General features: G+C 43.7%; 1 protein-coding gene, 1 long non-coding RNA gene and 1 pseudogene across 3 annotated transcripts; 2 read left to right on the plus strand and 1 right to left on the minus strand.

Annotated features, from left to right (window-relative positions):
- Nucleotides 1-8,072: 8,072 nt before the first annotated feature.
- On the minus strand, nucleotides 8,073-8,182 carry LOC142142033 (U2 spliceosomal RNA; annotated as a pseudogene).
- Nucleotides 8,183-23,386: 15,204 nt separating this feature from the next.
- Nucleotides 23,387-31,169, plus strand: LOC142141171 (uncharacterized). 2 transcript variants are annotated; one of them, XR_012688623.1, is made up of 3 exons: nucleotides 23,387-23,448; nucleotides 29,277-29,678; nucleotides 30,261-31,169. XR_012688623.1 is itself a non-coding variant. In XM_075199344.1 (2 exons), exons 1-2 carry the CDS (start codon nucleotides 29,225-29,227, stop codon nucleotides 30,425-30,427), a joined length of 621 nt encoding a protein of 206 aa, XP_075055445.1. In that variant the 5' UTR covers nucleotides 27,814-29,224; the 3' UTR covers nucleotides 30,428-31,167. The 2 variants fall into 2 exon arrangements, 1 of the variants encoding a protein (XP_075055445.1); XM_075199344.1 differs by lacking the exon at nucleotides 23,387-23,448 and having other exon boundaries at nucleotides 27,814-29,678; nucleotides 30,261-31,167.
- A 13,584-nt stretch (nucleotides 31,170-44,753) lies between these two features.
- LOC142140161 (uncharacterized) lies at nucleotides 44,754-48,170 on the plus strand. Its single transcript, XR_012688310.1, has 3 exons — nucleotides 44,754-45,045; nucleotides 45,290-47,624; nucleotides 48,032-48,170. It is a non-coding gene; the product is annotated as an uncharacterized LOC142140161 (long non-coding RNA).
- The last annotated feature ends 23,919 nt before the right edge of the window (nucleotides 48,171-72,089 follow it).

Below are 72,089 nucleotides of genomic sequence, written 5' to 3' on the forward strand. Positions count from 1 at the left end.
CATTCAAGTGTACACAGTACACCGTAATACATGATCATGCATACATTTTAGTACAATACAGGGCATAAAGTACAAGACATAACATCCTACACTATATACATCAAGTACTGCACTAACCATTCAAACTTTAAACCATTTTCCACTGTAATAAAATTACATTGGATGTGAGGGGGAGGTAGGTGAGGGGGGTAGGGTGGGGGAGTCACGAGCAAAAAGTTTTTATTGAATTGAGGAAAGACACAAGGGAAGGGTGCATAAATAGACATTACATTCAATAAAACTTCAAGCAGTGAAGGAGGAATGGGCTGGAGGGTGGTAAGGGGGGGAGCACAAACCAAAGTTTTTTATTGAAAACAGACACAATGGAGAGAAGGAGAAGAGGGAGACAACAATCAATAACAATCAATCGTCGTCTTCATCTTCCTCAGGACTGTCAAGGGTGTTATAGTCTCTTAGCAGGCTGTGGATCAGCCTGCGACAGTCCTGGATGGTCATCTTCTCCTTCAAGATGAGGCGATTCCTGGCAAGCCACATAGCATCCTTAAAACAGTTCATAAGGCGCCAGGCCTCCTGGATTGCCCTAACGGTGTGTGTCCCAGGAAATAATCCATAAAATACCGAATGGTATGAAAGGCAAGTCCTGGGCACATTGTCCTTAAGTTCGTGTTCCAGGGAATCCAACAATGCCTGTGCAGTGGGGCAGTCCCAAAAGAAGATATGCTGAGCAGTCTCCCTTCTGGTGATACAAAAGGGGCAATGAACATATCTGCACAGGTTCCGGGAGTGCATGAATGTCCTGAGAGGCAGACCCCCCTGGATAGCCATCCATGCAATGTCCTTGTGTCTATTAGTCAGCCTCTTAGAGGCCACATTCTCCCAGACGTGTTTGGCCGTAGCCACAGGGAGCCCTGGAACAGACTCCATAACGTCCTTCGCTCTGATGATCTTGTGGATAGTTTTAGGCTTCCACAAGTCTGGTTTAAGTCCCTCCAGATGGTGCTCCCTCACAAATTGTCCAACATCCAGGTAAAACCAAGGTGTAGTCCAGTTGTAAGGGAAGGAGCTGTCCCACTTGTCCCAACCAAGGTTCCTCCAAAGAGGCAGAAGGAAGAAGCAGGACATGGACTTCCCAGCAGAGCAAATGTTCTTTTCAAGGAGTGTCCTGCTGATACAGTTGCAAACAAAGAAGTTCCGCAGCATGGTGGGGATATCGGGGACCCCTTTCCCACCTTTGTGGGGCTCCTTGTACATCACTGACCGCTTCACTCTGTCCATTTTGGAGCCCCAGATGAAGCGAAAGACTGTCCTCGTGATGGTCTTACAGACGGCTACAAGAGGTGGCCAAGCTTGGGCCGTGTACTGCAGAACGGGAAGAATCTCGTTGCGCAGCACCAGTGCTTTCCCTTCGATGGTAAGATCTCTGAGGCTCCACAATCCAACTTTCTGTCTGACTGTCGCCCGTCTCTCTTCCCAGCACTTCAGGGCCGCCTCCTCTCCACCAAACCAAACTCCAAGGATTTTAATGAAGTTCGGTTTGATTGTGAAGGGGAATGCAGCAGGGGATGACAGGTGCCACTGACCAAACAGCATCGCCTCTGACTTCCCGCAGTTTACCTTTGCCCCTGAAGCTCAGCCGAAGTTCTCGCATGTCTGGACGAGTGCTGCCACCGAACGCTGATCAGCGCAGAAGACAGTGACGTCTTCCATGTAGAGCGAATACTTGGCCTCTAGACGGTCTGGGCCCGATGCGGTGATGCCTCTAATCTCTGGATTCCGCCTGATGGACATCGCGAATAGCTCTATAAAACAGACAAAAAGAAGAGGTGAAAGAGGGCAGCCTTGTCTGACCCCAGACATTACAGAGAAGGGGTAAGTCTTCCAGCCGTTCACCAACACCGAGCTGTAAATATCAAGGTACATCAGGTTAACATAAGAACAAAACATCACCCAATCCAAACCTGCACAGAACCTTATGCATAAAATCATGAGTAACACGATCAAAGCTATTCTCCTGATCAAGACTGACCAGGGCCACGTGTGCATGGCGGTCTTTGATGTAATGAACCGTGTCACTCAGCAGCGCAAGGTTGTCTGCAATCCTGCGACCAGGAATGCCACAAGTCTGGTCAGGATGAACAATTCGCCCAATGACAACCTTTAGCCTGTTGGCTAGTACCTTGGCCAGGATATTGTAGTCCACATCCAGGAGGGAGATGGGCCTCCAATTTTTGAGGTTGCATCTCTCTCCCTTGCACTTATACAAAATCGTGATCAAGCCCTCTCTCAGAGTCGGAGGCATTCTGCCCTCCACCACCATCTCCTCATACAGCTCTAGCAGGTCCGGGCCAATGAGGTCCCACAGCGCTACATAGAGCTCCGCTGGGAGGCCATCACTGCCCGGGCTCCTGCCCGGCCTAAAGGATTTAGCTGCAGAGTGCAGCTCCCCCAAGGTGAGGGGGGCATTCATGGCTGCTCTACCTGTAGGATCAATAGGGTTAGTGATACCTGACAGGAACGATTCAGCCGCATCGTCGTCTGTAGTCATAGAGGAGTAGAGTTTGCCGTAGTAGTCTGTGACGACTCCCATGACGCCCTCCTTCCCCTTCCTGGGGGTGCCAGTCTCGTCCCACAGTTCAGTCAGGGGCGTGTGGCCGGAGTGGAGTTTTCTGAAAAAGAAAGAGTTGCATTTCTCACCCTTCTCCAGATTCTCCACCTTGGAACGGAAGATGATGCGTCTGGACTCCTCCTCGAAGTGCCTTTACAGGCCCCCCTTGGCCTCCGCCAGATCATCCTTCACTTCCCAGCCGCAAAGTTGGAGATCCAGCAGGGACTGCAGCTGACGCAGAAGCCTCCTGAAGTTTCTCTTCCTCTCACACGCCTGTTGTCGGCCCTTAGCCTGAAAGAAACTGCAAAACTTGCACTTGACATACTCCCACCAATTAGACATACAATCAAAATACATTTTGTCATTTTTCCACATTACATAGGCATCCCTCAGCTCAACCATCACCTCCTCTCTTCCTAGCAGCGCACAGTTCAACTTCCAGGAGCCAGGACCGGGAGCCCAGAACACCCTCAAAGAGAATGGCCCTATGATCAGAAAAGAAGCAGGGAACCATGACATGCCTGTTTTGTTTTACCGCTCTCGAGGTAAACACAAAGTCAATCCATGAACGCACTGAGCCATCGGGGCCGGTCCAAGTATAATTCACATAGCCGGCCCCCATGGATCCCACTGCATCCCGCAAGGATGCTTCGGCTACCATCTCTTGCAATAACCTAGAAGAAACATCAAGTTTAGCATTATTGTTAGAACTCCTTCCGTCTTCCTCTATAGGACAGTAAAAGTCCCCAGCCATCACTACCGCCCTGGTGGCTGCGAGCTGGGCCCGCAGGGTCTGGAAAAGCTCCAAACGCTCATTCTTACCCGGGGATGCATACACACAGATAAGCCTGATAGGCTCACCCGCCCAGGAGCCATCTACAATAAGCAATCTGCCGCAGACAAACTCCTGAGCGGAATCTAGTGTGAAGAGGCTTCCCCTGAAAAGAATGGCGACCCCTGCAAACTTACAGTCACCCCCCCTAGACCAATAGGAGGGCCCATGAGACCACTGCCTACCCAGATGCCTGTAGGAACTAGAGAAAGGGAGAGCACATTCCTGAAACATGTAAACATCACATTTCTGACTGCCAAGAAAGGTAAATCAGACTGACGTCTAATCTTATCCTTCACACTACTCACATTAATGGTAAAAAGAGAAAAATTAGCCATTAGTTGGGAGAAAAAAGAAAGTTAGCACAGTCAATACATTAGTTACCCTCATTGTCTGGTGGGACTTGGTCCGGTCTGCCCGTGTCCCCATGGGGTGGGAGCAGACCTCTCTCCAAGCTGGTCGAAGAGGCAGGTGTTGGTGTTGGGAAGCTGCAGGAATTCATCCGCTTCCTCCTCCTGGTCAGAATCCTGAGCCAGCCACTTCTCCACCATGTCTTCCAGGGCCCCCTCCGCCGGGAGGAGGACCTCTCCGAGCTCAACCGCCTTTTTCTTGGAAGGGTCAGAGTCGCCAGCTGGGCTGTCTAGCTCTTTCCGCTTCCTACTTAGCTTGTTCTCTTTACCTGCAGAAACAAGAGGGGGAAAATCTTCCAGGGAAAGGGAGGGAGCTGCAGTAGCGGTGGAGAGGGTTAGTGCTACTACAGGGGAGAGAGGGGGTAGGGTTGCGACAGGGGGAGGGGTGAAGGTAGGAAGAGGGCGAGAGCGGGTTGGGGAGGAAGGGGGTGTTTTGACAGCGGGACAGGAGGGAGGTGCTGTCACAACAGGGGTAGGGAGGGAAGGATGGGGGAGGGAGGTTGGAAGGGGGGTGGAAGAGTTCTTACCCACTCGTGGCTGCGGTATGGGCTTCTGTTGCTTCCTCTGGGCTGGCTTGGGCTGCAGGGCAGGGGCAGGTCCACCTTCCAGCGGTTCTTTCCCAGCAGCTGCAGCGTAGGATCTTGCTCTCTGGGGCAGTCCCTGTAGATATGGCTGGCCAGGCCACAGAGGTTGCATAACAGTTTTCGTGGGCAGTCCTTGGTCTCGTGCCCCGCCCCCTTGCAGTTCCTGCAGGTTGAAACTTTGCAGCTTCTCGCCATGTGGTCAGCTTCTCCGCACTTCCTCGGCTGATCGGCATAGTGGAGAAGGCCGGCAGAGCCGCCCAGGGCGAAGCATGATGGTAGGTGTTGGAGACCGTCAGTTGTAGAGTTGTCTTTCCTCAGCCTGATAATAATGGACCACTTGCCTGTCCAGAAACTGTTGGCGTCCAGGATCTTGGAGGGGTCCTTGACCATGGAGCAGAAGCGGCTCAGCAAGGTAGCAATGTCTTTACCCGGGGTGTGAGGATTTCTCATGGAGACCGTGACTCTTCTCTCCTCTCTCTGGATGGGGCAGTTCCCCACGAAGCGGGAGAAGGGAGACTCCGGTCTCGCAGTCTTCACTGCCTCCCAATAACTCTTACAGATGGCAATGGAGGCGAAGGTGATGTACCAGATCCTCTTTAGGTAGTTCTGCACGCTGAGGGTTTCAGCCTTGGAGAAGCCCTGGTCGAGGATCATCTTCTTCCCGAAAGTCTCAGCCGTCATGCCTGGGACTCTTCCGTCCACCTCCTTCAACTTAAGGATGACAGTCTGCCTCATCCAGGGTTCCAGAGTAGGAGTTTTCTGGAGGGTATCCTGGCTGGGCTTCCCTTGTCCAGCAGCAGCAGGGGCAGTGGAGGCAGAGGTTCCAGCCACAGGGAGAGGCTTTGGAGCGGTGGTCTTTCCTCCCTTCTTCATAGGGGCAGGAGCAGGGGCGGAGGCAGGAGCTGCGGCAGCTGAAGCCATCATCCTGGCTCTTCTTCCTGGGGCAGAGAGGCTGGTCTGGAGGGCGATCTTCCGGGAGGGCAGGAGCAGTGCAGGTATCCTCCCGCTGGGCAGAGAGGAGCAGGGGCTTCCGCTGAAGGGGAGGCGCTTCTTCCGCTGGAGCAGGTCCCGAGGAGAGGAAGGCTTCTTCAGCTGGAGATGCTCCAGGCGTCTTCTTCCCGTCAGGCAGGGATCAGCAGCGCTTCTTCCCCGGAGTCGATCTTCCTCGCAGTCGTCTTCTTGCTCCTGGCCGGCTTCGATCGGGTAACACAAGTCCCAAACAGTTCCTCACCAGTGTTAGATTGTGCTATCAATGAGCCCCAATCAGGTTCTGTCCACTGGGTTTTGGGCAGGGCCGGACTTACTGCTAGGCAACCTAGGCGTCTGCCTAGGGCCTAGCGGCTCTCTGGGAGTCCAGTTGGGGAAGACAAAACAAGAAAAAAAATTTGGCCCCTCCGTCGACTCGCGACCCGTCTCCCCCCCCCCCCCCCCCCGGGGTTTGCCGCAAATCGGGTGAGGGGCTGGTGATATAGCTAAAAGGCAGAAACTGAAGGGTAGCGGCTAAATCCTCTTCAGCTTAGGTACCTTCCCACGTCACAGGGTCATGTGACCACAATGGTCACATGGTACACAGTGAAGGCGGGCTGATAGAACTGTATGGATGTCAGTGCAGGAGCTGCTGCAATTCTATCTGTTCCTGGAGTCACTCGTCTAGAAAGAGGTAAGAGGAGGGGTAATGGGACAGGGAGCTAGTGTGTGTGTGAGATGGAAGCTGCAGTTTAAGATGGGTACATGTGTGAAGCTGCCGGGCAGAGAGGGGGGCATGTGTGACGCTGCATGGCAGAGATGGGGGCATGTGTGAAGCTGCAGGGCAGAGAGGTGGCATGTGTGAAGCTGCAGGGCAGAGATGGGTACATGTGTGACGAAGCAGGGCACAGATGGGGGCATGTGTGACGCTGCAGGGCAGAGAGGGGGCATGTGTGCCGAAGCAGGGCAGAGATGGGGGCATGTGTGACGCTGCATGGCAGAGATGGTGGCATGTGTGAAGCTGTCGGGCAGAGAGGTGGTATGTGTGAAGCTGCCGGGCAGATAGGGGGCATGTGTAATGGAAGATGCAGGGCACAGGGGGCGCATGTGTGATGGAAGCTACAGGGCACAGGGGGCATGTGTGATGGAAGCTGCTCTGGCACAAGAGGGGCATGTATGATGGAAGCTACAGGGCACAGGGGGCACATGTGTGATGGAAGATGCAGGGCACAGGGGGCGCATGTGTGATGGAAGATGCAAGGCACAGGGGGCGCATGTGTGATGGAAGATGCAGGGCACAGGGGGTGCATGTGTGATGGAAGCTACAGGGCACAGGGAGGGCATGTGTGATGGAAGCTGCAGGGCACAGGGAGGGCATGTGTGATGGAAGCTGCTCTAGCACAAGGGGGGCATGTATGATGGAAGCTACAGGGCACAGGGGGCGCATGTGTGATGGAAGATGCAGGGCACAGGGGGTGCATGTGTGATGGAAGCTACAGGGCACAGGGAGGGCATGTGTGATGGAAGCTGCAGGGCACAGGGAGGGCATGTGTGATGGAAGCTGCTCTAGCACAAGGGGGGCATGTATGATGGAAGCTACAGGGCACAGGGGGCGCATGTGTGATGGAAGATGCAGGGCATAGGGGGGGCATGTGTGGCTAAAGGTGCTGGGCAGAGAGGGGTCATGTGTCAGGGTGCTGGGCAGAAGGGGGGCATGGGAGTTATAAGTCTGTTCCCCACATGACCCCTCCGCAGCAAACAATACCCTTACAACACTCACCAGCCTTTCTTTGATATTCCCCATGACACGTGCTCATTATCTGTTCCCTCACATGACCCGCTGCCTCAATCCTGACACCTCTTACCTCAAAATGAAAAGCGGCACCCTTTATATTAATATAATATGTGTGTGTGAGGGGCCAGTGTATGTATATTATGTGTGTGTGAGGGGCCAGTGTATTTATTTGATGTGTGTGTATGAGGGGCTGTTTGTGGGAGGGAAATAAATTTATTTTTTAAATGGTAACACTATTAATTTAATGTTGGAGCTGGTTGGAGGGAAATAGGTCTATTTATTAAATGTATATGCTATTAATTTAATGTTTTGGTTGGAGGGAGGTCTACTTATAAAATGTGGGTGCTAAATTGATTTAACACTGGGGCTGGCTGTAGTTTACTTAATTTCGTGTACCCATTATTTTTTCCAAATAGGGCCTCCAACATTCCAGGATCCAGACAAGCAGCAGCTGATCTAAAGACACCAGTGGCCACAAGCCGTGAAAGTGACGAGAACAGGTAGGAGAGAGCAGGGCAATCTGCCAACTATCCTGAATCTGGTGGGATTTATATTATGAGGAGGTCTGACTTGTTTAAATGTTGCACTATGGGATTCATGCAGAAGACTGACATATTAACATGATTATTGCATTCCAGCACTTTTTCATGTTTCTGTAGGTAGAGGGCTGCAGTCAGTAACTGTAGTGGCGGACGGTCCGTGACGTGGTAGTGATAGGAGACTGCTGTTTTTTTTTATTACTGAGCGTGGGAGGGGGCTGGGGGGGGCCCAAACCAATATCTTGCCTAGGGCACCATGAGGTCTAAATCCGGCTCTGGTTTTGGGCAGGAGTGAGACAAGTGCACCATGCAGCAGAGTCTACATCAGCCCCTTACCGATGTTAGGTTGCGCTATGGATGAGCCACAATCAGCATAACCTCCACCGGGTAGTTGGTAAACTGATAAGAACAGATGCTACACTTGATCTTAGCCAAAATGGCGAGAAGCGATCAGGAGTGGAAACTTCCTGTTTTATCGTTTGCGCATGCGCAGTAGTACAGCACGGACATGAGGCAGCTGCCCCACTTCCTGTACACTAGGCCACCAGGGAAACAGGCTGTTAGCTATAGAAGACGGAGCTCAGTGCTCCATTCTAACATCCATTAAGTGAACTGTGTACCTCTAGTGTGGGAGCAGAGAGCAAAGAGACCTGCTGTGTCTTGTGTAACATAATATCAAACCTTTGAGGTGGAGCTAACTTTCCATAGGAAATGGTTCACAGCATGTGATATGCAAATGCAACCAACTTTTAAGGTATTCACACAGTTTTTACAAGCCTCATGCTATATGAGGTGGGGGAGGGAGCTTACTTTTGTTTACTACTGAAGTTAATATATTTTAAAATGGAATACCTTTATCGCCTTATATGTGTCTGTCTGTATGTGTCTGTCAATAAAGCTTCAGGACTGTGATCTCCCTCTCTTCCCCCTTCCCTTACCTCTCCCTCATATCCATTGCTTGTTGAAACAGTCAACTTAAAGTGTGTTAAAGTGATGCATGAATAGTTCAGTACTTGATGTATAGTGTAGGATGTCGTATCTTGTGCCATATGTTCTGTTTTGTACTATAAAGTATGTCTGAATTATGTTTCACTGTGTATTGTACTTTCAGCTGTGATGCAGTACATTTGAATGTAATATCTTATAGTTGGGTTTATTTTGCATCATTATGCAAAATAAAGGTACATCTTTCAATCAAACCGTGGTTCCAGTTGATTCCTGGCTCCTGACTCCTTGCTTTGCATTACAGTGACTTCTGACTCTGCATTATTGGAACTTCTGGCTCTGATCTTTGGCTCTGCATCTCTGTTGGTACAATTTCCTGACTTTGGCTTCTGATTACAGTGTTTAGTGGCACAAACTACTCGGCTTGGTTTATGAGCACCTCCTCCATCTGCAACACACTACCAAAAGGTAGCTCTTCTACAGTTACACATACTTGCCTACTCTCCTGGAATTTCCAAAAGGCTCCCGAATTTCGGGGAGTCCTCCTGGACTCCCAGAAGAGTAGGCATCCTCCCAGAGTTGATGGAGGCAGGGCGTAATGGCGCGATTTTGCATCATTAGGCCAAAAGACAGGTAACACCACCCTGAGCTGCAGTTACTTTGCTGCCCAAAGCTTTGCTTTTCACAGTTTGATGAATTGACTAGTGCTGCTGCCCTTATAGAGGTCTAGGGGAACAGCAGTAAGCTCCGTTAATGGGGTTAATCCGAGCTTTATCCAGTGAAACCCCTTTTTAAAATAGCAAAAAGCAATGAAAGAGCCTTCTGCCGGCGTTTACGGGGTTCAGGTGTCTATTAATTAGGGATGTGCACCGGCGACTTTTGAGGTCTCGTGTTTTGTGTTTTGGATCCGGATTTTCATTATTTTTGGGGTTCGGATTTGTCTCGCAAAACACTTGACGAAAGGTCTCGGTTCGGATTTAAGGTTTTGGATTCGGATTTTTTTTGGAAAAAACATAAAAAGTTTAAAAATCGAGTTTTTGGGCTTATTTTCACTCCTATGCTATTAGTAACCTCAATAACATTCAATAACAAGCATTTCCACTAATTTACAGTGTATTCTGAACACCTCACAATATAGTTATTAGTCCAAAACGTTGCAACGAGGTATCTTTCTGGACTGCGTAGAGGAGTGGGTCACCACAATATATATAATAAGAAAACCATCAACTTGTATGATTCGCACCAATAAATGTACCTGGACTGCGTAGAGGAGTGGGTCACCACAATATATATTAAAAACCCTGAACTTGTATGATTCGCACCAATAAATGTACCTGGACTGCGTAGAGGAGTGGGTCACCACAATATATATTAAAAACCCTGAACTTTTATGATTCGCACCAATAAATGTATCTGGACTGCGTAGAGGAGTGGGTCACCACAATATATATATAATAAGAAAACCATCAACTTGTATGATTCGCACCAATAAATGTACCTGGACTGCGTAGAGGAGTGGGTCACCACAATATATATTAAAAACCCTGAACTTTTATGATTCGCACCAATAAATGTACCTGGACTGCGTAGAGGAGTGGGTCACCACAATATATATTAAAAACCCTGAACTTGTATGATTCGCACCAATAAATGTACCTGGACTGCGTAGAGGAGTGGGTCACCACAATATATATTAAAAACCCTGAACTTTTATGATTCGCACCAATAAATGTATCTGGACTGCGTAGAGGAGTGGGTCACCACAATATATATAATAAGAAAACCATCAACTTGTATGATTCGCACCAATAAATGTATCTGGACTGCGTAGAGGAGTGGGCACTGGGCACCACAATAAAATATATAAAAAAACCTTCAACAGGTCTGCATTACACTGCACATACGGCTGCTCCTCCATCCTCTCCATCATATACATGTTGGAGTTTTAGCGTGTGACAACCTCTTGTTTTTGATAATGTCAGTGCATTTTGAATATTTTTCAATTTGCCCCACACCACTGAATGTACTTTATCTATGATACGCATCTATCTATCTTGACTGCGTAGTGTGGTGGCCCCGGTACACAATTTGGTACCGAGGCCACAATATAATTAAAAAATCCTCCACGGGTCAGAATTCCACCAAAAAAGGTATGGACTGCGTAGTGTGGTGGCCCCGGTACACAATTTGGTACCGAGGCCACAATATAAATAAAAAATTGGGCATCAACTGTCACCGTTGTTTAATATCTGATACACCTAAATATGGACTGCACAGTGGAGTGGCCCCGGTAGTAAATTTGGTGCCGGGGCCACAATACCTCCTCCAACTTCCAAGTGTAGTGTTTATAAAGACAGACAGCGTCGAAGTGTTATTAGTTGACTTTCTTAACCCTAAAATTGTCCCTGTTGCAAATATTCGTGCAATGGACAGTTACTTTTTTATTGAAAGACTCAAGCTTTCAAGTGTAGTGTTTATAAAATATAAACAACAATACAGTAGTTTTAGAGCACGTCAATACCTCTTGTTTTAAATTATGACAGGGCATTTTACTTTTGGTTTAATTTCTTGAATTTGTTTAAATTTGGTTTTACTTTTTGAACATGGCAAACGACTGTTGATTGGTCATATAATGCAAAAAAAAAAGTTCCAAGATGGAATTGTCCTTGGGCCCTCACACCCACCCTTATGTTGTTGAAATAGGACATGCACACTTTAACAAACCAATCATTTCAGCGACAGGGCCTACCAAACAACTTTGGCTGAAATGATTGGTTTGTTTGGGCCCCCACACCAAAAAAGCTATTCATCTCTCCCTGTACAGACTAAACAGGCTCTACTGAGGCAAGATGTCGTCCTCATCCTCAACCTCTGATTCCTCTCCCCCTACAGTGTGTACTTCCTCCTCATCACACATTATCAATTCGTCCCCGCTGGACTCCACAACCACAGGTCCCTCTGTAGTATCTGGAGGGCAGTGCTGTACTTCATTGAGGAATTGATTATTCATTTTTATAAACATCATTTTTTCAACGTTATGAGGAAGCAACCTCCTTCGCCGCTCACTGACCAGGTTCCCCGCTGCACTAAAAACTCTTTCCGAGTACACACTGGAGGGGGGACAACTCAGGTAAAATAGAGCCAGTTTGTACAGGGGCTTCCAAACTGCCTTTTTTTCCTGCCAGTAACAATATGGACTGTCTGACATGTCTACTTGGATGGTGTCAGCAAAGTAATCATCCACAATTTTTTCTATTGTGACAGCATCCAATGCAGCGAGAGTAGACATGTCTGCAATGGTTGGCAGGTCCTTCAGTCCGGACCAGATGTTATCAGCATCCCCGCCAGTGCCTCTTTTGGGAAAACTGAGCTTTTTCCTCGCAGCCATAGATGTGGAAGAAAATGAGGGTGGAGCTGTTGGCATGTCACGGTCCTCTTCAGAGGACAATCTCCTGACCAGCAGGTCTTTGCACCGCTGTAGACTTGTGTCCGCCGGAAACAGAGACACAACATACGCTTTAAACCGAGGATCGAGCACGGTGGCCAGAATGTATTCCTCTGACTTTAAAAGAGTGACCACCCTCGGATCCTGGCAAAGCGTACGAAGGGCTACATCCACAAGAGCTACATGCTTGGTGTAATCGCAATGGCTTACCAGCTCCTCCCTCACTTTCTCCAGCTGCTTCTGCAACAGCCTGATCAGGGGAATGACCTGACTCAAGCTGGCAGTGTCGGAACTGACTTCTCATGTGGCAAGTTCAAATGGCTGCAGAACCTTGCACAACACGGAAATCAGTCTCCACTGCGCTTGACTGAGGCGCATCCCCACTCCTTTGCCTATGTCGTAGGTGGCTGTGTAGGCCTGAATGGCCTTTTGCTGCTCCTCCATCCTCTGCAGCATATAGAGGGTGGAGTTCCAGCGCGTCACAACCTCTTGTTTGAGGTGATGGCAGGGCAGGTTCATGCTTTTTTGATGTGCCTCTAGTCTGCGGTAGGCACTGGCTGAATGCCGAAAGTGTCCAGCAATTTTGCGCGCCACCGCAAGCATCTCCTGCACACCCCTGTCACTCTTGAGGTAATGCTGCACCACCAAATTAATGGTGTGGGCAAAACATGGGACGTGCTGGAAATTGCCCATATTTAATGCCCGCACAATGTTACTGGCATTGTCTGACACCACAAATCCCCATGAGAGTCTAAGTGGGGTAAGCCACTGGGAGATAATTTCCCTCATTTTCTCTAATATGTTGTCAGCGTTGTGCCTCTTATTAAAGCCTGTAATACACAATGTTGCCTGCCTTTGCACGAGCAGCCATTTTGTATTTGCTGCTACTGATGCAGCTGTTGCTGTTGCTGCGGAAGGGGATGCATCTACCCAGTGGGCTGTCACAGTCATATAGTCCTTCGTTTGCCCAGAACCACTTGTCCACATGTCCGTGGTTAAGTGGACAGTGGGTACAACCGCATTTTTTAGAGCACTGAGGACACTTGATCGTACTTCTCTGTACATTTTTGGTATCGCCTGCCTAGTGAAGTGGAATCTCGACGGGATTTGGTACCGGGGACACAATACCTCCATCAACCCTCTAAATCCCACTCCACTGATGGCGGACACCGGGCGCACGTCTAACACCAACATTGCAGTTACAGCCGCAGTTATACGCTTTGCAATAGGATGACTACTATCGTATTTTGTGGTCATGGCAAACGACTGTTGGACGGTCAATTGTTTTGTGAAGGACTTAGCGGTCTTACGACTTCCCCTCTGGGAAGATGACCGACTAACAGCAGCAACAGCAGCAGTGGCAGTAGTAGGCGTACCGCTGCAGGATTCCTCGGATGAATCCCGTATTGAGGAGGACTCAGTCTGGCTGCTGACTTGGGCTGCAGGACTGAATCTGATGGAGATTGTGGAGGAAGTTGACGAGGAGGGTGTTGCTGGTGTGTATCCAACTGGACCACGGGATTTAGGTGTCCCTGTACCGATGAGGGTCCTAGCCCCAGTTCCTGAACTAACCACTGAACTATGAAGGTTATTCAGGTGACGTATAAGGGAGGATGTTCCTAGGTGGGCAAGATCCTTACCCCTGCTTATTTGAGCTTTACATAAGCTACATATGGCCATACATTGGTTGTCTGGATTTGGATAAAAATACCTCCAGACCGAAGAGGTGCATTTTTTGGTCTTCTGACCAGGCATGACGATGGGCTTTTTCATCCCATGGACATCAGCTGTTTCCCCCCCTGGTGCCTCATTTACAATAACCACATCACCATCCTCATCATCAAGTTCCTCCACAGCGCCAGCTACATCATCAATAGCCTCCTCCCGAGCCACCTCTTCCCGTACAGTGATGGGAAGGTCAGGCTTGACAACCACCAACATCCTTGGACTCGCCTTGTGGATTTGTGATAATTTCTCTTTAGAAGGCAGAGTTGTTTGCTGTTTTGTTGCTGACAGCATAACTCTCTTCAATTTTTTGTAGGGGGGGGGAGGAGGAGGAGGAGGGCTAAGATCCGTGGGTGAAGCTGAACCACTAGTCATGAACACGGGCCAGGGCCTAAGCCGTTCCTTGCCACTCCGTGTCGTAAATGGCATATTGGCAACTTTACGTTTCTCCTCAGATGATTTTAAGTTTCTCTTTTTGCTACTTTTTCTTAACTTGGGCTTTTTGGATTTTACATGCCCGGTACTACGAGATTGGGCATCGGGCTTGGAAGACGACGTTGATGGCATTTCATCGTCTATGTCATGACTAGTGGCAGCAGCTTCAGCATTAGGAGGAAGTGGGTCTTGATCTTTCCCTACTTTATCCTCCAAATTTTTGGTCTCCATTATATGTAGCACAAGATACTGCAGAATGTGTGAACTTGGTAATATTGCAGTACCAATGGACTTATACTGCTGGATTGGTTTTGCAAATTTGGTTATAATTATATATTTTTTTTTTAATTTTTAATTTTTTATTTTTTTTTACTTTTTTTTTATTTTTTAAAAACTTGGGAATAATGGGGAAATAACTATGCCCTTAGAAGCACAGAGCACAGGACACAGCACCACTGGACTGAACAGGACACGGCACAGGACCCAGCAGCACTACGGAACTCAGCAGGACAGAGCACAGGACACAGCACCACTGGACTGATACTGCAGAATGTGTGAACTTTGTAATATTGCAGTACCAATGGACTTATACTGCTGGATTGGTTTTGCAAATTTGGTTATAATTATATATTTTTTTTTTAATTTTTAATTTTTTATTTTTTTTTACTTTTTTTTTATTTTTTAAAAACTTGGGAATAATGGGGAAATAACTATGCCCTTAGAAGCACAGAGCACAGGACACAGCACCACTGGACTGAACAGGACACGGCACAGGACCCAGCAGCACTACGGAACTCAGCAGGACAGAGCACAGGACACAGCACCACTGGACTGATACTGCAGAATGTGTGAACTTTGTAATATTGCAGTACCACTGGACTTTTACTGCTGAATGTGTGAACTTGGTAATATTGCAGTACCAATGGGCTTATACTGCAGGATTGGTTGTGTAAATTTTGTGGTAATTAAAAAAAATTAAATTAGTTTTTGGTATTTTTTTAAATAACTCTTTTTTATTTTTTTAAACACAGGGGAATATTGGGGAAATAACTATGCCCTTAGAAGCACAGAGCACAGGACACAGCACCACTGGACTGAACAGGACACAGCACAGGACCCAGCAGCACCACTGACCTCAGAAGGACAGAGCACAGCACACAGCACCACTGGACTGATACTGCAGAACACAGCACAGCACAGCACAGCACAGCACAGAACTAAACAGCACAGCACAGAACTAAACAGCACAGCACGAGATCTACCAGGACAGAGGACCACCTAACACACCCTCCCTCTACCCTGATCAATGCCCGAGTGAAGATGGCGGCGACTAGCGGGGAATTTATAGGATCCGAGTATCGCGAGATCCGACAACGGGATTATGAGTCAGAGCCTCAGTTTCAGATTTGAATTTGGCGCCAATACCCGGATCTGTCTCGGATCCGACTCGGATCGGCAACGTTCGGGTGGGCTCGGATTTCAGAAATCCGAGTGCGCTCATCTCTACTATTAATTAATAGACCTTTAAACTTCTGAGGTTCATATAACTTGTAAACACCATTGGTGATAGTCCAAGGTTGAATTTCCAAATGTGTCATCATTTCTTTTACATTTCAGGATTTTCATGATCAAGACCCTGCCAATGAACTATAGGGATGTGGTATGGTTGCATAAGATACTGACTTTAATCATGTTGGGCCTGATTCATTAAGGAAAGTTAAGCAAAAGTAAGTAAGTACGGCAAAACCATGTTGCATTGGAGGGGGAGGTAAATTTAAAATGTGATGACAGATTTATAGTTAGGGTAAGGAATGTCCTTGGTCAACTTTAAATTTCAGTGTACAAATAAGCTATCAAGTATTTGTGTGCTACATGAAAAAAACAGCCAGTATTTTCCTTATGTGCAAAATAATAAACTAATTTAACTTGCATTGCAACAAGTTTTGACAAGAAAACTTTCCTTAATATATCAGGCCTGTTATTAGTAGATGGTTTTAGTAAACCCATTTCCACAATGTCCACTAGAGGTCAGTAGATACATTTGTTAGGTTATACATTTGTTTTTTAATATACAGGTATTCCTCACCTAACGACCTAGTTCCGTTCCAACGACTAGGGGCCCGATTCATCAAAATTCGCAAACGCATACGCATCTGCTAAATGGCTCTGCGCATGCGCGAAACGACGCTTAAGCAGCGCAAAACACTACATACGCTACTCAAGCACGGCAGATACAGCTCTCAAAAGGCGACTCAATCTCAAACTCCAACGCAAATAGATTTGAGATGACTGCTGACCACTTGAGAACATATGGGTGGGAATGGGCGGAGAGTAGGCGCGGACTGGGCGGAGATGAGATAGTACTTGAGTAAAGTAGGCGTTATGCTTTTTCACTTGAGAATAGTAGGCGTTCCCTCTGCCCAGATGAGTGAAACTGACGTCACTCCTGTCTCAAATCTTTCACAAAAGTTAAGGAAGGCCAGGGTCATGTTTAACTCCAATACAGCTAGCTAAAACCACTATTAAACGCCTTTAGGAGCATCTTTTGCGTTTAAAATGCAAAACGAAATATGCACAACATACATACATATCAATACAGACTGCCTGTGGCAATTTTTTTTTTTTTTTTAATTTTTTTTTTTATTGAGCTTTTACATATCTTACAAATGTTCCATTAGTATGTTTGTGTAAATTAAGCTTGTTTTGCTTTACATACCCCTTTCTAATCAATGCAATTCGCAAGTGCAACATGTTTGATGTTATTTTGGCCCTTTGGCCTCAATCCGGAACTGCCGGAATGCCGAAATTAGTTAGCTGGAAATAGCGCCCTCTGCTGCTTACTGCCTCTTCAGTAAAGAGGACTGCCTTTTATAGGCCTGTACACTGCTAGCCACATATCTTCTCAGCATTATGGGGAGAATCCAGGTCACAGTGTATTCCGGCTGCCGGAATGGATGCCTCAGTGCATTCCACATTCATTCCACTGCCGGAATGGTTGCCTCAGTGCATTCCACATTCATTCCACTGCCGGAATGGTTGCCTCAGTGCATTCCACATTCATTCCACTGCCGGAATGGTTGCCTCAGTGCATTCCACATTCATTCCACTGCCGGAATGGTTGCCTCAGTGCATTTCACATTCATTCCGGCTGCCGGAATGGTTGCCTCAGTGCATTCCACATTCATTCCACTGCCGGAATGGTTGCCTCAGTGCATTCCACATTCATTCCACTGCCGGAATGGTTGCCTCAGTGCATTCCACATTCATTCCACTGCCGGAATGGTTGCCTCAGTGCATTCCACATTCATTCCACTGCCGGAATTGTTGTGCACACTGCATGGGTAATTATTTCATTTTATGTAAAATGTCTCCCAAACAATAGACTTTGTCATAAATATTTATGATAAATCTCCAACCATTCTGAACAATTACCAATATCATTAGTCTCAATATGTTACATGCCTGATTTGACAGTTGGTGATGGTGCGTTTGCAATAACAAATAATATTAATAGACATATAATAACTCGAAAATATATTTTAGTGTTTTACACACATGATTTATGCAAATTTAAAACAAGTGTACTATTACCACAGGGACACTTTTAACAGCAACACAAATTGTCTAAGGATATTAATGATCCCTAAGAGCCGAGGGCTGGTGAGGACTCGAACCCACGTAGCAAGCTGGCAAGGTGGATTGCCTAACTGCTACACCACTGTACAAGTGGTGATGTCAAGGGAATAGAATACAAATTAAAGATGACCAGCAACTTCTAGCATAAGTTGTTTCCCTTAAAACATGGGGAAAGATGGCAATACTTGGAAATATTATACCCAGAAAGATTTGGTGCATGCAGAGTCACAATTTATGCATATCGAAATATATCCATGTTGATAAATACAAATCAAAAATAGAACATTTATTGCTCCCATTTCTACAATTTGATTTGGTGGAGCACTTAGCTTTTTCCACTGTTGCCAGTACAGAATTCCTATGTCTTTGAAATCCAAAGTCTTTGCCAACAACTGCTTTGCTGTGTTGTAGCTGATAACACTGTTGAACATTACATATAGCCACCTTACACACCAAAACATATACTAAGTCACAGAGTGGAATAAATACCCTCAAACTTGTAAATATACCAAGGTTAGCCACATACACGCATCATTCAGGGTTCAAACTCATTACCTTGTTGTTGCAAGCTCATTTCTTTATTCACTGAGTTATACTTCACATTGAAACACCAACACCAAACTGCACATTAACTAGTTAGCACAGCTGAATGACTGTCTTAGACCTGATAAATTGGCCATGTTGCAATTAATATGAACAGCATGATGGATAACGTGGTATTAAAATATTAACCCTAGATAAACACACACATTAATAAAAACACTGTTTTACTAAAGCAGCAGGAGCTGCAAAAACGTCACCAAACAAATGCGAATTAAGCGCGTTTGCGAATCTTATGCTAAATACAAGCAGTTGCATATAGTTTTTTACTTTTAGGAGTATGCTTAATAATGTGTTTTATTAACTCACTTGGTGCTTAGGGTTGACCTGGGGCCTTGAACTTCTGCACTTAGTATTGGGGGGTGAAATACATAACCACTGCACTATCGTGGCACATCTAAATGTAGCACATGCAAATGAATCATACCTCATAGAATTGTACTTAAAACTATTTTACCCATACTATTGCCACAACACTAACAGCTTAGCTCATTAATGACATCTGTAATAATCGTTATAATCTCTACTTACCTACAGAAAATAAACGTTGCTCACATGTCAGGTCACTTTTACACAAAACCACACTTGGCTAATTAGAACGCACCTGCGTGCTCCTAATGACGTGTCCGGCATACTCTCCAGCCTACTCACCTGCATTTAATTCACTAATTACAGTGTTACTTAAAAAGACCTTGCTTGGCCTTCTGTGTTGTTGGGAGATTCACAATTCTGGGTAAGTAGCACTTAATGGTGAAATGTTACATAATCTCTGCAGTTTATTGCTGTACCTTGCTCAACACTCATGTTTATTTGTAGGAAAAGATATTGGTGAGATACAGATAGAAAATTATGCTGAAAGGTCCTAATGGTTAAGAATTTTATGTTGAAGGTTAGTGGAAAAGTCTTTAATTAGCTGCAGAGTTTGAATATTGAGGCAACTGTGTAGACTTGGGATGTGTCTCTGCATAGATACCTCTCGACTGTAGTAACACACATAAAGATTATCCATCTATATTGATTTATTTTGTACCTGTTTACCCTCCCCTCCACAGATCTTGGTCCTGGATTGTGTTTTTTGGGTGTCTAGTGATTGCTTATTGACATTCCACATTTGTCTGTGTGTGTGGTAAGTAGAAACCAGATATTGTTTTATTACATACCCCTTGTTAAAATACTTTGCATTAAGAATGTCCATACTGTTTTTTGTTTTTTTTTCTATTTTCTTTTTCTAATACCTTTTTATTTGAAGTGTGGTTTTTCAGACCCTACCTTAAAGACACATTAACACTCTGTGCTTGAGTCATTAAGGAGAGCAAAGGATAAAAAATAAGTAAATGTTCTAGTGGACAAAGCATGTTACAATGTAAGGGGTCAATGTTTTATTTAATTTTTTTTTTTTTGGAACAAAACATAAATATCTTCACATTTAAAAGATCAGTGGTCAAATCATGTGCAAGCTTAGTCAAGGGTTGATTATCTAAGGTATGGTTATTCAAAATGGGAATATGAATAGACATGGTCTGGTGTGTTACTGAAATGGTTTATATGTGTAATAATAGGGGAAAAACCATGCCTACCTGTATTTTACCTTTACAATGTGTGTAGAAAGTATAGCTTCATGCCTCCAAGTTTAGCCTTAATGTCTTTAGCTAAATGCACGTTAATGGGGTAGTTTAAATCAACAGCCTAATGTGGCAACATAATTGATGTTTGGTTTTTCTACAGTTTATTGATCAGCACATATAGTGTTGAGAAGTGCACATTATTGACACTTTATTTGTTTTTCTTATATCTACAGCCTTTAGATTACACTTGGCCTGCAGTGCTGGCTTTTCTGCCATTGCACTTCCTTTTGGAGTTGGTGGATGTTGCCATGGTGAAGGGTGTTGTCAAATGTAAGTAGTATAGTGCTATCTGCACTAAAATGTGATTGGCCAGTGAGTGTGCTCCATACAATAATGTCGTCGTTACTAAGCCTGCAATGTGTGGTTGCACAAACAAAACATATGGGCAGATGCTAGCTATGTAACATATGGGTTTGGTGTTTCAAATTAAGTCAAATAGTGCATTCAGAATCCTAGGTATAGTCCAAACACACAAGCCATTATTATACACTATAATATTACCGGCTTGTTTACACATGCCAATACATTGCTCAATCTCTTGATATCAAAATGCAAGTTGTCTGACCTAATATTGCCATATTATTTTGTTGCCTTTCGTTCAACAGGGTGTGTTGGCGTGGATTTTGGATTTGTGCAATTTGTGTCTCACTACATGTTGTTGAATTTCTCCAGAGCTCCAAGCCTGCTTATGTCTCTCTTCAGTCTGGCCAGATTGTCATCTCTTAATCCAAGGAATTTTTACACACACAGACCATTACCTTGTTTGCTTTGTTTTTGTCAGCACATTTGAATTCATATATGTAATAAATCTAGCCTATGCTGCAAATGTGTCAGCAATCAGTTGTCATGCCATTTTGTACCATTACTACAGTGCACTGATTAATATTTTAATACCCATAAATCCATGTGTAGTGCTTTCAAAACTATTGTGGAACAGGTATTATTTTAAATGAATATATGAAATCTAGGTGTGGTTATTTTCTCCTTTGCCACAGATACACCATAGCCTACAAACACGCTAAATGGGGTAAATGTATAGTTTTAGAAAATGTCTATAGTGTGGAGGTTTGTATGTGTGTTTGGTGCTGAGTAGTAAATTGTTTGGACACTTTCAGCTTTTAGAGTGAACATGTGATGTGCGTAGGAATATAGGCATCACATTACAGGTAAATGTATATAAAGAAAGAAAAAATGTTAGCAGTGTCAGGTCCCACACTACCAACTTTTGGCCCTTGGCCAAATGGGATAACAATATTTTTCACTTGTGCTAGTGGCACTTTGTTTCAAAGTGGTCCAACACCCACATGCCAGACACAAACCCCACACTAACAATTATGGGGAATGCATTAGGGCACTAAGCTAGTGGAGTCTTGCTACAAGGCCATAATACCATCACCTAGGGCCTGAATCATTAGTAATCTTCTTATCTTGTGCAAAAGGTAAGATGCTTATTGTTACGAAGAAATGGGGAGATAAGAGTGAAGCAAAGATGGATTTTCATCCTAGCGTAAGAAATTCGTCACTTATGCAGTGGCTTTTGCTTCTTATCTCCCTTTTCTGAGCATGAACAGAGTGGATTAGCTTAAGATAAGCAAAAAATGACATAAGATCCTTAATGAATCAGGCCCCTAGTTTGCTAATTGGTCAAGGCAGCTATATGTAAACTTACAGCCACCATAGATACTCCACATGAGAACTAGTTACATTAGTCTGATTACCCATTGTTAGGCAGCAGTCACTTGATATGTTTGCTGAACCTGATAATGTAGGTCTCCAATGTTATTGTGGTGTAGAAATGTGAAATTTATTCTCAATACCATTTTCATGTAGCTTGCCCTCTGAAAGTGGAAAGTAGTGACAAATTCACATTCCACCTTTGTTTCTCTTCAAAGTGTGTGTCGTAATACCACCTATGTCTGTTTAAACATGCTAGTCAATGTTAACAATAATTTGCAGCATTTGTCCATGCCTTGGGCAAGGGAAGTACAAAGCCTTAATGTACAGATATCCTCCCTTTAGGATTATGGCTCCATGTTCAAATTCCTTTACCACCATCTAATCCAGGGGTGGGCAAACCTGTTAAGGGCCATATCCAGTTCATGTTTTTAGGATTTCTGTCTGTAGAAACAGGTGGGATAATTACTGACCCAGCCAAATAGATTAACTCAGCTGTACATGATTAAAGAAATCCTAAAAACATGAACTGGATATGGCCCTTGAGGACAGGTTTGCCCACCCCTGATCTAATCCAAGAGTGTTGGGCCGAGCACACAGTATTTTGAGGGATTAATGTCTGGTAGATATTGTTGATGTTTACATTGTTAGGTGAGGCATCCAGTTTTTTTGGCTTATAGAGGGTGAACATGTGCAATGGGTACCTGTGTCTGTATTGGCAAGAAATCACAACATACCAAGCTTCAAATGATAATATGTTGCCCGTTATATAAAATTGCTTGGCCTTGCATAAATGTTTTCCAAAACTGGAAGGGAGCCAAATCCAAGTGACGTGCCCACTTTAACAATGAATGTATCAGTGTACATTACGTAAGAAACTCTAGGGTCTGTTTGTTATAATAATGTATTCAAGGTTCCAGATTGGTTTAAACTATCATGGATTGGGGGGATCAGATCATAGAGTTTGGAAAAGTCTTTACAGGATAGAGGAGTTTGGTGGACAAACTACCTCTTGGAGTCTACTTACTTGTATTACAGAGTGTGCTTCTTTGCCTGATCAAACCATATCTATACTCCAAGCTTTTTCATTTGCGTCTTACATGATTAGTCAGACACACAGCACTACATACACCCATATAGTGTGTCAAACTGTCACGTTAGTCTGTATTTCTTGATCCGAATCAGGGACCCTTGGGATTACCTGCAGCAGGTGTGAATCTGAACAGAGCAGCCTGGATGATCTTCCTGCTCATGTTCTTGCTGATTGTCCAATCTAGCAGGGGAATGAGCAGTCTGAGAATGTGGACACAAACACTGATTTTGTAATGCAGCCAGAAACACTGGGGCCGATAACTATCCACTGGAGAGAAGTGTGTTGTTCAGGCAATGAACAGATCACAGCAGCAGCTTTAAATAGTTTGTCCCAAGCAACTATTGGCTGAGCACTTAATGGGATCACAGGTGCTGAATCTGGTTGATCTGGAATGATCACCTGACTGCATCCAATATGCCTGTGCACATGCAGCAGAACAAACAGTGTGTGTTTGATTACAAACGGAGCTGTGGAGGACGGGAATGTTGCTGACGACCAGAAGGCACCCAGGTAGCCGTGATATGACAGCGGCTGATGGGGTAAGTGCACCTAAGATCCAAATGTGAGACCCAACCTATATGTGCTTAGTGCAATAAGGTCATGAGGTTACTTGTAAATAACTGTTATGCTAAATGACGTCCAGTGTACCACACACTGTGCATTAGCACTAATCTTAAATACAAATCCCTTATTAGATTTTTAGAATTAGCACAGATTCTTACCTGTACAAAATAGTAGTTAACAATATTTGTCCTGTGCCATCATGGGAAAAAAATTTTTTACATTTATTTGGGTTACCTTAACACCTGTCTTTTTGTGGCTCCTTTGTGTCAGGTTACAGTTTGCAAATGCAATACTTTCTTGACAGAATGATTTGCCCTACCTCTAAAGGGGCACTGTAGTTGCACGTTGTGTTTGCAATTATTTAGTCAGGCAAATAAAGAAACACTGTGGCAAAAGCATTAAGAAGCTTACCTTGATACACTTCTTGTTTAAGTCTTCTTCAGCAAACCATGGGCCAGAATCATTCTGGAAAGGTAAGGCAAAGTAACTAAGCAAGGGCAAAGCATGTCAGTTTGGAGGGGGATGTAAACCAAAAATGTCATTGGAGATGTAATTTTGGGGTAGGAGAGGTCCTACCTGACATGAACATTTCAGTGTACAAATAAGCTATCAAGTATTTGTGCGGTACATTAGGATACAGACATTTTTTTATTTTCGTGCTCTAAACCTATTGCTAATTTGCACCACTTGCATTTTAAAAGGCTTTTGAGCAGCATTCAGAAATATGTATCCTTGACATCTAGGTTCATTACTCAATCAGGGCCATGGCATGGTTTTGGTCAGCACACTGATATTAGATACATATTTGTTTGAATACGTAAATGAATCAGCCAGTTTGTTTGGAGATTATACTATGGTTAGACTTGATAACAAGCATTGTTATTAAAAAAAACATTATGGAATCTGCCGTACAAAAGAAATAGACATTTCAGTAGTAGGAATTTTTTTATTATAAAAAAAAAATATATACATATTTTCGTCATATATTAAACTATATTTGTGAGGGTAAAACAATACAAATTACTTTTTCCGTGTTTTTTTAAAGCCGGTTGGACGGGAGGCTCCCCTACTCCGACTTCTTGTCACCCGTGATGTAGAGGAGTCAGAGGAACCAGGCAATGGGGCAAGGCAAGCGGGTTGTGTCCGACGAGGTGAAGGTGCAGGGTCAGGGGATGGGGATGGGGCCACGACAGGCGAGGGGGAAGTGGGCACAACAGGGGATTGGCCATAGCCACGAGCAAAGGCAAAACACATAAGACGACATAGTTCGGGGTCAGGGAGGGCGGAGGCGACAGACACATCAGGGAGGGCGGAGGCGACAGACACATCAGGGAGGGCGGAGGCGACAGACACATCAGGGAGGGCGGAGGCGACAGACAACTGGGTATGGGGGCTGGCGAACAAATAATCTGAGCTGGGTGAAGGGATTGTGACGGAGGTGCGTTGGGAGTGGACATGCAAGATATCACCCAGGAGTGTTGCAATATTTGTCACTGAAGTATTTAAATTATCAATTTTGGTGGCGAGTGTCGTCAGTAAAGAGGTGTGTGTGCTCATGAAATCGGAGAGTGTGTTAGTGAGACGGTCGATTTGCTGATCCGTGTGTTGGACAGTGCTTGATATGTGTGACAGGTGAACATTCTGTGCAAGAGTGACGTCTTTAAGATTTTCGGCTGCGCGTGCGAGTGTCCGCTGCCTTACATATTCAGCTGGAGGCAGCTGAGGCTCCTCCACATCACGGGCAACTTCTTCATCCACCGGTGAAGCAGGCGCCTGCTGCTCACATGCTGTAGAGAGATAATAAGTAAAATAAAGTAATTAGAATCAATGAGTAAGGTGCGATATTATATTGGCAAAAACATCTTACAACGCGTGATGTAGCATTGGTAAAGTGTCAGCTTCCCTTGAATGTGCTAGCAGCCCTTTCCGCTCCCCAAATACAAACATTGCCACTTATGGTCTGACATTTTAGGATGAGCCCTACATATTGAGGCCATTTGTCTTCAGTGTGTAAATGTCATTTCCTACTATGTGATAGGCAAACACATTGTGCAATTGAAGTTTACCTTCACACACACATCCTGAGAGTTGACACTTTTACTCAGACAGATACAAAGCTTTACAGACATTAAGAAAGCAAACTCATCATGTACCTAGTGGAGCGGCCTCTCCTGTTCGGGGTGGGCTAGAGCCAGTGTCTATGTCGCCCACCCCAACTATCTCCACCAGGGCTATTGCAGCCCTCGCCCGCTCCTCGAGGGGTGTTAAAGTAGTACGTAGTCGAGGCCCCCCACCAGTGCCTTGAGCATGCCTGTGAAGCTCAACAAGCTTTGCTTTCAGGCGTCCTTTATAGTCTGCCCATCTGTGGAATAGACAAACATTATTGCCTCACATAGTACCTTCAACTCAAAATGACACATTTTTCAATCAAATACATTGCACGTTTGCTAATCACAACAATTTAACCTTCACATACAGTAATACAGATTTTGCTCTTTTGAAGCGCGTATAATGTGGTAAACATATTATGTCAATGTGACCAAGGGCCATGGTGTTAGTTTCTGAAAACAAAGGGCCTGATCAACAAATGCATTGGAGTCACAAGGTGGTTTTACCTCACAGGTGACTAATGCTACTATGTCACAATATCCATATTTATCTCTAGCGATATCTATATATATTTGACAAATACACACAGTCAGTAAAGTTAAATAGGGCTATTATTTTTAAATTTAAGTCGTACCTTTTCTGTACTTCAACCTTTGTACGCTCATACGGAGATATTTCATTTATGAGCCTTGTGATTTCCTGCCAATGGGTTTGGCGCTCGCGTCCGGTTATTTGGCGGTTCCCACTGTGGAACCTCGCCAGAACCTCTTCTACCAGCACCTCCAGCTCCTCCTCTATGAAGTTGTTTTTACGCCTAGTTGGCAGCCCTGGTGCCTCCACATTACTTGGGCCAGCATCAGACATATTCCTATTTCAAAGATAAGTTGTGTCTTTATAGGCAATGCACACAGTCAGGTGGTGATACAGAATCTAAGCACATTCCCCCCCTACATAAGGTACAATTTCACAAACTTCTAACTAGGTCTAAAACACATGCCCCTTATTATAATAAACATTGTGGTTTGTCTATTTAACGGCCATTTAGTTTGACCACTGCATTTTGACTGACATATTAGTCAAATACTATAGCAACATTCTCCTACTACTACTACTACTCTTCACTTTTCAAACCATAACATTGGTTTACAGGTTAGCAACACACCAAAATGAAGGATATCACTCAGTTGCAAACCCTATATTGTGTAATTATTATTAATATTTGGTTACAAATCGGCCAACATTTGGACCCATGTGTCCATCAATGCAATGAGCTAGTTATTATGCCGTTGAACAAGGATAAGTTTCAAAAGAACTTAGCATACTGTAGGCTACTATTGAAAACTTTACATGTTAAATGTGAGGCCAGGGGCCCTTTGCTTAGCAGTTTTTTTTACATTCCGGCCACACATATTGCAGAGCAAACAGTTTACTACATTAGGAGATAAAAATATTTTGGAACTATCCAGAAATTTCAGATAAATTCTTATACTTACTTTTCTCCAAAGTTTGGCACAAAAGACAAAAATTATTTTGATAGTCAACTGGGTAATGCGTGGTATGGGCTGCGAAAAAAAAAACAAATTAATTTTTATAAGCAAGAAAAGGTAATGTGGTAAACAAAGCTAACCTCCTAATTTGAATATGGATAAGGTTCAAAAGAACTTAGCATACTGTAGGCAGAAAACTTTAGGAGAACACAAAAAAAAATAAAATCTTTCAATCTCTGATTTAGTTTGGTACTTACTGTTTGTTGTTGGCTTTTTAGAACAATCATCCAAATGTAATGTAATGAAATCTTGACTGTGCTCTATCCAGGCTAAAAAGCGAATGAACAGGCACTAGACCAAAGCACAGGTGGGTTTAAATGGAGTGTTGAATTAATAAACCAGGTGTACACTCTTCTTCCTAATTGCGGAGCACACTGTACTCGTCTCAGTGCAGGCGCCCGCCATGTTCTTGGTGGGAGAGACAATCAGAGTCACAACACAGGTGTGTGAAAGCTCCGCGTGTGACGTGAGCACGCCCATACGTGCTCAGCGAACCAATCGGAACGCAGAGGCCCCCATTTTGTGTTATAGACATTATACCAAAATGAGGGCTGCAATTTTCAGCAGGCGTGAGCTGAGAGTCCTTGCAGAGGGTATGGACAATGTACCCTCTGGACGGTATGTGTCCAACGAGGTGAAGGTGCGGGCCTATCAAAAGGTCCGCAGACGCCTACGCCTCCGATACAACATTCGGCGGAGCACCGTTCAGCTCCAACGGCGGTGGAGCGATCTCCGGCGCCGCCAGCCCCAGCTTCTGGAGGAGCTCCGTAGGGAGATCAGAATAAGTGAGTTCTCTACTAATCGCCAAAAAAAAGTCAACATATATATATATTTGCTCTATGGCCCTGATTCATGAAGGATCCTTAACTTGAGAAACTTCTTATTTCAGTCTCCTGGACAAAACCATGTTACAATGCAAGGGGTGCAAATTAGTGTTCAGTTTTGCACATAAGTTAAATACTGACTGTTTTTTCATTTAGCACACAGATACTTGATAGATTATTTGTACACAGAAGTTTAAAGTTGATATTTGTGTGCTACATGAAAAAGCAGTCAGTATTTAATTTATGGTCAAAACAGATTACTAATTTGCACCCCTTGCATTGTAACATGGTTTTGTCCAGGAGACTGAAATAAGAAGTTTCTCAAGTTAAGGATCCTTAATGAATCAGGCCCTATGTTTGTAAATATGTTCACCCTAAACACCTGACATGGCCTACATAACTATGTGCAAGCACACTATAAAGGTCATGCCCCTTCCAGTGCACCCAAAAAGCTTTGGCTCCTGTGTCCTAAATGTGTCTGCTAACCATTTACTGACCTAAATGTTTTTGTGTGACAATTCTCACCATTAAGTGTGGTTTAGGAAATCAGGCATTCTAAGTCTTGACCCGAGTGCTGTAACTTGCTAGTCTAACCTTAAAAACATTTTGGAGTGGAAGATGTGTTGTCATTATTGGGCCAAGATTTAAAAGGCACGTTTCAAATACAAAACACCTTAGTGTTTAGACTGATTTTTGCAAGCTCCCATAAGATGCAAACAGATTAGATAGTGTGCTAGATATAGCTAATCAATTATTACTTAACTGCCTATTTAGACTCTTTTAGACTGTAAGGTAGTCCCAACAAAGGGTGATTTCCAAAGTATACTCAACATTCAAAGCTTTTTGACCTCCATCCACTAATTCGGTGGTCCTGTAGAGAACTAATTGACCAGGGCCAAGGGAGTTTGATGACTTAAAAGCACCTACATGAAAAAAACATACTACGGCCAAATGTGAACAAAACCTAATTAGGCGGCCAGTAGTATGTTTGGGGAGTGTGGTAGACAACACATGCAAATATGGAGCAAGCCTCCAAACTCCACACATATGTAACTATCATCAGGGAGTTGAACTCCTGACCCCAGTGCTGTGAGGCAGACGTGCTAACCACTAGACCACTGTGCTGGGCTGACAAGTCATGTGAAATGCTTTGTGTTCATCATGTTTACCTCCTTGCATTGTTAGTAGCAAATATTTATGCCTGCTGACAATGTAAAGTTGATTAAATATGTATGATCACCTGATTGTCAAAATACAATAGTTTTTTTCAAATGGTGATTGTGTTAACATGTCCTTTTGTTTATATTTCCTTTTTTCAAACAGACCGAGCACGCTGGGAACGCCGCCAACGCCGCCGGGCATTCGTCGAGGCGCAGGCAGCTGAGGAGGAGGAGGAGCAGCAGCCAGTGGCGGTGGCAGTGCCACTGTCATCGGAGGAGGAGGAGGCGGCGGTGCCAGTGGCAGTGTCGCAGGAGGAGGAGGAGGCGGTGCCAGTGGCAGTGTCGCAGGAGGAGGAGGAGGCGGTGCCAGTGGCAGTGGCAGTGTCGGAGGAGGAGGAGGAGGCGGTGCCAGTGGCAATGGCAGTGGAGGAGCAGGAGGAGGAGGAGGCGGTGCCAGTGCCAGTGGCAGCAGCGGTGGAGGAGGACGAGGAGCAGGCTGACCGGGAGCCCCAGGATTTAGCGGACTCCACATCAGGCAGCCAAGAGGCAGTGGAGTTGGAAGATTGTAAGTATTTGCGATAAGTGATGGACATAGTTATACAAGATTGACATGTGCATTATACTTGTACATAATCCCTGCTGTGACATATGTTGATTAAATGGTGCCTTAAATGCCACAGGTCGAACACTTATAATATCTGCCTATACATTTTAGGCGCATTAAACACTCAAACCACAGCCATAGCCATCTTAACACATGGGCACGCAGGGCATTGGGCAAAACAATGTGGCCGCTAGCCTGGTCAACTCGTCAGTATATTAATGACTTGTTTATAAAATCTAATATACACCAAAATCGTTTGAATTCCTGTGAGTGATTGTATAGGTAGTGGCCCATGTAGTGCATAGACCTGGGGCCAATAATGCTGGATAAGACAACCCTGTACATGGCCCTCTCCCCGTGGCTCACCAGAATTTAGTACATTGATTCGAATGCCTTCTCGATGTCTAATGTGCGTGCAAATGGTTTTGTGGCCAGAGGCCTAAGTTTTGAAAGTAATGTAACAGTAAACATCTCTAGTAAATCCTGTCTGTTTGATGAAATATGTATCCATGTATGTAATGTTTAATTTCTGATTTCTTTCAGCACCCACTGAGGAAGCTGGCAATTGGCCTCCACCACCACCCACCGCAGCAGAACTGATGGCCCACATGGGTCAAATTGTGGAGGACCTGGAAGGCCTCCACGTACATATTGGGAACATTGTAGGCAACCTGCGTTTTAAATTGGCCTACTGGGCCTCATTTCTATGATATTTTATTTATTTGTTCTCTGATGTATATGTAAATAGTTTGAAAAGATTGTTGTGTTTTAAAAATATATAACTTTATAAAAAAACAAACCTTGGTGTGTGTGTCTTTATTCATCTCATTACACAACATGTGGGTATATATAATAGTCCGAAAAGAGTAATGAAGAAAGATGTTTTGCTTATAACATCATTTGTAAAACACAAAAGGATTTCTTTAGCTGTTTGCATGTAATCCAAAAGTAACATGTGCCCTCCACGAACAAGCCACCCCTATAAGAGGTATTGCATCTGTAGGCCCTGTGTGCAAGATAAAATCCAAAAATGTCAAACGCTCTAGCTAGTTACCAATTCCCCCAAATACATATGTCATTGTAGTGATACTCCAAGGTAACGTTCAAGTATCAGAGCAAAGCCAGTGACACATTGAAGAGAACCTCTAAAGTGTACCCAGAAGTGGCGTCAATGGTGTAAGGCAGAAGTGCAAGCGAGGCAAAGGACCATGGTACTGGAGTGTGGAGAGCGGCCTGTTTGGATAAAGCTGAGTACATGACATAACGTGTACGCCATGGATCCAGATGAAAGTCTATTTGCTGACAATGTTGCATTTACCTCCAAGGAAGCTGTCACCTACAACACCCCCCCCCCCCTTAGTCCATTTAGAATACTCAATGTCAGCATGCACCTAATACTGTGCATGTGAAGTATAGGCCGTGAGGCTTCTTGGATTTTCCCTCCAAATAAATATTTACTTTCAATACAGTATAAATCAGAGGGCATATTTTACAATATGGTTGAGCGTGTATAACAAATGCAAAAAAAACAAAAAAAACATTGTGTCCCATTTCTTATTTCTTGTTAGGATAATGATTCCAGTCCACACATTAGTTATGGGTATGCTCAGTATTTGAACTCATGTCTGCTGTGTTGTGAGTCCAAAGTGCTAACCAGTGAGCTACCTGTGATATTGGTATTTTGTAAGTAATTTGTGTGAATAATGTAGAGTAGTATTAAGTGTGAGGTGTCTGTGTAGCACGCATGCTGTATTGTTGGTGTTGTCTGTGTATTTTCATGTCTCAGGTTGGGGTAGCGGGTAGCTGTCCCCATTTGCATACAGTCATTCCTGAGTTGTAATCCAGACAGAAACCCTTCCTCTGTGTGGAGGTTGTATATACACTCTTGTGTGTATCCTTTATGGAAGAGTATGCTATGCATTCATTTTGCTGAAAAGGCAAAGATGTATTCACACCACATACATTTTAATACATTCGTTATTCATGTGTTTTTAATGTAGCCATGTGCATGCATTTTGCATACTATACGGCGACTTGAAATCGAAGAAATCCTAAACACAGATCGTGAGCAATGTGTTTTTGACAAGTGTGTATTAGGTTAATTGGTAGCAAAGGAAAAACAACCGTCCAGAGTGTTGCACATCATTGTTATTTGTCAGTGATTAATGAGTAGAGAGCTATGTCGTAAAAATAAGCCCCAGGCATTTATGTTGTGTTGTGTGTAAACAAACTGTTGGGTCCCTCCCACAGTGGGCGTGAGGTTTGCATTGCTTGGCTTGTCGTCAATCAGTTGAGAGCCGTCGCTTATGCGTGTAGCATGTTTAAAGATCCGCAGGTGGGTGTGTTTTCTAACGTTTGCGCTGCTTATTTCCGTCACTTAGACCACATGGGGGTGTGTTTTTGCTGTTTGAGGTGCTTATTTCGGTTTACGTCACTCAAAGTATGCAAGGCAGATGCGTATGCGTTTGCGAATTTTGATGAATCGGGCCCCAGGTCGTTAAGCGAATTGGTCGCTAAGTGAGTACAGTACTGTATACATATGCATGGCAATAAAAAATCAGCATGTGCATATGCAGTTTTATATTCCTCCCTTTAGTAAAAATATATTATGTTTAGTTAATGTCCTTGCAGTATTACTTCAGAACCAAGTGCTTTCAAGTACTGTAGAGCTAACTTACCGCACGATGGAGACTGCAAGGGTATCAGGTGCGTCTTGTCTTGTCTTCTTCAGCTCAGAAAGAAACTATGCGGGTACTACGGGTGTGGTTACGTCCCATCGCAAGGGCACAGGTCATTAATTTCCCCTATTGCTAAGCGGTGGAGCCGGACTTAACAACGGGTCGTAAGTCCGAATGGTCGCTAAATAGGTCGGTCGTTAAGTGAGGAATACCTGTACTGTGTTTAATTTAAGGGCCTATTAAGGAGGGGGGGCAATCCTGTTTTATTCTTCTACTAATAGATGAAGAGATATGAAGTGAAGTGAAGTTAAAATGTTTAGAAAACTGGATAGGGCTCTTGTAATGAAGTTCTAACAGTGTGGTTCTTGAGTGGGCGGTGACCCTCAAGTGACCTCTACCAATCCAGGCTTGGTAATGACCCCAATACTTTTCTACTTATGGACTAATATTGTATTCGATTCAAATTGTAGTATAATCAAGGGAACAGGTATCATCTCCTGGGTGAACAGCAGCAGTAAGACACATGAGTCTAGGAGTTTCTGGATTACAGCCACTGCCAGTTTATTCACTAGCTTGAAAACAGGAACAAAACACAAATAAAATCCTAGCCATCTGGCTTCTAGCTAATACATTTATGGAGGCCCTCTCTCATGTGTAGGACCTTATGTCCCACACACACGCCAAACCACATGTAACTGTTGTTCCCTGCAACAGAGTGTCTCTGGAGGCAGCTCACCTCTCCCAGGTCTGAGACACTGGCTGCATATCCCAGCTGCCTTATTACAAGCACCTCACAGGTGCATCCCTTAATCAGTCTGTTAGAGACTGATAGAAAAGAAGACCTGGACTGGGCCTTATGTATACAATGCTGGAAGCCTGTGACACATACCTCTGTATCTAGGCTCCTTCCAGTGACTCTGTCACATATCCTCCCCCCTTTGTTTCAACCTACAGGTGGAACACTTGTAACCCTAAATGCTCCTCTAATTTTTCCCATAAACGTTTTAGCTTTATGCTGCAAACTGAGTGCAAGGGTATTGGTTACAGATCTTTTCCAACCCAAAGGAACTCCGGTTAGTGGGGAAACTGGGGTAGTTGCCATCGGACTTTTTAGACTGAGGTCTGGAAACATGGCATTCACACTCAGGGCAGGATGACCACCAATCAAAGACATCTTTTCTAACCCCTGGCCAGAAGAACTTCTGTAAAACTTTATCTAGGGTTTTTCCTATCCCCTGATGCTTGGCAGTTGTTGAACCATGAGCCCAGTCCAACACTGCTCTTCTATATAGTTTAGGAACTACTAACCGCTCCAAAATGTATCATTGCCGAGCTAGTAGCCAGTTCATTTAATTAAGTTCTGTGCGATATCAGCTGCTTTCTGTCAAAGGGATGAACTTACGTTTCTCTGTGTGTTGGACTTCTATTGTCACGCTGTACTTTTAGCAACATTCTATTGCATGTCTCTAGTTCATCAAGCTCTTGGACTATATATATATATATATATATATATACACATCTGTTGTTCTGCTGACAAGAACCGTTACATTACCTATCACCATCCGCTAAAGTGAATCACATTCCATCTGGATCAGCCAAGTCTATTTACTATCCTCATCGGACTTTCAAGCTGTGTCAGTGATTCTCCTTTATTGCGGTCTGTGTTACAAGGTTACAAGTGTTCTGGATCATCATCTCAGCATTGAACTGTATTGCTTGTTTTTCATGCTGTTGCTCATGGTTACCCCTTGAAGTACTGATGTGATTGTGTTATTTCTCAACTACCGTGTGCTCAGCACAGCTGAGTTGTACATGCCTTTTATTACTGCTGTTGCAGCATTGAACAATATACTAAAGTTGCAACACTACTTTATCGTCTGTGTATTTCTTCATTGTGATTCTCCATCTGAACTTATCCCAGCGTGTTCTGTCTCCACTACCCTCTGCTTTACCATCTAAGTAGAGGTTGGGGATCCACAAATATTCCTAGCCGTGACATTGGGGAACACTCCTGCTACCACTGTATCCGTAATATCACGCGGGGCTGGTCTATTTATTTTTGCAACCAAGTGGTTCTCCCATAGCTTCCAGAAGTGGGAAAAGTCTCTCCCCAATATTGCGTCAAATTTCAAACCAGGCACTAGACCGACAGTGACTACCCCAAAACCATACTGTGTTTTTATGTTTACTTCCGTGGTAACAGAATGCCGTGTATCCCCATGTATGCAGATTACCCCAACATTTCCCTTTTAACATTTTTAGGGGCACACTAACTCTGCTTTCACAAGGGAAATCGTACTGCCAGAATCTAGCAGAGCCTTTATCTTTTTACCTTCTATGGTGTCTTCACACATCAATTTGTCAGCCTGTTTGTCTGCGTCACAGGCTAGCTGGGCATATAAAGACATTCTACGAGGTACATAAGCATTATTACATTGCATAAATTCAAAGGTACGAGAACAATAAGCAGCAATATGACCTAAGTCACCACATCTGAAACAGGTAATCACATTTCTGTCATATCTCTTATGAGGCTGGAACCTTCTTGGCATAACTGGCCAATCTCCAGGTTCTGAGCCTACAGTCTCTATACATTTCAGTTCATTCAACCACCCGGCACCCTTTTCCCCTGAAAAAGTCTTACCAGAATCCACTGGAGATCGCCGTTTCCAAACTAGAGGCTGGCGGGTGTATTCTTCCTTTATTTTGTTGCTACACACTTGGTCTGTACCACTTCAGATGGAACCCTAGACAAGGACAGGAACTCAGCTTCCTGGCATGACTGACTTGGCAACTCCTTTAACTGTTGTTGAGGAAAGTCAGTATTAATCGCAGTCTGCTGTACCTTTTGAAGCATATTATTAATTTCCTGAGTGCTTGTAACTTGAGGCTCCCACTGTAAAACCTTGGACAATCCTGGTTTATTTAGCGGCTTTACTTTTCCTGAAACCGAAGTGGAAGGTGTCTCAAAGCCACAGGCAAACCTCTCCCAGTTATCCTTAACAGTTTGTATTCTGCTGACATTGTCTTGAATAGATTTAGTAGCATACTGTAGTTCTATTTGAACTGTGGACAATTCTGCCAGAATTTTTGAGATTTGCTCCCGTTGACCTTTGTTTTCCTATCCTTTTCCACTTATTGACTCTTGTTGGTCTGCAAGTACAGATATCTCTATTTCAGCTTGGTCATGGGAATTTCTTAACTCTTGTACTTCTGTTTCAGAAGCTCGCTCTTCTGATGGTGCTGACTGAGCTAGGAGGGTTTTGGCAAACAACTTATCATGCTGAACCTTTAATTCTTTATATTGAGTTTTATATTGCTTTCCAATATTTCCAACCTGGGATATGATCTTAATTTTCTCTTGTATATCTATGACTTTGGCGTCAAGTTCCTTCTGCAGATTTTCCTTCTCATTCCTCAGTTTTACTGCTTCCTCTTTCGCACTTTGACCTTGACCTTTATTTGTATTCTGGGCTGTAATTACCATTGTAATATCAGTTTTCAACTTTCCCTTCTCTTCCTGTGCCGGGTTTTGTACGTTAAATTCCTGCATGGGCTGCTTTTTGGTTCCCGTTGCCTTTTGTCTAATATCCAAAACTGAATTCTGCTCTGGCTCAACCTTCTGAGCCAACTGATCATCATCAGTCATTATGACATCAGACACTTGATTATTCACTGCATCAACCGGACCTTTTTCTTTTTCTAATTCAGTATTTTCATGTACTGCCTTTTTCTCAGGTGCAGGCAGGGCAACTTTATCTTCCTCCTTTGTCTGTTCTTCCTTCTGCACATCTAGGGCAGGCTCTCTCTTAAGGACTAGGTCTTTTTCTGCTACGTCTCCCTTAATTTCTTCTTTACTTCTGGGATGCTCCGGAACATACCATTCTGGCTTGTCACCGTGCTGCTCCTGTTGGATTTCCATGTGTTGTTCTTTGATGACCGCAAAGAGCTTCTCCTGCTGGTCTAGCAAACGCTTTTGCTGCACTGGCTGCTCCTTGATGACTTGCAACAAGATTGCATGGTCCAGCAACTCTACTTTCCCAGCTTATTCTTGGGCCTCTAGTGCCTTGAGCTCTGCATCTTGCACTTTACGCAGCTCTATTTCTTTGTCGGCAGGTGCTTGCTCTTTCTTCTCATCTTTCTTAAGAAACGTCTTTTCCGCGAGCAACGTTTCTATTTTTTTTGTCGAATTTGGAGTAAGATTGTTGCAACAGTAACATATTTGCTTCAAGCTTCTGTTTCTTAGCTTGAAGTTGCATTATTTCACCATCCACTTTGTCACTCTGATAATTGTCATGTCCTGTTATATGCTCTTGCTTTATCTGTTCTTTGAACTTTAACTCCAACTCTACTGCCCCTTATATCTCTAGCCTCCTCTCCATTCACACTCCTGCCCGCTCCCTGCGCTCGGCCAATGATCGACGCCTCTCCTCAACTCTTATCACCTCTTCCCACTCCAGAATCCAAGACTTTTCCCGCGCTGCCCCCCTTCACTGGAATGAACTCCCTCGTTCCATCCGCCTCTCTCCTACTCTGTGCTCCTTCAAACGTGCGCTGAAAACCCACCTCTTCCTCAAAGCATACCAACCATCCACATAACCCCGCCACTCGCTCTCAACTCGCCCCCCCCCTTGCCTCATCTGGCTCCCCCTGTGCCTGTTCTGTTTTCCCTCCCTTAGGATGTAAGCTCACTTGAGCAGGGCCCTCTTCCCTCATGTCTCCCTACCTGTTCTTCTGCTCTGTTTTTTGCATCAGCCAGCCTGGAGTTTCTGAAGTATTGGTATTTTTGTTTATTGTTTTGTACTGTTTCACCCTGTATAGTCGACTGTTTTGTACTGTGTACGGCGCCGCGGAATCCTTGTGGCGCCTAACAAATAAAGGATAATAATTATAATAATAATAATAGCTTCTGCAGCCCTGACACTTTTTCCTCATGTTCTTTCCGCGTCACATAGTCTGAACACATCTGTTCTCTCAAGTCCTGCAACTCTGATTTTAGAGCCATCTCCCTGTCCAACCGAGCTTGCAGGGCTGCTTGCTTAATAACCTCTCTCTGCAGCTTTGTCCGTATCTTAGTCAGGTCTTTTGTCTCATGCTCCAGTTGCTTCCTGATCACGGCTAGCTCAGCTTTAGCTTTCTCCAACTCTGTGGTCAGTGCGGCAGAGGCTTGCAGATGTATTGTCAGCGGTATGTGGTTTTCCCGCAGACTGGCAATTTCTGAGAGGAGAGAGCTTACTCTTTTTGCCTCCTCTTCACCTTTCTGTGACACATCTGACAACTGTTTCTTCAGTTGTATGATTCTTAAATGCATATCCTTCATATCTTTCTTATGCCCCTTGCAAGAAGTGAAGTATGCTTGGAGAAGCATCATACCCTCCTTTAGTGTCTTTTTCTCCACCAGTAACTTGCCCTGCTCCAGCTCAGCCTTCTTGTGATTCTGCTCTGACTCTGTTAATTTTTGGCTTAGTTGAGCAATGGTCTCCTCAATAGCTTGAAGTAGTCTGTTGGACCCTTCATTGGCTATCTTCTGTAGCCTGTTAGTTTCCTGCTGAGCTGCAAAAGCTGCCTGCTGTATCAGAGAAGATTGTACCAAGGCTTCTATGTCTAGGTTTTGTTGCCTCAGGGACTCCTCAACTTTTAACTGTTGATTTATGGCGGATTGCTGGGCTATAGCAGCTTGTAGAAAATCTTTAAGCATGTCCTCCTTTCCAGGGCACTGTATCACAGCCTTTTTCCAGAGTTCAAACAAATGTGCATCTAGCCCTTTATCAGACATAACTGAAGCATCTTATAACAGTGGTTGCCTAAGGGGTGTTTACTGAGCTGTAACAGTTTGTAGTAAGTCTTTATCAGAAACATTCTCCTCTTGTAATCTAGCACAACGATGAGGGTCATAATCTACCGATAAACAAACATACTCCAAGTTCTGATATTTGTCTCTTTCCATATCAACATTTTGACACACCTGTGTGCACTCTTTTTGGGTTGAGACAGTAGGCTTCTGCTTTTTCTTGCCCATTGTAGCTTGAGAAGCAGCCAATTTTATCTTTATGCGAACAAAGCACTTTCTTTATAGAAGGAGCACCTCACTTGGCTTAAAAGCTGTGGAACTACAACACCCAGCATATATCACAAACTTTTCCTTTGCAGAGTAAAAGTTTTTCCCTTAACTTCTGCTCTATGGTTTTGCAAACACAGTTGCACACTTCTGTTGTTTCAACACAGAAAACATCTGGTTTGCACTGACAAAGTTTCTCAATAAACTTTTCTCTTTAAAGTCTCTTGCTATTTGTTTATGCACAGAACCACAGCCAACGTGTACTTTGCAGACACACACTTATACTTGGGGTTTTTCTCTTCAGTCTTAACACCTGCTTTCCATCAATTAACACAACTTAGACTTTACATTGCAGAAAACATTTTTTTGTCTGTACCAATAAGGTGCTCATTTTTCTGAGACTTCTTGCTGCTTTTTTGTGGAAGCCCCTTAGACATTGGGATAAACCACATCAACTGTAATGCAATAGTTGCACTAATCCATCTCTGTACACATGGAGCATGACTTCAATAACAAATTTGTATTGACTCTGCTTTAGAGCAATTAACAAACACAGTCCATGAAACACTTGATTCCTTTGCCTCTCACTGGTCTTTGCATACACTTCTGTTTTCCCAACACAAATGGCCAGTTTTCACAGACAGCTTTTAACTCTTCCCAACTCATCATATATGCAGCAAATCTGTATAGACAGCATTTCCCAGTATGGTTTATTACTCACATCCACATGGTTCTCTGGATCCACTGTTGCTGTGCATAAACAATCCAATAGTTAGCTGCTTTCCTCCACATGACAAGACATGCATGTATTTCCACAGTGTCTGTTCCTTTAAACTTTCCAAGCACACACACAGAGCTGGCTTCTGTAAGGATCTCCAAGACTGCGGCTATTCTTGATCTGGGCAGATCTTTGCTCGCATTCTCCACCATAAGTAGTATAATCAGGGGAACAGGTATCATCTCCTGGGTGAACAGCAGAAGTAAGACACATGAGTAGGAGTTTCTGGATTACAGCCACTGCCAGTTTATTCACTAGCTTGAAAACAGGAACAAAACACAAATAAAATCCTAGCCGTCTGGCTTCTAGCTAATACATTTATGGAGGCCCTCTCTCATGTGTAGGACCTTATATCCCACACACACGCCAAACCACATGTAACTGTTGCTCCCTGCAACAGAGTGTCTTGGGAGGCACTCACCTCTCCCAGGTCTGAGACACTGGCTGGATATCCCAGCTGCCTTATTACAAGCACCTCACCTCATATATATATTTTCTAGATTTGTAGTCATCCAATTCGCAAGCATTTACAGCCGCTGTAGGCTCTATACTGTGTAAAAATGTAAGAAAAAAATGTGTGGGGTCCCCCTACTAACAATATTAACCCTTGTGCCGCCAGCCTAGAGTTGGTATTTGCAAAATCGGCAGGAAAAAAATCGTGTGGTCCCCCCTGATTTCACAAGAACAAGCACTAGGCAAGTGGCCGTGGCTGATAGCACTAGAGCAGGGGGTCCCCCTGCCATAAGGACAAACCAGCCCCAGGTTGTTTAGCATGAGGCTGAATTCCCTAGTGAGTGGGTGCGCAAAAAAATGTGCGCCCGCCCCCCCTCTAGGGACACCCAGCCCCGTGCTGAAAGTACTAGGGCTCTTCCCACACCCCTGGGCTGTTGGTGTGGGGTAATAAAGTGTGTAAAAATAGAGAAAACACTATTTTACTTTGTGGAACTACAAGTACCAGCCAGCCCAGACTGCCGTTAACAGTCTGGTCATGCTGGTGCTTGCAGAACTACAAGCACCAGCATACCTATGGGTGATTCGCCAAATGCCAACATGCCCTGGCAGCCATGAGTATGCTGGTGCTTGTAGTAATATAAGCACCAGCATACCCAGGCTGTTTATGACAGCCTGACCTGTAGTTCATCAATGTAAAATAGTGTTTAATTCATTTTTTTCTCTTATTTTTACACATTTATTACCCCACACCCACCACCCAGGGTTGTGGGAAGAGCCCTAGTGCTGTCAGCACAGGGTTGGGTACCCGTAGGAAGTGGGCCTACATTTGTTTGCGGAACCCCTAACTCTCTAGGGAATCCAGTCCCTACTGTGGGTTCCCCTATTATAGTACCACCAGCCCCAGCTCCTTAAGCCTAGGGTTGGTTGGATAGAATCGGGAGGACCTTACGCTGTTTGTTCCCCTGATTTTCCCCTGACCAGTACTAGGCTGGCAACGCTAGCGTTAATATGACTGGGGAGGGTTTTGCTGCTAGCTTTGCTGTTAGCTTTGCTGTTTTAATGCCGGCATTGAGACTGTCTGCATTTTCACTGACGGTAATCACAATGTCGGTATTTTATCCGTGTCAGTGAAATTTACATGATGGGTTATTGCCTGTCGCCATTGTTGTGTCAGTCATATTTCTGTCTGTATTTCTACCATCGGAAATATGACTCCTACCGAATTGGAAGAGCATAGCCTGATTATCTGCACTAAATGCGGCAGGCTCTGATAGAAAAGATGCTTGTTGCCGTTACCTGGCAACCGACCTGGCGTGCAGTGGCACCCACTGCAACAGATCGTCCCTCAGCTGCTGCCTGATGAGAATGGATGGTGAGCACATGTGTTATGGTTCTGTTCAAAACCAATTCCTTAATTATAGCCATAGAGCCAGACACGTGATATAAAAGTTTTAACTGTTTATTGCAGAAAAAGTATAGTTCAGGGTAGGCAAAATAAACAGTAAACAGTTCAGGCTGAATGAAACAAAAGGACTTCCAGATCTTGCCAAACAACAGGTAAATAATAATGAAATACAACGAATAACTTAACTGAAACCAGTTTGCAGTCGTAGCCAGAAACATGCAGATAATCCAGGAATAAAGACACATGAGCAGGCTAGTAAATTCAATGACCAGCAAAGGATTCTGGAAAAGGCAGGCATATATAGGCCACAGACAGGTGTGGATGATTAACTAGCAGTAGTTAACCCCTGATAGTAGGAAAGGCCGAACAGCAGCACCTCTGGAGAATCACAGGTACTGCAGAGTAATGTGCACACAGGGAAACAAGGCAATTCATAACACAGGGTAAAATGCACACAAAGATACAAGGCAGATCATAACAACATGACAGTTGCCAACTGCTGAATAAATACCCTCCCCATACAGATAATAATGGATGCAAAATAAAGCTTGCCCAATTGAATTGCAACTCCCTCAGGATTATTTGTCTCAATAAAATCCAAACTGTCTCCAACTCCAACTGCCTTAAATATGCCGCAAATATTAAGTGGCATTCCTTGGCAATAAAAATCAATCTCCATTCTTAAAAGCTGAAGTACATTGATGGACCCTCAGTCTTGTCCCTGGCCAGGAGAACTATGAAACCCTGCAAAGTGTGCAAGTGTGAATAAACTGCAAACCAAAAAGGGACCTCCAACTGTGAATTTAAATCCATAAGAACAGACAAACACACATAAGTGGAACCACATAACGCACATCCCAGTCATGTCATCTCTCTCCAGAAATATATTTGTCACAGTCACCCCATTTGCTGATTCCACGCTTGGTACTGGCTCAGACCCTTGACCCCAAGGACAATAGAGACAACAAAGGTTACCGCTAGTGACTAAGCCTCATGCTCCCCAGGCAGTGGTGTAAGCAATTAATTTCTCTGGCCCATATTTCTACAACCATCAATAACCCTTGGTATACAGAGTCCCAACTTAGCCTTTCCCTGCCCTCCGGCAGGCCCGACTAAAACTGTGTTGTTTATGAGTCATTTTTATGTCGTTGATCCATATTTTTCCTCTTCCCTGCACTGCAATAAACCTGCTACAAAACACCCCAGATTTTTCTAAATTTTTCTGCACACCACCATGAAACATAGGTAAGTTTATAGAATAAGAACATTGGGCCTGATCTTATCTGCCGTTTTATGAGACTCTTAAGAGAATCTTTTCCGAGCTCAGAAAAGGGAGATAAGAAGGACAATCCACTGCCTAACTTAAGATTTCTTAACTTAAGATGAAAATCCTTCTTAACTGCACTTAAGAAGATCTCCAAACACTTAAGAAAAAAGGATTGTGAATGGGAGTGGAATGGGCGGAGATCCATACAAAGTTAAGAAGAGTAGGCGCTATTTATACTGACTTAAGAAGAGTAGGCGTTATCTCCGTAACCGTCAGATAGTTAAGAAGAAATGCTGTGAGTTTTATCTTAACTTCTTGCTTAAACTTAAGGAAGCTCAGGGTAATGCTTAAATCCAAAGCAGCTAGAGCAACAGCGCTGAATAACAACACTAAACTGTTCAAATAGCTTTGTTCGTTTAAAACACTCACAACTAAATATGTACAACATGCATCTTAATACACTTCACATAAAAAAAAATTTTTTTTATATTTATTTTATATTTATATCAAACATTAAACATTGTGTACTTTGTTGAAAAGCAACCTTTTTAATTACAACCACAATTGTAATAAATTGCAATGTAAAGTGGTTGATGTGTCTAACAGTTAGTTGCTGATATTTGTAAAAAAAGTTAACAATACACTAGTAATAATATGAAAGCATAACAGCTTAATTTGTTCGGATAAATTGTGTGAACTAAAACCAAGCATACTCTTACATAAGGGACATCCATACAAACATGGGGAGGATATATAAACTCCAGAGAAATACGTGCGTTGGTGAGGATTCGAACTCAGGTCTCCACTGTTGAAAGGTGGATTGTCTAACCACTAAGTGAACGTGCAAGTAGAAACGAAATGTGCATGAAATAGACTAGAAGGAAAAGCTGAGCATCTACGTCTCATAACAAACTGTTTTACCTTAATAATTTTTATTAATGTAACACTCAATCAATTAAATTATTATTATCAATTCTACAATGAAATATTGGATGCCTAAATACTTGGTACATGCACAGTTCAAATATTTGGATATGAAAATTCACAACACAACACATGCATTACTGACAACGTGAAGGTTTAAGGACAAACAATAAAGAATTGCACACACACATTCTCTTGTTCTCCAACATGAAAAATGTGTCATCTGTTTGAATTGTAAATAACTGTGGATGCCGATGTAACAGCTAATAATTCGCAATTATAAATATGCACGACACTAGCCATAGTAAATGGCAAAATGTATACTAGCGTACTCTTCTATAAGTGACACATTGGAGTAAATCCACAAAAGCATGGGGATATGCAAAGTCCACACAGAAACAGGCATGATTCTGGATTTGCCAGTAAGGCATACTTCAGATTGAACCAAACATACAACACAACACAGGACCTATTGGCATCCTAAAGTGTTAATTAGCATAATTAAATGAACAATTGCACACACCTTCTTAGTTACAGACATAGAGGATCATGTTTTGGTTTTTAAAAATTAAAATAAGAAAGTCTATGCTAATATCAGAATAATTCACAATCAGAAATAAAAGCAAACATTTTTTAATCAGTTTAAAAGGAAACAACAGATTTTCGTAAACAGCGTTGCATAGATCTAGCATCAGATCTCGTCATCTGATACCACAATGGCCCATACACCTGAATATACTTGTCTCATTACAATCCACTATAAAAAACTGCTTCATGCACACTTGAATATGGTTAGGACTCTATAGTGTGTTTTTCTGGTGTGGCTTTCTATAGTGGTCTTTTATTTGTATTGACAGTTATATTTTAGAGACACTTTAAATTTTGTGTTTGTAAGATATTTTATATTACACAATAGCAGTGCATCGCTATTTTCAAATGCATTTTAATGTGTGTGTTGTTTGTCTTATAAATGTTAACCCGATTTTTGTACTTTTTCTTTGTGGTTGTGTTGTGAAGCTTTTCAATCTAATATCTATTAAGATAATTCTTATGTGTTTTTGCACTTTGCCATGTTGCATGTTTATCCAACAGATCCCCAGCCCTCCTGAAACTGTGGAGGCAGGACACTTCAGGTTCCACATTGATTTGCAAGGTCATTTTTTTTAGAATCTGTTTTTTAACACACTTTTTAAAATCTCTGACATCCTATAAATACAATTGTTTGGGGATGAAAGTAACGGCCTGTTTCATTTTTATAAACATGTACCAATGCATGCACCAGATAGTTTGGACTTAAACAAATGTTTAACTTTGAAATCTGCAAATTTGAATTTGTGCTGTAAGGGCTGCGTCTGCCCCTGCTGAGCTTATCAGATGTGACTTTTATAGTCATAGCACTTAGAAAAATAATGCTTGATTGTTAGTTTTGTTTAATATAGACCTAAATAAAGGCTTTCATTGATGTACTACAGACTCACTATGTGAATTTTATTTTCTGCCCAGGTAAAGTGCAGAAACTAAGTGTTGTGTGTTTATTGGTTTTAAGGCACTGATTTGAAAATGTTTTCTAATGGAGATACCTTACATTCTCTCTCATTTTGAGGATAAGTGAGAAATGGACACCATTTTAGGAAAGAGATAAATGTTTGTAATTTCTTCCAACAGACCTTATGACCCAGCTGTCAGCAGGAGCACCAAGGAGGTGTGACAAGCATCATTTCATGAAGGAAGAAAAAGACATGAAGGAGTTGACTTTTTCAAGCATGTAAGTATATATAGTTAACAATGTTATTCCTTTTAGGTCATTGGGGGACCTGTGTTACAGTTAAGGCAACAGTTAAGGCGCTGCGGAATTAGTGGCGCTATATAAATAAATAAATTATGAATAAATGATGAAATAGTAGATTTTACAGCTTGAAAGTACAGGTGTGTACAAAGTACACAGTCAACTAATATTTTGTTTCTAAATGGCCTAAGGTTGATTGCTTTTTCTCTTATATTTTAAACAGATAAAGAAGACAGGCATTATGGGATCCAGCATGAGCTGCATTTGAACACCTCTAACCAATGGGATTAAACCAACATGCATGTGTTTATAAATATATTTTTTATTTTTACAAAGGAGTTTGTATTTTCAGTTTGTTTTCATGTTGTGTTTCATTTGATTACTGAAACTGTGTTTATAAATAAATAGTAATATTTTATTTTTGCAATACTCATTCTCCTGTAACTCTGTGCTGCTTTGGATACTGTTGAACACCCTATTCTCATACACACCCTTAACTCCATTGTCCATCTAGACACAGTTCTCTCCTGGGTTACTTGCTACCTCTCTAACTGCTCCTGTAGTGTACCCACCTCTGACACATTCTCCCTTCCACTCTCACTCTCTATTGAGGTCTCACAAGGCTATTTTCTTGCTAAATGTTACACTTTTATATTCTACATCTCTAGTCTTGGGGTACTAATTTGGTCAATTTGCCTCTAATACCACCTCTACGCTGAGGACACATTGTTTTCCCTGACCTATTTCTTTCAGCACTATCTGAACCACTGTCTTTCTGCATTCGCCCCATGGATGTCACAACGATAGCTAAAGCAAATCATGTTCTATACAGAGCTCATTCTTGTCCTTCATGCCAGAGTCACCAAGTGGCCTCCAATCTCACTCACTGTCAACACCACTATACCTTCTGTGTTGCCTAAATTTAATTCCTCAGTAAGTTTGAGGAGGATTGGAGGACTGGATTCATGAGGTAAAGTAGGGTCCAAAAACAGTTTACTTTGAACCTTATCAAAACCATATCACAAAGTTACGTTTTAAATTACAGACACTTATTTTAAACCATAAGTAAATTACTGTCTGCTTTTTGTGGTAGTTACCTCAAAATGTTACATTTTATTTTTACACCTACATTTACAGCGCAGCTAGGACAAAACCTAACACACTTATAAATCTAGTGCCTGTTATCAGATCCCTGCAATTACAGGTTCCTATTATAAAGTGCCAGTAATTGCAAATAGCAGAGTATATTTCCCATCTATCCACCCCCTCTGTGCTAGGATACGATGAGTGAATGACAGGCAGATATTTTGCACACAGGTGTAGAAAAGATCCGCGAGTGACGTGAGCTCACACGTGCTCTGAAAACCAATCACAGAGCAGAGTACAGAGACAAAATGAGGGCAAGTACTTTTGCTCAGCGTTAGCTGCGGGTCCTTGCCCAGGAAATGGACAGCATGCCCGCAAGGCAGGTATATCTCCAACGAGATACATTTTGCGGACATACCAGAGGCTGCACCGCTACATTTGGAGGCAATTTCATGATTTCACCGCAAGCGCTCCATCATCCAACTGCAGAGGTGATGGAGTGATCACCGACAGCCTCAGCTTCTGCAGGAGCTACGACAGGAGATTGAGAGAAGTGAGTTATCTATTAATGGCGTAAAATAGTCTAATCCACACACTTGTTTTTTTTTAGGAGCATTTTTTTATATTTTACCAAAGGACATGCCCTACCCCAAATCTTAATCTGTCTCCAGATAACAAATGTAACACCCCCTCCAATACAACATGCTTTTGGGGATGTTTTTTTATTAATTTTATTTTAGGTTAACATTTAGTATCATTACTGATGGAGGCCCAATCTCCAGACCGATAAGGCATGTTAGGGATTCAAACTCATGACCCCAGTGCTGTGAGGCAGAAGTGCTAACCACTAAGGCAACATGGTGATGTCCACTTCTAGACATTTCTAATCTAACTGTGGCAGATGAGGTATATTGCAAATATTTGAGCAGGCGATTTTTTGAGGACAACGATCACAGTTGGACTAAGCTGATTAAAGCATATTAAAAGTCCTTACCCAAATACCTCCTGTAATATGTCTCCATAATCTGTCACTATTAAGATTCTATAATTATTTGGCAGGAAAAATACAATAGTAATGTAGTACTTGTTTTTACATTTTAAAATGTCACCTAAGCCAAAGTCAAGATTTGTTACAGGGCATCTGAAAGTGTTGTGTGTCTCTAATTTTTGAGGTTTTTATTTGAAGACACTCAATTATATCTGTTGCTAAATGCATGTTTCACAATGTCAGCTCACATTATTATATGACTACATGTAGGTAACTGTGAAACAGGGAGAACATTTTTAAAGAAATGAATGTGTTATACTTATTCCAACAGGCCTTCAGAGACGTGGCGACCCAGAGGCCAGGGTTGAGGTGCCAGAGTCGGCAGAGGAGGTGGAGGAGGAGTCACCAGAGGAGGTGGCAGAGAAGGTGGCCCTGGAGGAGGTGGCTGCCACAAAGGCGGTGTTGGAGGTGGCAATGGATGAATGTAATTATTGAAATTAAACTCTTTTCCTAAATGTATTCCTTTCGAGGCATATTTTAGTTGAACACAAATCATGATTAACCACATGCCATTTCCCAAATAGCTAGTTATCCATTGCACAATTTTCTACCATGATGGCCATAATAATATTTTGTTGTGATTCAAGTAAACCCCATCCCCGGCCACCACACAAATGTGTATATATAAATACATCTGCCACACAAAAGTATTATTCCTCTGCCTAGTACTGTGTTTAGCATACCATTAACCTCATCCAACAATGTAATATTATGCAACACTTCATGACTCTAGTGATCCTGTCAAATGGGGTAAACAAAGTACACTATTTTGAAGTAATATATGTTTAAACAGTTAGGTAAGCATGTGTTATTTTCTTTTTTTATCAACAGCTTAAGACTCCCAGGCTGGGGGAAAAAATCCCACATGCCAAAGATGAAATCATGCATGATATCCTAAAATATTGCAGACAAATTAAAGAATATTCCAAATTCTTAAAAAAAAAAATTGCAATATGTTGCAATAAAATTATTAGTTTACCCAAATATTTATAATATTTTATTTTAGAATATTAATGTTTAAAAAATTGTTATAAAAGTGTGTCTTTTGTAAATTCATTTCAAGAAATGTGTCGAAGTTATTTTTTGCCAATAATGGATGGACATTTAGAACATACCTTATTATTTAAGTTACATTGGTCCCTTTGCACTCCATCATAATTTCATTCATCATTTATTTATTAATGATGGCACCAGCAATTCTGAGGTGCTGTACAGAGAACACAGTCCCTGGCCCAATAGAGCTTACAGTCTAACAATCCCCAAACACACAAACAAACACACACACACACACACACACACACACACATGCATTTTGATTGATGAAGTCAAATGGAGTTCAGGAAGGAAAAAAAAAACATAGTGAGAACATACCGGGCAAGATTCGTTAAGAAAAGTTACTCAATAAAAGGAGTAACTTGATCAAAGCATGTTTGATTGCAGGTATATAGCAAAAGTTGGTATATATTTATAATTGGGGTAAGGCATGTCCTATATCAACTTTCAATGTATCAGTATGGTACCTGAAGAAAGAGCCATTACTTTACTTTGGTTGCAAAAAAAACCTTTTATTCCACACTACTGCAAGGTTCAAAGTTCATCTAATTTTGACTTTACTTATCTTAATGGCCCACAAAGTCTGCGCAGCTAAGGCCATGTTTGGGAAACTAACTCATGACCCCAAGGTTGTAAGGCAGAAGTGCTAACCACTAACCCACTGTACTGCTGAGGGGTAGTCTACATTGATTTTTAAGAAAGCTGAGTACATAACATACAAGCAGTAGATGAATAAAAAATAAACGGTTTGCGGTCAATATTTGCATTAACATCAAAAGAGCATGTCCCCTCAAAATCAACCCCCTCCCCCGCAAAAGTCTAAGGACATTCGTAGTATTAGATGGCAGCATGCAGATAATGTGAATGAATGTGCCCCGTGGGCCAGATTCATTTTGGATCCAAAAACATTAAGAATTATAAATGCTCCTTGGCCTTATAAAGTTGCATTTGAGGGGGAGATACAGCTAAAATATGAGGATAGATTTATCATTGTGTTAGAGCACGTAGTAGATCACATTTGAACGACAGAGTAAAAATCAAGCTATCAAGTGTTTCTGTATTGCATGAATACAAACCATTACTTTCATTATTAGTTAAAAACTATCCTAATATTAGCCCTTGCCAGAAAAAACTAAGTTTGGTTTGCGCAAAGTTCCTCTTGTGTTTCTTTCATTAATGAATATGGCCCACAAGCTGCACACAGACGCCACGGCCATGCTTGGTATTCAAACTCATGATGCCAGTGTTGTGAGACAGAAGTGCTAACCACTAAGATACCCATGCAGATCTTGACTGTCATATATTTTTGGTAATAAGGAAGAGTAGCTGTGTTGTGTTGTTTTTTTTTTTTAAAGTACTATTATCTAACTCTTACATCTGTTGCACACATGCTGTATTTTTGAGTTTCTCGCTCTAGTCTATAGAATGTATTTATTTTTCTAAATGAACATTGCCTTAGTGGTTAACCAGTCCACCTTCCAACAATGGAGTCATGAGTTCCATTCCTCACTCATTTTATAACGATCAGGACACAAATTTTTAGCATATATTAATTTTAAAATATATATATGCATGTTTATTTATGCTAGCAAATTAGATGCATTTGCATCCACATGTGCTCAGTTCAACTCAAACACATTATACGATCTTTCATGTCCGTGATTAAAAAGGTGTGTTGATTTAACCGAGTAACACTTTAAAATCATTTGTCAAAGGTAATCTAATTATATAAATCATCAGCTATTTATATACCGCCACTAATTCTGCAGAGTTGTACAGAGAACTCACTCACATCAGTCCCTGCCCCATTGGGGCTTACAGTCTAAATTCCCTAACACACAGACTAGGGTCAATTTGTTAGCAGCCAATTAACCTACCAGTATGTTTTTTGGAGTGTGGGAAGAAATCGGAGCACCCAGAGGAAACCCACGGGAACATGGGAATAACATACAAATTCCTCACACATAAGACCATGGTCAGGAATTGAACTCATGACCCCAGTGCGGTAATAGTGTACGTAATTACCGTTATTACGGTAGTTTTAACCTGGCTTTCTGCTCGCAGCTGATGGGAGCTGCGAGCATACATTCTGCATTAGAACTACCATAATAACGGTAATTAAGTGCACTATTACCGTAATAATAGTAATAATGCGCTAACGCGGCCAATTGCATTCCCCCCTTAAAGTTGATATTTGTGTGCTACATGAAAAACAGACAATATTTAACTTATGTGCAAAATAGAAAACTAATTTGCACCCCTTGCATTGTAACATGGTTTCATCCAGGAGACTACTTACTCAATTTTTTTACTTAACTTCCCTTAATGAATCAGGCCCATAGCTATTACCGCTTTTGTTATTTATGTGTATCTAATAAATGCAACGTTATAGAGGTAATCTAGTTTTTTCACTGAATGCAGCGTTAGGCCAAAACAAATATTCACATCCCAGATGCAGAGAATAGTTTAAAATTTGTTGAGTAGTGTAATTGTCCTATGCTCAATTTGTTACAACCTACCTTTAAAATATTCTTTGCTATAAAGAAATATATTTTTGATAACAAAACTTAAGGAGTCAACTACCCACTAATGTGCTGGGGAGGCTTCTGAAGACCAGTCTGGTGTATTGTTGCTTTATTTGTTTGTGTCTGTGGTCTAATTTGGCAGAGGATTCCTTAGTCTACCTCAGGTGTTGCTATTCCATCAACATTATGCAATTAAGATACTACTGCATATTGACTAAGATGGGGGCACTGTATAGAAGACATCAAGGTAAAAAGGTTATTATTCAGAAAAAACGCACACACCTGTACACACATCCTAGTCGGGAAAAGGGGGTGTTACAACTACATGATGAAATCTCCTATTTTTTTTAGTTATTTTCATGACAGGTTGCAATTCACCTAATGCACTAAAGGTAAATTGACGTGTATATCTCTACTTTTTAAAATCTCCACAGAAAATTTCCATACATATCACAGGTTTTTTAAAGGGAGTTTCTATATGTTTGATTTGAGAAAAGAAGCAAAAAAAACTTGCTGCAATTGGCCTGAAACAGGCAGTTTTTTGTTGTCCAATTGCTTTATGTAAACAACAAGTATGGTTGCATCACAAAGTGTTGCTTATTTACATTGTGTTATCTAGTAACAACATTGAGACTAACGGTATCTTTAAAAAGGATTTTTACACAGTAAATAAAGTGAGCTGCATACACCACACAAGGCCGCTGATGCAGAGTGGGACGTATGCCAGTCTGCGTAGCATATCGTGCATGAAATTGCTCTGCAGATGCCCAGAAGATGTGCATGAATATGCTCCTATGCGGACTTTAGTGTTTTTGCCACATAACCCACCTGCACTTGGATAGGTTGGACGAGGGAGATAAGGGTCGTGCAAACACAGGACGAGTACACTAATGACATGTATATGCAAACGTGGCTCATGCAAACCTGTAGAAACACGCATATACACTTGTTTGGTGACAGATTTCAGCCCAGGGGGCAAGCACACAGCAGCGACCCATCCTTAAAGGGTGGTTTTTGGTAAAATATATATTTATCTATATAAAAAGAGGCTATTGTAGTGTTGCTTAATCCATATATACATTTTTATGCCCAATCCCAAAACTGGATTAAGGCTCTGGGGGGGCTGGGCACTTTAGACTGGGTAACCCCCTATGATGTAACATGGTTGTCATTTTAGACAAATACACAGGCAATACTGTGTACACTACTGTTAGGTGCACACAGTTCTGCCTTCACGAGCAGAACACGGTGAAGCGGGACATACCTTCCAACTGTCCTGAGCGAAACAGTCACCCACGTTCGGGACTGTGTCACCAGATTCAGGACAATTGCTCTCTCCTACCTGTCTTGTCACTGTCACCACTTGTGGCTGCTGGTTACTTTAGCTCTGGATCCTTGGAGGTCCTATTTGGTAAAAAAAATAAAAATGGGTACATGAAACTTTAACAATCCCTGGCATTAAATCAATATATCACCCACGTTTTATAATTAGCCCCCCCCCTTCTGCCCAGCACCCTTAGCCACACATGCCCCCCTGCCTTCAGCACCTTTAGCCACACATGCCCCCCCCCTGCCTCCAGCACCATTATCCAGACATGTCCCCCTCTGCCCCTAGCACCTTCAGCCACACATGTCCCCCTCTGCACCCAGCACCTTCAGCCACACATGTCCCCCTCTGCCCCCAGCACCTTCAGCGACACATGTCCCCCTCTGCCCCAGCACCTTCAGCCACACATGTCCCCCTCTGCCCCCAGCACCTTCAGCGACACATGTCCCCCTCTGCCCCAGCACCTTCAGCGACACATGTCCCCCTCTGCCCCAGCACCTTCAGCGACACATGTCCCCCTCTGCCCCAGCACCTTCAGCCACACATGTCCCCCTCTGCCCCCAGCACCTTCAGCGACACATGTCCCCCTCTGCCCCAGCACCTTCAGCCACACATGTCCCTCTCTGCCCCCAGCACCTTCAGCCACACATGTCCCCGTCTGCCCCCAGAACCTTTAGCCACAAATGCCCCCCTGCCCCCAGCACCTTTAGCCACACATGCCCCCCCTCTGCCCCAGGACCTTTAGCCACAAATGCCCCCCTCTGCCGCAGAACCTTTAGCTACACATTAACCCCATCTGCCCTAGCACGTTTAGCTACACATAACCCCCCTCTGCCCCAGCACCTTCAGCCACACATGCCCCCCCTCTGCCCCCAGCACCTTCAGCCACACATGTACCCCTATACCCTGCAGCTTCAATGGCATATGCCCCTCCCCCCTTTACACACGCTAACTCCTCCCTTCCTCTTACCTTTTTCTACACGAGTGGCTCCAGTGACAGAGAGAAATGCTGCAGCTCCTGCACACTGACCATAGAGTTCCAGCAGCCCCGCCTACACTTACTACCATGTGACCACTGCGGTCACATGACCTGATGATGTAAGCTGCCTGCTACTGAGATGCGATGGAGACAGCCTTTGCGGTCTGTGCAGGGGCTGTCACATCGCAGAGTACTCACTGCGGGGGCATCATCCATTCACAGAATATTGTACTACAAGCTGTATGATCCGGCTGCAGTGAGTACTCTGCGATGTGACAGCCCCTGCACAGACCGCAAAGGCTGTCTCCATCGTATTACCACTGGACCACCAGGCGGCCCAAAATAGAATACTATCGTCCAGGGTGCCATATGCCCCCCTGCCCCCCAGGCCAGCTCGCCCCTGATCTGGGGGGGTGCAAGTGCAACTTGATTACATTAATGGTGTACAAATATAAGTAGGTACCTCCTAAATGCTCTGATTCAATGTCCATAAAAGGGGCTTTGCTTATAAAAATTGACCCAACGTGGTTATTTCTGGGTGGGGTTTGTGTGGTTCAGGCAGGGCTTTTTTTTGTCCCACTTCCGAGTTGGGAGGAATGTAAGTAGATATGCCTGTTAGGAGGTATATCTTTTGTGGTTAGCCTTGGTGTACAGATAAATGGTAATGATAATGATCAGCAGCAAGTTTCTTTATTTGTATTAAAAAGGGCTTAAATAAATAGAAAATGAAGCCCTTCCCCAAAATTTACACCAGCGCCAGTACTTATAGCCTGGACTGATTACTGCTAATGCTGGGAATCAACCAGCACCAGACTATGCCACAATGAGCTGGTCAAAGAGGGAGAGAGAGGGAGCCTAGCCCGACCATCTGTCAAATTGGGAACCACCCTGTGGGATTTGGGCTCACAAAAAGTGTTCTCCTTTGGAAAATCAGTCCTTTGCTGAATAGCACTGGGGATCATCCAGGGCCGGGGCAAGGGTGCTCTGCACCCTAGGCAAACAATCAACCTACTGTACCCCTCTCACCTCCCCAATACCCACACCGTCACACACTAGACTTCTGTTAAATAAAAATAGTAACTTGCCTCCTCCTGTCTGGCAGGTAAGGCTGCAGTCCAGAAGTACCGATGTCTGATGCAGAACACTGTCCCAGGGGCAAACAGAGAATTTCAATAGGGAGGGGTTGCCAAATGTTAGATTTCAAAGCAAAGTAAACACAATTGTGCCAATAGGCTGGCAACAGCTCCATCCCTCTCCCCACACATTACACCAATACCAACCCCAAAACTCTTCCCACACGTTACACCAATACCAACCCCAACACTGTCCCCACATGTTACACCAATACAAAACCTCAACACTCTCCCCACACATTACACCAATACCAACCCCAACACTGTCCACACATGTTACACCAATACAAAACCCCAACACTCTCCCCACACTTACATCAATACCAACCCCAACACTCTCCCCACACATTACACCAATACCAACCCCAACAGTCTCCCCACACGTTACACCAATACTAATCCCAACACTCTCCCCACACATTACACCAATACCAACCCCACACTCTTCTCACACATTACATGCAGGAGCTTGCTGACAAATATTAGTCTGGGGACAAGCACAAGGCAGTGGACAATTATAAATAACCCCCAAATTCTCATAATTAACTCTTTCATAATAATCTTTAACCCTCTTTTCAATCCCCTCATCATGTCATTAACCCCCTTATACTCATGATTTACTCTCAATCATCATGCCTAACCCCTTTAACATCAACTTCCCACCACTTATATTAAATCCTCCCTCCTTCCCCACTTACCTGTTGCTGATCTGTCATTAGTCAGAGGGGAACTGATCAAGGTCTCTCTGTGTACTTTTGATTTCGCATCACAACCTGTAGTCCAGAGGTTCCACAGCTGACTGTCAGCATGATCAGCCAGCTGGGGGCGGTAGCAGCCATTCACTCCATGAGCCATGAGCTACACGCGCCTCGTGTTTATTCGCTTAACCCAGAGAATTTTGTTCTTTCAAGCATAAATACTTGGCATCATCCTAAGCACACTGTGCAGTGGGGTTTGGGGTAATGTGTTAAAATAAAAAAAACAAAGATTTGCTGTGTGGAACTACAAGTCGCAGCAAGCCCTGGCAGCCTTTAACAATATGGGTAGGTTGATGCTTGTAGAACTACAAGTGCCAACATGCCCAAGGCCACCAAAGCATGCTTGTGGAAACTGTTAGCAGCCAGGGCCTGCTGGTACTTGAAGGCCCACAAAGAAACCTGTTTTCTTTTCTGTCATCCTGAAGGGATCATTGTGGTTCCACACAGTTATACCCCATTCATAGTGCACCAAAATCCCGGGTTTTTCCCGGGGCGAGCTCAAACGACCCGGGTGTTGGTGCAGTATGAATGGTACAAGTGAAAAATCCCGGGTCTAAAAACCCGGGTCTTCAACCCGGGATTTATCGAGGGGTAATTCCCGGGTCGGACCCGGGTTGCCTGCACTATGAATGGTGCAACCCGGGTTTTTGCTTAGTGCTGGGACACTCCGAGCCCCTGCAAAAACCCGGCATATTGCTGGGCCGCCAGTATGAAAGTGGCATAAACTAATGTTTGTTTGTTTTTTTACTTTATTACATTACCCCAACTCACACCAGTCAGAGGGGTTAAAATGAGCTCAACAACTATTCAACACAGGGCTGGTTTTCCCTGGGAGCTTCACTGGGTTATTCAGCCCTACCCTATGTTAAGGTTTAGTTTATATAGTTATAGTTGTTAAATGTTATTATTTAGTTATATGTAATAGTTTAACCAGACCAGCCTGGCATATCCTGGTGTTTATTGCAGACTTAGGGGGAATTCAATTGGCCACGTTACTGCTGAAAGTAACGAGGCGTGCTCACTATTACCAATATTATGGTAATAGTGCGTATTATTAACATTAAAACGGTAATCTTTAAGGCTGGTTTTTGCTCGCAGGGAGCCGCAAGCAGAAAACAGGGTTAAAATTACCACAGTTACTTGTCCTCACCGTGACTCTCCTGATTCTCTGGTCTCCCTGGACTTTCCTGCCTTGGACCCTGTACCTCCCTGGACTCCCGGTCTCCCTGGTCTTTCCTGCCCTGAACCCGGTACCGGCTCTCTGCAGCCCTACATCATTTTCGCCACCTTGTTTTCATTTCTAACTTACCTTAAGCTTATTTTATCCTTAGTTTAACCTTATTTTACTGCTATTTAATTTTTGTGTTTTCATTTCTATTGAATTAATTTTTTGTGTTTTCATTTCTAACTTACCGTTAGCTCATTTTAACCTTAGTTTAACCTTATTTTACTGCAATTTATTTTATTGTATTGTACTGTATTTTATATTAATTATTCTATCTTAATTATTGTACTTTATCTTAATTATTGTATTTTATTTGCATTTTTAACTTTCTCCATTTTATTTTAATTCTTTACGGCACTTTATATTGCTTCTGCTCCATTCCTTTGTCTCTTACAGTCTTATCTTTGTCTTTGTCCTACTTTGTTCTGTCAATGCCTAATCTAATTTAGCTTAATCTAACTAGTTTAATTTTACTAAGTCTTTGTTTTACTTTACTCCGTCTATCCTTAATCTAACTAAGCCTCTTATCTGCTCTGGTCCATTTCTGTCTCCCTTTGCTGCCCTCACCTCTGTGTTAATTACCCTTGCCCCTTCTATTATTCCCCGTCCATCCCTGTCCCTCACCATGACACCACGCTCCTTTCCTATACCCATCCTCTCCCTCAGCCCCCTTCTCTCACCCATCTCTCGCTGCCCCACCCCTCACCCTCCCCCTAACTCTATCAACCCTGACAATTTCATCCACATCTCCCCTCTTCCATTCCTCCCCTTCTCATGTGCCCTCTGGAACTCCAGGTCCATCCGTAACAAACTGGCGTCCATCCATGACCTCTTCATCTCCAACTCTCTAAATCTACTTGCCATCACTGAAACCTGGCTTACTTCTTCTGACACTGCCTCACCTGCCGCCCTCTCCTATGGGGGCCTCTCCTTCACCCACTCCACCAGACCGGATGAGCGTCCAGGAGGTGGAGTGTGTCTCCTCCTTTCCCCCAACTGCACTTTTCGGGTCATTCCCACTTTACCTTCCCTCTCCTTCTCTTCCTTTGAAGTACACTCCATCCGGCTCTTCTCCCCCATCCACCTCTGTGTCTCAGTCATCTACCGTTCCCCAGGCCCCTCCTCCCTTTTCCTTGACAACTTCGCTTCATGGCTCCCCCACTACCTTTCCTTTGACCTTCCCTCCATCATACTTGGTGACTTTAATATTCCTATTGACAACTGTTCTGACCCCGCCACCATCAAACTTCTCGCCCTCTCCTCCTCCCTAGGCCTCACTCAGTGGACCTCTTCCCCCACCCACTGTCTTGGTCACTCCCTTGACCTTGTCTTCTCTCACCTCTGTGATCTCTCTGACTTCTCCAACCCTCCCTTCCCACCCTCTGACCACCATCTCCTCTCCTTCACTCTGTCCTCCTCCCCTGCTCCTGCCTCGCCCAAAGCCACCCACACCAGGCGCAACCATGACGCTATTGACCATACCTCCTTGTCCTCCTCTCTTGAAACTCTCCTATCACCCCTTCCCTCCCTGGTCTGTCCTGACCAGGCGTCCTCCCTCTACAATCTCTCCCTCTCTACTGCCCTGGACGCTGTCGCGCCGGCCTCTACTGTCAGCAGACGCCGCATTATTCCCCAGCCCTGGCACTCGAAACTCACCCGCTTCCTCCAAAAGTGCTCTCGCACTGCTGAACGCCTCTCGTTCCCTGGCCGACTTCCTTCACTTTAAATTCATCCTCTCTTCTTTCTGCTCCGCCCTCTCCCTCGCCAAACAATCCTTCTTTAAGTCCCTCATTTCTTCTCAGTCCTCCAATCCCCGCCGCCTCTTTGCCACCTTCAACTCCCTACTCTCCCCCCCACCCCCTTCTGTCCCGTCTTCCCTGTCCGCTTCTGACTTTGCCACCTTTTTCTCTTCCAAAATTGAGGCCATCAGACTGAACATCTCCTCCTCCCCTTCTCCCGCCTCCCTCTTCGCTTCACCTCCCACCAACACCCAACTCTGGTGCTCCTTCGGCCCTACAACAGGTGAAGAAGTTCGCTCTCTCATTCTTTCCTCTCCACCCTCTACCTGCCCTCTCGATCCCATCCCCTCTCACCTCCTTCGCTCTCTTTCTCCCACTGCCTGCTCTTACCTCGCACACCTTTTCAACCTATCACTCTCCTCTGGTGTAGTACCCCTCTCATTTAAACATGGTCTCATCTCTCCTATCCTCAAGAAACCCAATCTCGACCCCACATCTCTTGCCAACTATCGCCCTATCTCTCTTCTCCCCTATGCCTCTAAATTACTTGAGCGAATTGTCTGTAGCCGCCTAACCCGGCACCTCTTGGACAATTCCCTCCTTGACCCTCTCCAATCCGGCTACCGCCTCCTCCACTCTACCGAAACTGCCCTGGCCAAGGTTACTAATGATCTCCTATCGGCCAAATCCAAGGGTCATTTCTCCCTACTCATCCTCCTTGACCTTTCCGCAGCCTTTGATACCGTGGATCACCCCCTCCTGCTGCAAACTCTTCTCTCTCTCTGCCTCTCTGGTTCTGTCCACGCCTGGTTCACCTCATACCTCGCTAACCGCTCCTTCTCTGTATCCATGTCTGGTTCTTCCTCCTCCCCCTACCCTCTCGCTGTAGGAGTCCCACAGGGCTCCGTTCTCGGCCCTCTACTCTTTCTGCTCTATACTTCCTCCCTTGGTGCTCTCATCTCCTCCTTTGGCCTTCAGTATCACCTTTATGCTGATGACATTCAACTTTACATCTCTTCACCTGATCTTTCCTCCACCCTCCTCACTCAGGTATCTGACTGCCTCTCCGCCATCTCCTCCTGGATGTCGGAGCGCTTTCTCAAAATCAACATTTCCAAAACTGAACTCATTGTCTTTACTCCTCCCAGCCTCCCATCCCACCATGACCTCTCCATTGTCGTTAACAACACCACCATCTCCTCTGTCACCCAACTCCGCTGCTTGGGTGTCACCCTTGACTCCTCTCTCTTTTGCCCCCCACATTTATTCTCTTGCCAAAGCCTGTCACTTCCAACTACGCAACATCGCCCGCATCCGTCCCTTTCTCTCTCAGGAGGCCACCAAAACCATCATACACGCACTCATCATCTCCCGCCTGGATTACTGCAACCTCCTCCTCACCGGCCTCCCCCACTCCCCGTCTCTCCCCCCCTCCGCTCTATACTCAATGCGGCCGCAAGACTCATCTACCTCTCACGCCGCTCCTCCTCTGCCTCCCCTCTCTGCCTTGCCCTACACTGGCTCCCCTTCCCCTACAGAATTATTTTCAAACTCCTCACCACCACTTACAAGGCTCTCTCCCACTCTACTACCCCTTATATCTCTAACCTCCTCTCCATTCACACTCCTGCCCGCTCCCTGCGCTCGGCCAATGACCGCTGCCTCTCCTCCACTCTGATCACCTCTTCCCATTCCAGAATCCAGGACTTTTCCCGTGCAGCCCCCATTCACTGGAATGACCTCCCTCACTCCATCCGCCTCTCTCCTACTCTGTGCTCCTTCAAACGTGCACTCAAAACTCACCTCTTTCTCAAAGCCTACCAACTATCCACTTAACCCCCATCTCCTCCACTCATTCTCCCCTCTCTCCCATTCCCTCAACTGGCTCCTCTTGTGCCTGGTCTGTTTAACCCTCCCTTAGGATGTAAGCTCGCTTGAGCAGGGCCCTCTTCCCTCCTGTCTCCTTACCCGTTCTTCTGCTCCGTGTCTATTGCATCTGCCTGCCTGGAGTTTCTGAAGTATTGGTACTTTTGTTTATTGCTCTGTACTGTTATACCCTGTATAGTCTACTGTTTGTACTATGTGCGGCGCTGCGGAAACCTTGTGGCGCCTAACAAATAAATGATAATAATAATAATAATAATAACATTAACGGTAATAGATTTAGCACTGCGTTACTCGCGGCAGAATTAAATTCCCCCGTTAGTGTGACCCCGCAATATTTATCTCCCCAGGCTATTAGCTTTGTAGCACTGGTTTAATATGTTTGGGGGCACATGGATTATTTTTTTTAAGTATTTATTTTTTCTCTTTTTCACTTTAGTCTTCATCATCAAGTTGATGATGATGATTAAATGATGCTAATGTTGTAGGCATTTGTTTTTCTCTGTATGTTTGATGAGCTGACTACTATGCTGAGCACCACCAACTTCAACCATTACCTGAGCTTCAGAGCCAGAGCTGTCATGTCAGCCTACACCAATCAGCCGCAACATTGCTTCCTGATGTATTGGGGAAAGTGTATTATCCATGTCTAATTAACAGCTAGTTCTTTAGTTGCAGAGGCAGTACAGACAGGAGCCTGCTGGGACCAGGTCATTGACACATGTGGTAAATCATTCTATCTGATAGAATTATGTACCTGCAGATGAAGTAATTCGAAGGTGGGGTGTGGGTGTATCTGGTCAACAGAAAACCACCCTAAGTGTGTAACTAATCTGCAAAGAAATAAGGGTGATTTTGCAGTAAAAACATGCACGTGTAAACTAGAGATGAGCGCACTCGGATTTATGAAATCCGAGCCCACCCAAACGTTGCCGATCCGAGTCGGATCCGAGACAGATCCGGGTATTGGCGCCAAATTCAAATCTGAAACTGAGGCTCTGACTCATAATCCCATTGTCGGATCTCGCGATACTCGAATCCTATAAATTCCCCGCTAGTCGCCGCCATCTTCACTCGGGCATTGATCAGGGTAGAGGGAGGGTGTGTTAGGTGGTCCTCTGTCCTGCTATATCTCGTGCTGTTCAGTTCAGTGCTGTGCTGTGCTGTGCTCAGTCCAGTGGTGCTGTGTCCTGTGCTCTGTCCTTCTGAGGTCAGTGGTGCTGCTGGGTCCTGTGCTGTGTCCTGTTCAGTCCAGTGGTGCTGTGTCCTGTGCTCTGTGCTTCTAAGGGCATAGTTATTTCCCCAATATTCCCCTGTGTTTAAAAAAATAAAAAAAAGTTATTTAAAAAAATACCAAAAACTAATTTAATTTTTTTTTAATTACCACAAAATTTGCACAACCAATCCTGCAGTATAAGCCCATTGGTACTGCAATATTACCAAGTTCACACATTCAGCAGTAAAAGTCCAGTGGTACTGCAATATTACAAAGTTCACACATTCTGCAGTATCAGTCCAGTGGTGCTGTGTCCTGTGCTCTGTCCTGCTGAGTTCCGTAGTGCTGCTGGGTCCTGTGCTGTGTCCTGTTCAGTCCAGTGGTGCTGTGTCCTGTGCTCTGTGCTTCTAAGGGCATAGTTATTTCCCCATTATTCCCAAGTTTTTAAAAAATAAAAAAAAAGTTAAAAAAAAAATAAAAATAAAAAATTTAAAAAAAAAATATAATTATAACCAAATTTACAAAACAAATCCAGCAGTATAAGTCCATTGGTACTGCAATATTACCAAGTTCACACATTCTGCAGTATCTTGTGCTACATATAATGGAGACCAAAAATTTGGAGGATAAAGTAGGGAAAGATCAAGACCCACTTCCTCCTAATGCTGAAGCTGCTGCCACTAGTCATGACATAGACGATGAAATGCCATCAACGTCGTCTTCCAAGCCCGATGCCCAATCTCGTAGTACCGGGCATGTAAAATCCAAAAAGCCCAAGTTAAGAAAAAGTAGCAAAAAGAGAAACTTAAAATCATCTGAGGAGAAACGTAAAGTTGCCAATATGACATTTACGACACGGAGTGGCAAGGAACGGCTTAGGCCCTGGCCCGTGTTCATGACTAGTGGTTCAGCTTCACCCACGGATCTTAGCCCTCCTCCTCCTCCCCCCCCCTACAAAAAATTGAAGAGAGTTATGCTGTCAGCAACAAAACAGCAAACAACTCTGCCTTCTAAAGAGAAATTATCACAAATCCTCAAGGCGAGTCCAAGGGTGTTGGTGGTTGTCAAGCCTGACCTTCCCATCACTGTACGGGAAGAGGTGGCTCGGGAGGAGCCTATTGATGATGTAGCTGGCGCTGTGGAGGAACTTGATGATGAGGATGGTGATGTGGTTATTGTAAATGAGGCACCAGGGGGGGAAACAGCTGATGTCCATGGAATGAAAAAGCCCATCGTCATGCCTGGTTAGAAGACCAAAAAATGCACCTCTTTGGTCTGGAGTTATTTTTATCCAAATCCAGACAACCAATGTATGGCCATATGTAGCTTATGTAAAGCTCAAATAAGCAGGGGTAAGGATCTTGCCCACCTAGGAACATCCTCCCTTATACGTCACCTGAATAAACTTCATAGTTCAGTTAGTTCAGGAACTGGGGCTAGGACCCTCATCGGTACAGGGACACCTAAATCCCGTGGTCCAGTTGGATACACACCAGCAACACCCTCCTCGTCAACTTCCTCCACAATCTCCATCAGATTCAGTCCTGCAGCCCAAGTCAGCAGCTCGATCCTCGGTTTAAAGCATATGTTGTGTCTCTGTTTCCGGCGGACACAAGTCTACAGCAGTGCAAAGACCTGCTGGTCAGGAGATTGTCCTCTGAAGAGGACCGTGACATGCCAAAAGCTCCACCCTCATTTTCTTCCACATCTATGGCTGCGAGGAAAAAGCTCAGTTTTCCCAAAAGAGGCGCTGGCGGGGATGCTGATAACATCTGGTCCGGACTGAAGGACCTGCCAACCATTGCAGACATGTCTACTCTCGCTGCATTGGATGCTGTCACAATAGAAAAATGTGTGGATGATTACTTTGCTGACACCATCCAAGTAGACATGTCAGACAGTCCATATTGTTACTGGCAGGAAAAAAAGGCAGTTTGGAAGCCCCTGTACAAACTGGCTCTAATTTACCTGAGTTGTCCCCCCTCCAGTGTGTACTCGGAAAGAGTTTTTAGTGCAGCGGGGAACCTGGTCAGTGAGCGGCGAAGGAGGTTGCTTCCTCATAACGTTGAAAAATGATGTTTATAAAAATGAATAATCAATTCCTCAATGAAGTACAGCACTGCCCTCCAGATAGTACAGAGGGACCTGTGGTTGTGGAGTCCAGCGGGGACGAATTGATAATGTGCGATGAGGAGGAAGTACACACTGTAGGGGGAGAGGAATCAGAGGTTGAGGATGAGGACGACATCTTGCCTCAGTAGAGCCTGTTTAGTCTGTACAGGGAGAGATGAATAGCTTTTTTGGTGTGGGGGCCCAAACAAACCAATCATTTCAGCCAAAGTTGTTTGGTAGGCCCTGTCGCTGAAATGATTGGTTTGTTAAAGTGTGCATGTCCTATTTCAACAACATCAGGGTGGGTGTGAGGGCCCAAGGACAATTCCATCTTGGAACTTTTTTTTTTGCATTATATGACCAATCAACAGTCGTTTGCCATGTTCAAAAAGTAAAACCAAATTTAAACAAATTCAAGAAATTAAACCAAAAGTAAAATGCCCTGTCATAATTTAAAACAAGAGGTATTGACGTGCTCTAAAACTACTGTATTGTTGTTTATATTTTATAAACACTACACTTGAAAGCTTGAGTCTTTCAATGAAAAAGTAACTGTCCATTACACGAATATTTGCAACAGGGACAATTTTAGGGTTAAGAAAGTCAACTAATAACACTTCGACGCTGTCTGTCTTTATAAACACTACACTTGGAAGTTGGAGGAGGTATTGTGGCCCCGGCACCAAATTTACTACCGGGGCCACTCCACTGTGCAGTCCATATTTAGGTGTATCAGATATTAAACAACGGTGACAGTTGATGCCCAATTTTTTAATTATATTGTTGGCGCTGTAAAAAATTGTGTTCCGGGCACACCACACTACGCAGTCCATACCCTTTTTTGGTGGAATTCTGACCCGTGGAGGGTTTTTTAATTATATTGTGACCTCGGTACCAAATTGTGTACCGGGGCCACCACACTACGCAGTCAAGATAGATAGATGCGTATCATAGATAAAGTACATTCAGTGGTGTGGGGCAAATTGAAAAATATTCAAAATGCACTGACATTATCAAAAACAAGAGGTTTTCACACGCTGAAACTCCAACATGTATATGATGGAGAGGATGGAGGAGCAGCCATATGTGCAGTGTAATGCAGACATGTTGAAGGTTTTTTTATATATTTTATTGTGGTGCCCAGTGCCCACTACTCTACGCAGTCCAGATACTATTTTTGGGTGTAATTCTGACCTGTTGAAGGTTTTCTATATATTATATTGTGGTGGCCAGTGCCCAGTCCTCTATGCAGTCCAGATACTATTTTTGGGTGTAATTCAGACCTGTTGAAGGTTTTCTATATATTTTTTATTGTGGTGCCCAGTGCCCACTACTCTACGCAGTCCAGATACTATTTTTGGGTGTAATTCTGACCTGTTGAAGGTTTTCTATATATTATATTGTGGTGGCCAGTGGCCAGTCCTCTATGCAGTCCAGATACTATTTTTGGGTTTAATTCAGACCTGTTGAAGGTTTTCTATATATTTTTTATTGTGGTGCCCAGTGCCCACTACTCTACGCAGTCCAGATACTATTTTTGGGTGTAATTCTGACCTGTTGAAGGTTTTCTATATATTATATTGTGGTGGCCAGTGGCCAGTCCTCTACGCAGTCCAGATACTATTTTTGGGTGTAATTCAGACCTGTTGAAGGTTTTCTATATATTTTTTATTGTGGTGCCCAGTGCCCACTACTCTACGCAGTCCAGATACTATTTTTGGGTGTAATTCTGACCTGTTGAAGGTTTTCTATATATTATATTGTGGTGGCCAGTGGCCAGTCCTCTATGCAGCCCAGATACTATTTTTGGGTTTAATTCAGACCTGTTGAAGGTTTTCTATATATTTTTTATTGTGGTGCCCAGTGCCCACTACTCTACACAGTCCAGATACTATTTTTGGGTGTAATTCTGACCTGTTGAAGGTTTTCTATATATTATATTGTGGTGGCCAGTGGCCAGTCCTCTATGCAGTCCAGATACTTGTTTGGTGGAATTCAGACCAGTTGAGGGTGTATTTATTTTATTGTGGCCCCGGTATCAAATTGGGTACCGGGGCCACCCCACTACGCAGTCCAGATACTTGTTTGGTGGAATTCAGACCAGTTGAGGGTTTTATTATTATATTGTGGGGACCACTCTATACCACACTACCACTCTATACCACTCTATTTGATACTTTAATTCTATTTAATACTTTAATTCTATTACTAATTCCCATAAAGAGGAACTGCCGCTTCTATTTAATACTTTAATTCTATTAGTACCATAAAGAGGAACAAAATAAACCAATTTTACCAAAAGTATAATATGACTTATAAACACTACACTTGAAAGATGGTGCCTTTAAATGAAAAAGTCAGTCTTCATTGCACGACTATGTGCAACAGGGACAGTTTTTTGGTTTACAAAGTCAACCAATAACACTTCGACCCTGTCTGTCTTTAACATACTTGATGGGATCTCAATGACGAATGGTCTGTACCATGTTTGGAGGAGGTATTGTGGCCCCGGTACCAAATTGGGTACCGGGGCCACTCCACTATGCAGTCCAGATAGAGGTGTATCAGATATTAAACAACGTTGACTGTTGCTGCAAAAATTTTAAATAATATTGTGGGGAACACTACACTACGCAGTCCATAAACTTTTTGGGTGGAATTCAGACCTGTGTAGGGTTTTTTAATAATATTGTGGTGACCCACTCCTCTACGCAGTCCAGGTACATTATTGGAGCGAATCATACAAGTTTAGGGTTTTTAATTTATATTGTGGTGACCCACTACTCTACGCAGTTCAGGTACATTATTGGTGCGAATCATACAAGTTCAGGGTTTTTAATTTATATTGTGGTGACCCACTCCTCTACGCAGTCTAGGTACATTATTCGGTGCGATTCATACCAGTTGATGGTTTTCTTATTATATATATTGTGGTGACCCACTCCTCTACGCAGTCCAGGTACATTATTGGTGCGAATCATACAAGTTCAGGGTTTTTAATTTATATTGTGGTGACCCACTCCTCTACGCAGTCCAGGTACATTATTCGGTGCGATTCATACCATTTGATGGTTTTCTTATTATATATATTGTGGTGACCCACTCCTCTACGCAGTCCAGGTACATTATTGGTGCGAATCATACAAGTTCAGGGTTTTTAATTTATATCGTGGTGACCCACTCCTCTACGCAGTCCAGGTACATGTTTTGGTGCGATTAAGACCAGTTGATGGTTTTCTTATTATATTGTGGGGACCACTCCACTACGCAGTCCAGAAAGATAGCTCATTGCAACGTTTTGGACTAAGAACTATATTGTGAGGTGTTCAGAATACACGGTAAATTAGTGGAAATGCTTGTTATTGAATGTTATTGAGGTCATTAATAGCGTAGGAGTGAAAATAAGCCCAAAAAATTGATTTTTTAACTTTTTATGCTTTTTTCAAAAAAAATCCGAATCCAAAACCTTAAATCCGAACCAAAACCTTTCGGCAGGTGTTTTGCGAAACAAATCCGAACCCAAAACATCGAGAAAATCCGGATCCAAAACACAAAACACGAGACCTCAAAAGTCGCCCGTGCACATCCCTAGTGTAAACAGCAACATGTACATACACGAATGCACACTGAAAACACAAATATTACACCAACTCATATATAAAGTTTGTAAATGTAATGTTATTAAGAACAAGTTTATTAATAGATCTAAATGTACCTGAAATATCAAAAAAAGGATTAAATATAAAGGAATGCAGACATTTTCTTAAAAATGTACAATACTGAATAGCATTATATAAATACACCATTTTGTCTACCCCAAAAAAGATGTTGGGCCTGAGTCATTAAGAAAAGTAAGGTAAAAAAGGGAGTGAATGTTCTACTGGACAAACCATGTTGCAATGCAAGGGGTGCAAATTAGTTTATTATTTTGCACATATGTTAAATACTGACTGTTTTTTCATCTAACACACAAATACTTGATAGCTTTATTTTCACACTGAGATTTAGGGTTGATCTAGGACATGCCCTACCCCCAATATAAATCTATCCCCACATTATTAATTTACCCCCCCCCCCCCTCCAATACAAAATGGTTTTGCTTAGGGGCAAAGTTACTCCTTTATTATGCTTTGTTTTCCTTAATGACTCGTAGGGATCAAAGTTGGATAAGCTAAGTCAATGATGCCAAATGCAGCAAAACATGTATCTACAGATACAACTTTGGGGAATTCAAAATCTAGTGATAAGCAACGAGGGGACAAGCTATTGTGCAAGTCTTCTGGTTTAATTGAACTTAAACCTGATACTCTCGCAAGACTGAAAGCTTCACATGACAGGATAAAGGAATTAATGCCATTTTGAGGACCTGACAGACTGCAGAACTGGGACCGATAAATGTAATACACAAGTGTCCCAGTTATATGCAATCTTAAGACAGCAATGGTATCATGACCAAGCCTAAATGAGTTTGGTGGAGCTAGTCCCAGGTGTCACTCTGACGCACTTTAGTCCTCTTTCTCAAACCTCATATAAGGATCCTGACAGTTCAGAAATTATTATTATATAAATTACAAAGCATAAAGTACACTCCAATCTATCATATAAACAATGTACCAGAGGATCTATTAATTTGAGGTCAGGGAAAGGGGGGGAGGATTTCCATATTCAATCCCAGGTATTAAGATTTGTCCCTATTTTGTATTTTAACCTTCAGCACAATAAAATGCCTGTTATTCTGCATGTTATATGAAATTCTTGCCACTTACATCTTACACAGTTCATACCACCCAAAGTGAAGTATTTCAAATGCAAAATAAATTGTAATTTAATTCAGTAAGCATGACATGGTGGGGATTATAGTGCTCCAAGATTCACCAAGACTATTTCCCGCATGATGGGCTTACATTTACAGGATTTGTTTTTCAATATTGGCAACGATGGGTAATGTAAATCCATGCCATACACATGTTACTAAAGAATGCTGCAATACACTTTTCACTGCTCCTATTCAAACTTTCATTTTTTTTCAGTCATCCTTCTATATTACATCCTCTCCCAGACTGTATTGCTTATATAACACTGCATAATATGTTTAACATGCTTCCACTCAGTTCAGGGAATATTGGATTAAATGACTGATGAGAAACACACAGCATCAAATGAAAAAAGTTTTCAAGACTAATTCACAAAACATGTGATTTGAAGGAATTATGAATTACATAGATGCCCCTAATTACCATGGACAGTATCAAGTTGTTGTTTTTTTTAACTCTTTCATTTTAAATAACAGCGTGTACAAATAATAGAAATCAGCAACATTGAATGTAACAGCAATATGTGAATGAACAAAAATTGTACAAAGAACAGAACATTGTCAGCATGTCATTCAATTTTTTAAAGCATATTATAGGAGTTAAGGGAGGGGGGTAATGGAGAGGAATTGAGAGCAGAGCACCATGCAGGGTATGTACAAAACCCACAAATAGAGCTACAAAACATTCTCTGTGTACCACTATGTACCACTATGTAGGTAGAGTTGGACATCAAGTCAGGGCCTTCTTAACAACATTATGGGCCCCCGGGCAAAGCAGTGCACCGGGGCCCTTAGATATAGATATAGATGTATACAAATACAGATATAGATATATAGAGATAGAAATAGATAGATGTACTTGCTCAGTGACCCTTGTAGGTTTTTTTTGCAGGCTTTTTTCTTTCGCAGGATTATTTTTTCTTAATAAGAGCCGTGCCTATGGGGCCCCCTTGCCCGTGGGGCCCCCGGGCAGCTGCCCATCGTGCCCAATGGAAAAGATGGCCCTGCATCAAGTACTAAAGTCAGTGAGATTTTGATGAGCATTGCAACTGTCATCGTAATGTGAGGGGACAGCCTGATGGACAAAGGTCAGTAGTTTTGGGGTAGTAGAGATAGGAAAGACAAGCATGAACAAAGCTTCCCATATGGGTGCACATTTGTCTTATTTGCCCTGTAGTTGATAAGTGATTTTCTCCAAGGAAGCAATGAACCAAATTTTACTCATCACATGCTGGAGAGGAGGTGGGGAAAGACAGTATCAAGTTTAAGATAAAATTGCCACTTATTATTCTTATTCTCTGGGCCATGTGTTTATATTTATTGAAAATGCAAAAATCTTACAGCACAACTAAGTTCACTAAGTATATCATGATACAGTTTCCATATGTCCTTGACTTGCAGGGTAATTCCCAGGTTTTATTGATTTGTCCATGGAAAGCTTCCCATTGACTCATTGATTCAGACCATGTGTAAAGCAATTGTTTGTACATCTGAATTACTAAAATGTAGAAAATGCCCATGAGATTACACACAGTGTCGGACTGGGGAATAAAGGGCACTTCAGTTGAATGCATTGGTAGGGGCCAAAGAAAAAGTGTGTGTGCATGTTGAGAGGATGTGCCTAGCCATCAGAGGGGGTGTGACTTGCCACCAGAGGGGGTGTGACTTGCCACCAGAGAGGATGTGCCTAGCCACCAGAGAGGATGTGCCTAGCTACCAGAGGGGGTGTGACCTGCCACCAGAGAGGATGTGCCTAGCCACCAGAGGGGGTGTGACCTGCTACCAGAGAGGATGTGCCTAGCCACCAGAGGGGGTGTGACCTGCCACCAGAGAGGATGTGCCTAGCCACCAGAGGGGGTGTGACCTGCCACCAGAGAGGATGTGCCTAGCCACCAGAGGGGGTGTGACCTGCCACCAGAGAGGATGTGCCTAGCCACCAGAGGGGGTGTGACTTGCCTCCAGAGAGGATGTGCCTAGCCACCAGAGGGGGTGTGACCTGCCACCAGAGAGGATGTGCCTAGCCATCAGAGGGGGTGTGACCTGCCACCAGAGAGGATGTGCCTAGCCACCAGAGGGGGTGTGACCTGCCACCAGAGAGGATGTGCCTAGCCACCAGAGGGGGTGTGACCTGCCACCAGAGAGGATGTGCCTAGCCACCAGAGGGGGTGTGACTTGCCTCCAGAGAGGATGTGCCTAGCCACCAGAGGGGGTGTGACCTGCCACCAGAGAGGATGTGCCTAGCCACCAGAGGGGGTGTGACCTGCTACCAGAGAGGATGTGCCTAGCCACCAGAGGGGGTGTGACTTGCCTCCAGAGAGGATGTGCCTAGCCACCAGAGGGGGTGTGACCTGCCACCAGAGAGGATGTGCCTAGCCACCAGAGGGGGTGTGACTTGCCACCAGAGGGGGTGTGACCTGCCACCAGAGAGGGTGTGCCTAGCCACCAGAGGGGGTGTGACCTGCCACCAGAGAGGATGTGCCTAGCCACCAGAGGGGGTGTGACCTGCCACCAGAGAGGATGTGCCTAGCCACCAGAGGGGGTGTGACTTGCCACCAGAGGGGGTGTGACCTGCCACCAGAGAGGATGTGCCTAGCCACCAGAGGGGGTGTGACCTGCCACCAGAGAGGATGTGCCTAGCCACCAGAGGGGGTGTGACCTGCCACCAGAGAGGATGTGCCTAGCCACCAGAGGGGGTTTGACTTGCCACCAGAGGGGGTGTGACCTGCCACCAGAGAGGGTGTGCCTAGCCACCAGAGGGGGTGTGACCTGCCACCAGAGAGGATGTGCCTAGCCACCAGAGGGGGTGTGACCTGCCACCAGAGAGGATGTGCCTAGGCACCAGAGGGGGTGTGACTTGCCACCAGAGGGGGTGTGACCTGCCACCAGAGAGGATGTGCCTAGCCACCAGAGGGGGTGTGACCTTCCACCAGAGAGGATGTGCCTAGCCACCAGAGGGGGTGTGACCTGCCACCAGAGAGGATGTGCCTAGCCACCAGAGGGGGTGTGACTTGCCACCAGAGAGGATGTGCCTAGCCACCAGAGGGGGTATGACTTGCCACCAGAGGGGGTGTGACCTGCCACCAGAGAGGTGAGGCCAGCTACTAGAGGCAGCACTGATTATTATAAATTATTGATATTAATCCAGAAATAATGGTATCAATCAATATAGACAGGATTCTGATATAAAACTGTTGTTTTCCCCCTATACAGCGCTGTGGACCTCATGTGGCGCCTGTTGGATCTAATCGGTCAGTTCACCTGTAAGCATCAGTTTACCAGTTTATGAGCTCATCAGCCGGAGAGAATAAAAGATGCTGCAAGTTCTGTGTGTGCAATTAGCTCCCCTTTATTGTTTACAAATTCAAATACTTATAGCACAAAATCACGTACTTCAGCAAACTACTGTCTTATCTTTATCTTAACCACACATTGTGCATGATTTCGTTACACAGACCTTTCTACATTCTCACAGAAATTCTCCTAAGAGGGATGGTGGTTATCTCCTGTCTGCCATATAAAAGGTCATGGACGCAGCTCCTCATAAACAACAAGATAATAATGAATAAATTTTACAAACTAGCTGTATCTAAGCTGTCTTTAAGCTGTACAAGGACAAAATGTCTGACAGGTAACAAGATGGCTTCAGCTCAGCAAAATCACATTTCTCATTTCCCATTTTTTTATTCATTATTTACCATATACTACCTATCAGAGATCACATTCTTGCTGTCACTTTTAAATGGGTACTTATACACATACACCCTTCTGCAACCGTCTTGCACCCGCTGCATGTCCTGATGTCAGATCTTCACATATCAATGAAAATGAGAGGCTCTGGGGCCTCTTGTGCTTCCTTTTTGTCTCCTAACTTTGGATTTCTTAGGGAAGGAAAAAAGGAAAGGGAGGAGGAAAATACACAGTGCACTCAGCAAGTGTTATATGTCACTTATTCCACAATTGAAGGGATTGTCCATTGTGCTGTATATTTTCATAAGGATAGGCTTCAGTAACGAGCATGTGGATTCCAAGGAAAAGGTTCTTGTTTCTGCACTGATCACAGATGGCAGTAGTACTGAGAGTTCCACAAGGTTCACACTCATTAGATGGGGTGTACAGTACAGCGGT

Source organism: Mixophyes fleayi, chromosome 2, assembly GCF_038048845.1.
Source record: "Mixophyes fleayi isolate aMixFle1 chromosome 2, aMixFle1.hap1, whole genome shotgun sequence".
NCBI lineage: Eukaryota > Metazoa > Chordata > Amphibia > Anura > Limnodynastidae > Mixophyes > Mixophyes fleayi.

Bases quoted from the DNA above. Each gene is read 5' to 3' on its own strand.
- LOC142141171 (XM_075199344.1), top strand. From the start codon at position 29,225: ATGGTGATTGTGTTAACATGTCCTTTTGTTTATATTTCCTTTTTTCAA. The intron at 29,679-30,260 runs GTAAGTATTTGC...GATTTCTTTCAG, and splicing joins GGCAGTGGAGTTGGAAGATT to CACCCACTGAGGAAGCTGGC.